Consider the following 72,089-nt stretch of genomic DNA (forward strand, 5'->3'; position numbering starts at 1 on the left):
TGCCATGAGCACGGACGCCTCCCACTAAACCATGCCACCCGAGGCTCTGTCCAACCTGGCCTTGAACACCACCAGGGATGGAGCATTCACAACTTCCTTGGGCAACCCATTCCAGTGCCTCACCACCCTCACAGTAAAGAATTTCTTCCATATCCAATTTAGACTTCCCCTATATAAGTTTGAACCCATTAGCCCTTGTCCTATCACTACAGTCCCTAAGGAAGTTGTCTTCTACACAATCGAGGAACCTCCTGGGTTGCTTGTCTGACACCATCAGGTAAGACCATAGTTATAAACTGCATTCTGGCTACAACATGTCGAATCCATTTAATAGTGTTTTAATTACTTGTTTCACCTTATTCACCCTACAAGGGAATGCTTTGGGCCAGCCTGAAAAAGTGTCTGTCAATACCAACAGATATTGATAACCTCCTTTCCTAGGTAATTTAGAAAAGTCTATCTGCCATTTTGTAATTTAGAAAAGTCTATCTGCCATTTTTGTCCTGAATAGCTTCCTTTCCAGTTGTTCCAAGTTGATTCCTGTTTTCAGTTTTAGGGTTATTTCTCAAACCCCCACCTGCTGTACTGAGTTTTGTGGGGGTATCCCCTTACTTTTTCAAGTTTATCTATTAAACATGCTCAGGTATTCATATTAAATTTAGAAAATTACTTGAAATTTCTGGTTACATAATAGCACAATTATGCTGAAAAGAATAATTAATCCAAAATACAAATAGAATGTTCTTTCAACTGTAAGAAAGACATCTGCGTCTTTAGAGGTGATAGTGAATTCTGAGGAAGAAGTTGTGTGCAGCCAAAAGAGTTGAGTATCTTTGAAGCGTGATACAATGTATGAGGTTTTGCAAATACTTTTGTTTGGCTGAAATAGTTTCATTTCATTTTAAGATCTGACACCAATGTCTGTTTGGTGATCCATGGATCTTCCTACAGAAACTGATGTAAAATTAGTGGAGTTAAAGTGAATGTATGCTGGGGCAGCTGAAAACTGTAATGTAGTCCTTGATGCCTGCGATCGGGATGAAATGATGAAAGAAAGCCACCCTGTAATTTCAGCCTTGAATGGTGGATTTAAAGTGGACAGTACCATCTAGTGGGCAAAGAGAGAATTAAGAGTACAAATACGGGTAACAAGAATCCTAAGAATTGAGATTGAGGAAATACAATGTCAATAAATAAATACCACTTTCAGAGTATAAGATTCATAATATGTCATATTAATGTGAAAAATACATTTAAAGGAAGACATTTAGGAAAAATTTAAAAGATTTTGGTATAATTTTTTCACTACCAGTCACATCAGCTAGTTATGATTACTTTACAGCCTCTTTCTCATAATTGTCAAGCCCTATGTTCTAGTCCTTTAACTGTTAGATTATCTCATAAGAATCTGCAGTCTTATTTAACTTTGGTTTAGATACCTTCTTTTTCTTCATGAAAATCTACATCATAGTTCTTATTGCCTTATTGTTATTTTAATGTTGCTCAAGAGGAAGCACACAGATTTCAGGTTTCGAATTCTTATTTTGTCTTTTTACTACCTGCTGGCTTAGCTATTTTAGACTGCCTCACTTCTGGGAAGCTTCACTGCTCCTGGTTATTATAATATGTCAGTCTTAAAAAGTACTGAATTCTTATAATATTGACTGCTCTGTACTCTTGGTACAGTAAAACCGGAAGGTAAAATGTTATTTCCAATTCTCCATCTCTTTGTGTGACTTTGTGTAATAAAACGTATAGATTACTCTTCCCTTTTTCTGTCTCTAAAAATTTGTCTTTTTTGTGTCTTTTGGAAATCAGAAGTTTTATTACAAATTTTTCACAAATTAGTTTCCATTTTCAATTACTTCTGCTTTTCTTCCTTTTTTCCCCTTTTTCTTCCTTTTCTTCCATAAAATAGATTTATGTTTATGTATACAACTCACTATATAAAAACAACATTCTGCAACAACTAGAGTGTAACTGATAACTAGTTCTTCACCTGGGACAGTGTCTCACAGGCAAGGATTTTGTGAACATTTCTGTGTGCCAGCTAATATTCTTCTATGATATTTCATTTCTGTTTTGCTGATGGGGAGCCACCAAATTAGTTATCTTAAGAGGACCACACTCTTCTCACAGGATGATTTATGAGTGAAGAGTATGAAGAGTATGGGCTTCCCTTGAGAGCCCATTCCTGTTTGCAGCCAGGCTGAGAGGAACCTCAGAGGACTATGTGCTCCTGGGTATCTTCAGCCAGCCAGCAGTGGCTGAGGATGTTTCAGAGGCAAAGTTTGTATAGGGTTACTTAAACTTCTTGGGGCTAAATTCTTAGCTCATGTTAATTGTCATTTGTTCATCTCAGACCATATACAATGTGTATGTATCTTCCTCTTCCTCCCTCTGCCCCCACACAACTTACACAGTGAGTTGTTAATAATGCGTATGTGGAACATTTTCCTGGGGTTTATGGGACTTTTCTTGAGAGCCATGGGACTGTAGTCAGCTATGAGCAAAAGCACAGAGCAGTGACAAGAGTTAAAATTATTTGGAAGGATGCTACTGCAGAAGTTGCTGAAACAACTGTGAATATCTGTATTGCTGCTATTAGACAGTATTTGAATCTGGTGGCAATGGCAAGAAGGTGGTAGACAAAGCTTTTCCTATAAAAAGCTTACAATCTATTCAACTCCTTTTCCTTAAATAAAACTCAGATTTAACTTACTGAAAATGCAGAAGTTTAATATACTATAGAATCAATAGGTGACAACTCCCTGTCACCAGGGAATTGAATTGCAGATTTTATTTGACTAGATTCTACAGGCTTCGACTTTACAGTGCCATTTTTGGAGGGACTAGAAATAAATCAGTAAATAGGAGTCTTAGCCTCAAAGAGTTCTTTATGTAAAATGTAATACAAGCTCTTAATAGAAGACCTTTCCAGGTGTCATATATAAATTATTCTGCAATATACATTCTGGTCATAACCTGTTATTTACCACCTCATAGTGTATCCCGGACTTTAAAACTACATTCTTCAGCTTTTATTGCTGTTTGTTTCATCACGGGAGAGCAAGGGTGACATCCAGTGGTCTATCAACTTAGCTGTACAGATGGACTGTGCCTTCAGTGAAGCAAGATCTATCTCACAGAGGCCTTAAAGACACAAAATAATACCTAGTAAAGCTTAGATCAAGCTGATTGCATGATTTCCCACCTGAGTCCCAGACTTCATCTTTTAATAAATCATTTCCATTTCTCCATACATTTTAATTCAGAATTAGGAAGCAAAGAGCATTAGTAAACAACAGGAGGCTAAAGGAATATTCTGAAAACTAGCTTTTGCTCAGATGAAGTAACAAGGTTACTCCCAAAATTCAGTAGCTTCCCTAGGGTGGATGGATGTTGAAGCCAGAACCATCACTGATAAATGGAATCTATGGATGTACCATTTATATCTGTAGGGCTTCCTTCTCCAGCTTTGCAACAGAAAAACAGTGAGAAAAAAAATCGCTATTTTTTTGTTTCCTTCATTTTCCTGCTGGGTTTGGGTATTTCAATGTCAGGAAAGGTATTGCGTAGTCATATGAAGAGGGAAGTATTCTTTCATCTTAAATCCCTTAATTCTTCCAAACAATATTCACCAGCTGCTAGAACTAGGGCACTTTCCTGGCCAGAGATATGCAGTGAATACGTTTCTGAAACTCATAGCAGCATATTTTCCACATTTAATTTTGGGAACAGAAGTAAGCATCAAGTTTCTCCTGATGTTTCTTGCCTTCCAGCCCTGTGTATGTCTCAGGGATAGCCTGCAGCACCCCTAAGGCTGTTCAGGCATATATTATGGCATAAACAAATGCTGTACATGTGGGGTCTTGTATGCTCTGCAGGGCATCTTCCAGCTGTATGTCAGGCTGCCTTTGGGAGTGTGCTCACTGTAAGTCTTGTTGATCCACAGGAGGAAGACTAGGTATCATGCAGGAGAGGTAGGTTTCTCAGTATTAAGGAACTTTCAAAAATGAGACTTATGCCTAAAATGTTGGGGTTACATCAGAGCCTGCCTTTCACTGACTATATTAAATATAGTCCCACTGAAACATTACAACAACCAAAAGTATTACTGTTACCTTCCCTTTAGGGGAAAAAAAAATAAAGGTGCCTTTTAAATCTTAAACTGGCTTTGAAAAATTTACAGTGATACCACAATAGAATTCTTTATTAATAAACAAACAAACAAACAAGGAGCTTTGCAAATAAGAGTTATAAGTTAATAATAAGTTATAATAAGTTAATTACTGGAGAAAAATGGGGAAAAAAATTTGAAGTATATCTGTTCGTTCAAATATTTCTATTTATGTCCTTGGTTCTGTAATATCAGGATAAGAATTTCTATAACAAGTGGATTGACTACAATTTTTTTAGCGGTTAATTAATTCATGAAAATTTGATGGTACATTCATTCAATAATAATCTGGACTGCATTCACTTTATCAAAATGTCTTTTGGGGTCATCTGATATTGTGATACACCTTCTGATGTAATAAAAAGCAATTTCAATGAGGCCTGTAAAACCAAACCTCCAATAAAAGTGATAGTGTATACACCCTCATATACCATTTCTGTCTGATACTGGCAATGCCAAAAGAATTATGTTGCAGATCAACAAAATTACTTCTGTGTCCAAACTGTCTGGTGATATCCCGAGCCTTGATTTAGGCAGGTAGGACCCCAATAAAGTGAGGATGGCTCAGAGAGTGAAGTAGCATCTTTTATTAGACCAGCCGATGTCATTAGAAGTAGTACATGAGCCTCAGAACCCATGACTTCATACTGAACTCAAGGTAAAGATTAAGGCATCCTACAGACATATGCAGAAAACCCCATTGGCTAAGTGGGGATATGCCTCCACTCATAGAGGTTCAGGCGTATTATCTGTGCTTCTTCTCTGTGAGAAGGTGTTAGCTGGGGCTGACAGGAGGTGCTGGTCTCATGGTAATTTTGAGCACTGACCTTTATCTTTATTTGATACACAAAGACAACGGGGAGGAAGGAGTACACCTCCTTCTTTTGTACAGTGACTCACTGGTTAGCTCTCCTGTCCAGCAGGAGGAAGACCTGGGCTACATTCCTCTTTGGTCCCTGTGGAGACCTGAAGGTTCATCTCAAAGACCCCAGGTAGATGCTCTAGCAAAAGTGATATTCTGAGTTACAGAGGAGAGTCAATGCTCCTGTCATAGAATCATAGAATAGTCAGGGTTGGAAAGGACCTCAAGATCATCCAGTTCCAACCCCCCTGCCATGGGAAGGGACACCTCACACTAAACCATCCCACCCAAGGCTTCATCCAACCTGGCCTTGAACACTGCCAGGGATGGAGCACTCACAATCCCCCTGGGCAACCCATTCCAGTGCCTCACCACCCTAACAGGAAAGAATTTCCTCCTTATATCCAATCTAAACTTCCCTTGTTTAAGTTTTAACCCGTTACCCCTTGTCCTGTCACTACAGTCCCTGATGAAGAGACCCTCCCCAGCATCCCTATAGGCCCCCTTCAGGTACTGGAAGGCTGCTATGAGGTCTCCACGCAGCCTTCTCTTCTCCAGGCTGAACAGCCCCAACTTCCTCAGCCTGTCTTCATACGGGAGGTGCTCCAGTCCCCTGATCATCCTCGTGGCCCTCCTCTGGACTTGTTCCAGCAGTTGCATGTCCTTTTTATGTTGAGGACACCAGAACTGCACACAATACTCCAGGTGAGGTCTCACAAGAGCAGAGTAGAGGGGCAGGATCACTTCCTTCGACCTGCTGGTCACGCTCCTTTTGATGCAGCCCAGGATACGGTTGACTTTCTGGGCTGCAAGCGCACACTGCTGGCCCATGTTCATTTTCTCATCGACCAGCACCCCCAAGTCCTTCTCTGCAGGGCCACTCTGAATCTCTTCTTTGCCCAATCCGTAGCCGTGCCTGGGATTGCTCCGACCCAGGTGTAGGACCTTGTCCCTGCTCTCACAAGTGTCTTGAGTATTTTCCATTTAGTGTTCAACAGAGCTTGTGCAGGAGTCAAGCCACCCCCATCCTTGTCCCCAAGCCATAGACTTATGCTTTCTCTGCCCTAATAATTACTTAATTATTGCCGCATGAAAAAGTTTCAACAGATGGTCTGGAGCTGAATAAATTCTATTCCTGCAGGCCAAGGATTCAACAAAATTTGGACCCCACACCCCAGTAAGCCCTCTAGCAGCTGAGCCAGTGGAGCTGGCAACAAGCCTTGAGCCTTTTACCAGATGATGTATTTTGTGGCTATTCTCTGTAAGTGCCTATCAAGACTGCAGATGAAGGGGCACATGCATCCAGGCAGCAGCTGAGCAAGCATTTTATGGGTATAAGCTTTAGATCCACATACCAGTGAAGTGGTTCATAGGTACCTCTGTCCTTTGTTGCTCTAAGTGGAAACATATAAACGGTGGGCATATTTATGGCTTAAATCCAATTGGTAATATTTAGGATAATGCTTTCTTATGAATTAATAGGAAAGGCTTGCCTCATACCTGATTCTATCACTACTTTGTTTCCCCCATATTCCCCCTTGACATCCCCACAGTTTTGGCCTTAGTTGCTCACAGCCTTGCTGCTCCTTCCCCGAGTCCTGGATTTACAGCAGTATTATAGTATCTGAACAAAGCAGGAAGTCAATCAATCAATTTTAAACCAAGAGGCCATTATGATCAGCTGCTTTGACGAGTTATACAGAACATGTTAAGAGATAGGCATGTCATGTAGCACAGATCAGTCCTCTCCAGCAACACAGGAATATCTCAGGGGGATCTGACCAGCCAAACAAGGCTGTGGGAGGGCAGCCCAAGCTACCAGAATAATACCACGTGACAGCTCAAACAGCAACATTTATTTCAGGACTGGCTTAAACATCACAGATATCCAAAAGGAATTTCCAGGCACGAAAATGAAAGCTGTCTTACATGCAATGATAGTAAGCATATAAAAAAAGATTGAGGGCCCACTGTACAGTTTAAATATGTTTAAATTGGTCTGTGATCTGGGGAACAACAATAGAGAAGGATTTGATACAAATTCTTGTTGGAAAACCCAACACCATATTCTGTCTCTGTTGGTGCCATCGAAGTTACACAAGCCATGAGTGAAATCAACTCAGCATCATCTGGAAAGCACTGTGCAACAGCTAGGGACTGAATTTATATAGTAAGTCCAAGGAAAAAGCAGCTTATTTTTAGCTGACCATGCATAGCAAACAGGCCTAGAAACTGAGACTGAAATATGACAAAATAGCATTATCCCAGGAAGAGAAATGCAGTTAACTAAAACCAAACAAACACACAGTGAGTAGTAAGAAAAAAATCAGGACTGACTATACAGAGCAAGAAGTCTTGATACGTTCAAAGTAAGGGTTTAGAATAAAATCTATTAAAATGAGCTTTGTATGTTGTGCTTGTATTTTTACAGATCATTGAAGAGGCATTTGCAGTGGCTTCACACCACATCACCATGAGATTTTCACCTCAAGTAAGATTACTTTTTGTTTCTGCTCCAGTCCATTTTATCTCTGACTCCTTACACATCCACTCACCACCCCGCTAAGACTGAAGGTCTGGAATACCGTGAAATGAGTTGCAAACACTGTGCTTGGGCTTACAGAGGACAATTCTATCTTGTGGCACTTAGAAAAATGTAGCTTGTGATTTTTCCCACTGATTTGTTGACAACAAAACCTTTCAGTCCATGACATGAAAATGCAATGTTAAAATAAGTGTCCCCCCACCTCTGTAGCAGGTGTGCATCTGAATCCTCTGGCATACTTTGCTGAAGCCTGTCCCAGAGCTGAAATAAGTGGGGTGGGATGTTTGGCTCCATCAGAGACTTTTGCAAATGCCACTTCCACAAGGGGTGAGGAGTGTCACACTTAGCAAACAACAAGCGCTTTGCTGCAGTGGGTAGGAGGAGCAGCCCCAGGTTCTTTATCCTGACCTGTGCTGCTTCACAAGATTTTGCCTGGTAGATGCTCAACTCATCTCTACCCAAAACCTCCTTCCACGAGAAGAAATTAATAAAGAAATAAGAAACAAAGCTTTCAGGTTCAAACACTTCTGTTAAAAAGAATCTCAATTTTAGCTGCTGCTGTTTCTGTGCAAAACATCCTTTACAAATAACTATTATTTAATTAAAGATAAACCATTCAGATGTGCTTGTATAACAAAATAAAACATAGGAGACACTTGGGACTCAATAAACCTCTAATAACAACAGCAGTTATCGAGGAACTTAAGAAACTTAAGAATCGTTGAAAGTTTTCCAGAGGAAAAAACCCAAATTCAGTAGGGTCAGCCTGAAATATTTAAAGTCTAAAGCAATCATCCAAAACATGCTTTTCATGCTGTAGATTTTGTTGGCACATCTTTCCACATCCTGCTTAGAGCTACCTGCGTAAGGCATGCATTAATTAGCTAGAGATACAGAGGCAGGGAAATATACGTATGAATTTTATGTAAATTGTCTATAGCGTACAGCTTGACTCTTTTGTCTTTGATCTGCTGATAATCTCCAAGTGTGTGGATTTCAGCAGGCCAAATAGTTTTTATCTCTGCTGGGAGTACTTTTGGCAAGTTTTCCATCCGTAGGAAATGAGCTGGAAAACTCTGGTGAAACTTCAAAGCAACAGCTTAAGGTGATCTTCCATTTCATGAATTTCAGTCTGTCTCTGCTGTTTAACAACATAGTGAGTTCTTTTTCCCTAGAACACTTTTAAAAATTGAATGAGTTTATGAAAATCATACACAAGACTATGAGAGAGATCCTTTCACTTTAGAATACACAGGGGACTTTGCAAGCTACGAAGACACTAAGGGAAGTACTGAAGCCTCAAATGCTGTCTACTACTAGTGCATTCCTTTGTACAAATAAATAACTTTAAATTATTTTACACTTCAGAGTAGCATTTGCTGGGGCAGGAGGTGCATCGTTCATTGTTTGACTGATTTCTGCTTTCATTTTTCTCCTAATTTTGTTATAATCATCCCACATCCTGTGATAGTATATTTCTGAGCTCTAGTAATGCCCTCACGTGCACCTCACATGGTACAATAAATTAGGGACAATGTGAAGTCTGTTGTACCTCATTCTAGGAAAGGAGGCAACATTGCTAAAAATCTGAAGAGCACAAAAGCAATCTCTTCCAGAGCTTAAATTCTAAGTAAGGCAAGACACAAGCATCTTTAATTAGGGAGCAAATGAAAAGAAGTCTCAGTAGCAATCTCTTCAAAAATATCTTAAAAGGTCACCTGGACTCAGAGGTGAATGATGTGTGGAGTGCATTTAACTGTGCCTTCTCCTGGAGCAATTTATCCAGTTATTAACTGTCCAGTCATTAACTGGGTTTGTGCAAAGAGCTTCACATGCCAAGTGAGGCCATGATATATTTAACTTTTTGAACTTTATTTGCAATTGCATTTCTCTCACTCTTGGTGTAATCATTATTCTTAAAACAGCCTGTTTCGTTCTCAGAAGTAGATGCCACTTCACAGCAAAAATGCTGCTGAAAGTCACAGAAAAGAAGACTCCATTTACATAATTGTTGCTACAATTCTTGATTAAACACCTAGAAAGCAACACAACAGGATCTGAACTAACTGGTTGCCATAATGCATAATCCTATCCCAAGATAAAGTAGAAACCAAATAACTTCTAATAGTGACCAGTTAAAAAAAGAAACTAAATCAACGTGAACAGTTCAAATGTTTGTTCACTTGATGACAGTAATCTTGAAGAAAAAAACAGTGAGATGATGCAGCTCTGAGAGATCGTTTATTTTTTCAGCGCGCTGGAAGAACATAGAATCCATTGACCTGGAACAGCAGCAAGAACAAAAAAAAAAAACAACTCCAGTGACAGTGCCCCTGGCAGCAGCTAAAAGCTGATGTTTCAGTGAAGGGGGAGGCTAGGAGGCAGCACACACCAGTGAGCTTGCCAGAGCCACAGCACCACCGGCAACAGGAATGGATTTCAGCTTCATCTCAGATGTTACCTCGCTGTACAGCTGCTTCTGCCGTATGGTACAGCATGATTTGTCTAACCCGCATTGGTTTGTGTGTCCTGATTCTGCCTAAAGCCATCTGCAGACAGAGAAAGGATATGCCCAGAGATCTGGTTACCTTCTCCTCACTTCATAAAAGAATGCATCAAAGCAGTAAGAAAGCAGAGAGAGAGGCAAGGCAGGTTAATCATTCCCTGGTTAAAAGAAGCACTGGCAATAAAGAAAAGGAGGAATCAAGTCAGACCCTCAAGGCAGAATCTGCTTCTGCACCCTCCAAGTGAAGAAGAATAGAGTGGGCACCCCACAGATAACACATATGTAAGTATCTTGTGAAACAGAAAAAAAATCTCCAAATCACTCAACACAGGAATAGGCCCAAGTGTTAGTCCTCAGGCCTAAAGGACCATCACAGATAGCTCCATTGAACTGTCAGGAGCACCAAGGAAGCCAAGCACTCCAGACACCACTGGACAGAGAAATGGGCCTGCAATATGGCTGTGGCTGGGGCTGTTCAGCAACCCAGACTCATTAACTTGGGTAAGAACTGACACAAAGGTCAGCCCTTAAACATGAGCCATGCCTGTAAAAGGATGGGCTCAGTCCCTATCTTTACATTGTTCCACTACAATGATCGTACTGTAAATGCTACTGAACTCATTCCCAGTCCCCAAGGCAAAGCAAGTTGCCACATTCTCACAGATGGGAAGAATATGAAGCTGACCAGATAGGCTGATGTAGCCAGATATGTTGGCTGTGTATTAGGGATTGGGACTAAATGTGGATCACTGTATTTCCTCAGGGGATGCGCCTTCCCCATTAAAGATCTACATTTCAGAATTGGTTCAGATGTAGCACAGAGCAGAGGATATTAGCATCTATTTCCAGTACCAAAATGAATGCTCCCTGAAGATCAGTCTGTTCTTTTGACAAATGTTTATCAGTAATGCTCCCACCATTTGAGGTTGACATAGGTAGGGACATCCTGCAAAACAATGCTGAAAATTAGTCCAGTTTGGTTAGAACAAAATTCAAATACTAATTCACTCCTAAACCTGCACTAACAACTAGAAAAAAAACACCCTGTACTCCCGCTCTTCTTCCAAGGCCTAGGATGCAGATATTAATAAGGTCTCATGGGAAGCTGTGGAGCGTCAGGACTAGAACCAGGAGCCATCACCTTGTTGGTTCACCAGGGACTCCACTATAGAAACTGCTTTCACTCCACTGACATTGTACAGACAAACCATCTTAGGTTTGTACAAGAAACGCTGTAATTAAGAGTGGGCCAGATTTACTCATCTCTTTACTGCTTAACCAGGCACGCCAAATAGGTGAGTTTGTCCTTACATATCTGAAACAATGCGGTTTTGCTTATGAAAATACCTGCTATGCCTCCACTGCAAAAATAAAACAATCACAGTGTCACAATAGTTTAAAAATTTTATGATGCATTAATGTCTCTCTGAACTTCAGGTCCTTTTAAAAGCGGCTTGGAGAAAAAAGCAGCTTCCAAAGTGCTTCACTGACACATTAAGTTATGCATTCTAAGTCCTAGAGCTGAAACGTTTTTAGCATTTATGGGAGCTCTGGGCTTCCAGTCCTTGTGCTGAGCCAGCTATTAATACATGACAGAAAGCATCTGTGATCTACTGCTTGCAGGGTTCAAGCCCCAAAGCATCCAGAAAGCCTGTGCATAATCCTTCTCTCACACGGCTGATTGACCGCACCACATACAAGTCAATGTGATGTATACGCTCTGAAGTGACGGGTTCAAAATATAATGTACTCTGCAAATGATTTGATCTTAATTAGAAGAACAAGGGTCTTTTACATGACAATTTTCTTTTAGAAAAAGGCATAGGGCACGGAGAGATATTAATGTCAGCATCAGTCCTCATAAAACACGGAGACAAGATCTATTTTTAGGCTTGTGGATACGAAGTACACATTAAAAACGAGATTATGCTGCTGCTAATGGGAAAATGATTGCCATTCTAACTTCCCACTAAACCAGACTGGGGTGTTATTATGAACATAATAGCTCTTTACAGAGAGAATAACAGCCCACTCTTCTGTTGGAAAACGCCTCACCCATTTCTTTGATGTCCAGGCTTCTGTTAGTCTCTGTGTGCGCACACAGGCAAGTACATGGGTGCAGAACCAGGCCCAAGGAGTTGGCCCAACACCAGGCAGTAACAGACCTTTCTGAGTCATATATATAGCCTTTGTCACACGAATGTTCCTACTCTGCACTGGGTTGGGGTATTTTTGCTGGAAGACTGGATCAAAGCTGTCTAGCTAGAAAGAAATTTCATTCACTTCAGTCAGCACGGAAATATGTCGGGTTTAGACTTGAATTTCAAAGACAGCGTATTCTCACAACTTTGGTCTTCCTTGAGTAATATGATTACTCTTTTTTACCTGTTACAGCATCAGTGCCTGCTATCTAGCAGCTTTTCCCTGTTAGCGCAGTTTCTGCAATTAAGATGTCAAGCTGATAACCAGAGTAATTATGTAAGTGTTGTGTATGGGAATTCTGACTGGATGAAAACAGGGGAAAGAAAAAAGCTGTTATGATAATACCTGGCAAAACTATACATAAGTAGAGAAGCGTGTGTCCCTTTGCCAGCATGTCTTGGAGCACTGCATGGGAGAACAGGTTGTGTTCTCCAATGCTTTGCACAAGGAAAGTTTTGGGAAGACCTGCAGTGCAGCCTGTGAAGTGGCTCATCACACTCCTGCCATGGGGATGCATCCCTGCAGTGTCTCTTGCCTTTCTCAGGCAGCTGCTAGTCAGGGTGGTTTTTCTTCTGTGGGAGAGCTCTGTATGAGGGAGTTGTGACTGCACGTCTGAGGCACTGAAAAGCTTATTATGCTTATCGCCCTGAAGTCACAGCATGGCAATACAGATGTGAGACCCCATGATCTGGAGAATGATTTTCCCAGCGATGGCCATTCCTTGCATTACAGGGGTGCTGACCCTGATTTTCCCCAATGCAGGTAACTCAGCTGCATAACTGTAGGGGGTGGAGGGCAATCTCAGACACAGTCTTCCCCGAAAACAAACAGCTAATACTCACAGCCATCACATGCTCAGTTAAGTACACTCCAAACACTGCAGCGCCATTGGAGGGGGATGGGGATGAAATCCCACTAGCTCACCTAGAAAATCTGTGCCTCTTCTCACATTCTGGAAACACACAGTCTGAAAGACAAAGCAGTGCATTTGGGAACAGACCACAACAGCAATTTCCTTTACTAGCTTGATTTAACACTAGTGGAGAGCAGGCATTCATATCCCAGGTCCTGTTGAGTATTATGGTAAATTTTATCATGTTTGGGCTAAATTCTCTAATGTGTAGTCATTTAAACTCACTTGCTATAGAAAGAGCCCTTGACTTGACTCCTCGCCTCCACAAAAACACAACACATTGTTTATGCCATTTGCACCCATTCCAATTCACCTCATTGCACAAAGCAGAACCTTTAGGTTGGGAAGCTATAGAAACTGCACTAAAAAAGTCACTGAGACAATTCAAAACCTACTGGAATTAAAACAAGAAAAACATATAATTTGGACTCAGAGTGACCAGAGTGAAAACGGGTGCTGCCACCCGCATGTTCTGTACGGTCTCTGTGTGAGCCAGAGGTCATGACACTTTGAGAGAAAAATGCACATCAATTCCAACAGCAGATTAGAACATTTTAACATTCACAGCTATACACTGCAATGGTCTGCAATGTGTCCTAGTCACAATTCACAAGTCCAGTGCTGCTTGGATATTTTAGTCTTGCAGATGCATTTTTCTCCAAATGGGTTGCTCAGCAGTAATGATTATTCAGAGAAAAGTGGCAGACAGGGTCAGGCAGCAGCAGAATGAAAAGTGAAAACTTGAAAGATGCTAGATGAATATTTATGCAGAGCAATCTTCACTCTCACATTATGGTGCATAATGGGATCAGCAAAGCTAACGGAATTCACGCTGTGTGAACTTCCTCTGTGAGAACTTAAGTTTAATCTGCACGTAAGACTGACAACCCGTGAACAGAGAGAAAACGTTCAATGGCATGTAAAAATTTCGCTGAAATAATGTTTCTGACTAGATCAATATTCTGGCAATGACAGAATAAACAGCTTTTATTTTTTTCCAAGCAAATTTTAAATCCACAGGCCACTTTTTTTAAATGGCATCCAAACATTGTTGCAACAGACCTCGTTCTTTTGTTTCACTGCCGATTTGGTATGTCCTACTGGCAACTGAAAAGCATCCATGGGGATCAAGTAATGAGGACAAGGATTTAGGAACAGCCTGACAACGACCGTCACATGGGCTGGTAATGACAAAGAGCAGGCAGGCAAATTTCTGCCCTGATACTGCAAGATTTGTCAGGGAACACTTTTCATTGCACAGCGAATGGCTGTTGGATGACTTTGGAGAGGCTGTCTTATTTTGCAAGATTTTCTTCTCAAGGTGTACAAAACTCTCTTCATGCATGCAGATGACGAAATCCATTCCTGTGCTGTAGGGTCACCACAAGGCTGCAGATCAGTTTACTCCTCTGGGGGGCTGCAGATTTACTGCACAGACAGGTCTGCATTTCATCTGCTCTTTGTATTTTATATGAGCAAGTCACTACAAAGCCCAAGAATCTATTACGATCCACCATTATGCACAAACCCCCAAAGAGCTAATCACCTGTGGCAGAATACCTGCATATTTAGACAAACATCTAAACTCTTTATACTTACAGAAGGGTCGTAAAAATTGCTTAGCAAGAACACTTTTTTCCTTGACATTTCTACAGTATACTGATATTGCCACTGCTTTAAGTAAATTTAAATATTAGGACAGTTTTCCTTACTGCACTTTAGCCTTCCCTTCACTAACGCAGGGGCCCTGCTTCATCCCTGTACTCCACTGAATGCTTCAGCACGTCTAATCCTTCAGGAATGTACGAAAACACTGTATTGAATCTGGACCCCTGTGAAAAACTGGAAAACAATGCAATTCCAGCTACCTGAAACATATGAACCCTCAAAAATACCTAATGCTGATATTATCTACGTTTATACGTCATCTTGCTTCTCCAGAACCTACACATCTATCATTATTCAGTAGTAACTGATGTGTCAGAAGCACATCAGTTAGAAATAACCAGCTACCTTATGCGTGACTTTGAGAATATACTAAATAAAACTTCAGAAGATGCAGAATTTAGCCCATGCTACTAACCCTAACTCTCCCTCCTGCCGCTATACATTTCAAGAGGCTGTGCTCCGCCTGTGCGCAGGGGTAAAGCGATCAGCCATTTCGCGAGCAGCACCTGCACAGGGCCATCCTTCTCAACGCTTCAAGGCCGGGGAAAGCAAAGCTGTGAAGACAGGGGATGGAGCGGTCGGCAGAGCCATCCTCGGCTGCAGCAGACATTGACATTAAAGTATTAACACGACACTTTGCCCCCCCCCACCACCACCACCCCCGGGAGGGTGCGCGGCAGTCGGTGCTTCCCAAGGCCCTGCCGCCCGCTCGGGCTTTAGCGGACAAGCAGCTCACTGCCGCCGGCCCCCCGCTCCGCCCGTGTCAGCACCCCCGCGCACTCCCCTGTGCCATGCGCACACCTCCACCGCCCCTCTTTGCTCATGCTAAAAATAGACGGGAGCGCCTGACAACTGCCTTCTGATTGGCTGTCGCTGAGGCACCGCCAGCCTATGGCAGCGCGGGGCGCGGCGGTGCGCCGAGACGGACGGCCGTCCCGTCAGGGGCGGCTCGGCCGGACCGGGCAATTCGAGCCGAGCCGAGCCGGGCCGGGCCGGGCCGGGCCGGGCCGGGCCGGGCCGGGCTGAGCTGAGCCGAGCCGAGCCGAGCCGAGCCGGCCTCGGCGGACTGAAGGTTGTGGGCGTACGTGTGGGAGCCACGTAGAGAGGCGAGGCCCGGCGGCGGGCCGTGGCCGGTGGGGTGCGGCGGCTTTGAAACACGCCGTTTGCTTTCCGCACTGGTCGTGCTTTTCCCCTCTGTGAAGCCGAAAGCCTCAGGATTAGCGAGGCCAGTGATGCGAACACAGCCCCACCTCCCGCCTGCACCCCGACAGTCGCCGGCGACTCGGCCTGTGGGGGCCGCTGCCCGCCCGCGCCGCCGCCGCGGCTGCCGCCCTCCCGCGCCGGCAGGGGGCGCTCGTGGCTGTGGCGGAGCCGCGAGCAGGGCCCGGTAGCCGCGGTAGCGGCGCGGTCGTGGCGGCGGGACGGGGCTGGTGTCCGCGGTAACAACGTGTGTCCGGGGGAGTGCTTCCTTCCATGGGGGTTAGGACACGGGCCGGTGGCACTCAGCCTGCTCTGGCGGGTTTAGGCAGCGCGTCCTTCCTCACTGAAGTAACAAAGGCCGTTCGCTGTAAATTTAATGCCTTTACGGGAATCTGGTATCAAGCTGATTTTATGTATTTTGTAAATTCTAAAGACATTTCATGGACTTCTGTGTATCAGGTAGTACCTGAGGTGACAAATTCTTAAAGCAGGGAAGTAACAGCTGAAAGGACCAAAATGGAGTGGAAGTGGTTTTTTGTTTGTTTTGGTTTTTTGTGTGTGTGGATTTTTTTTTTTGTTTGTTTGTTTGTTTGGGGTTGTTTTTTTTTTTTTGTTTATTTTTTTCCCATGGAATTATCAAGAAACAAGGGTAAAACAGTTGCAATGGAGAATTAGCAAATACCCTCAAATCTAATTTCAGACATGTATCCAAGTGCACAATAAATACATCAAACCAGTAGTTTCACTTGAAAGCCACCAATTTCACATATAAATACAGTTATATAAACAGTTTGAAACCTGCTGTATAGGCATATTTATATAAAAAAAGGCTTGATATCTGCTAGTGCTTTATAGCCGCAAAAAGTGCACTTAGGGAACTTGGAAGGCAGAAGCAGGAGCTGATTAGCAGGATGCTGTGTCCTAGTGTATTCAAGCACTGGATAACACTTCTGGAATTGTTAAAAAATTTACAGTCTCAAGGAGTGGTTTGACTCCTTTCTATCTCTTTTCTAGAACCTCTTATGAGTGCCACACAGACTGAGCATCACAGAGGTGCGAGTCCAAGTGTAGTGAAGGTAAGAACTGTAAAGACGGGAAGTGAAAGACGACTTTCTTCCAAAGAAATTTACATCTTCTGATTTTCACTGGGCCTGTGCCTTGGTTCACACCAGTAGAAGGAAGCAAGCAGTTCTGTGTTCCGATTCACCCAAAGTTAAATGCTCTGACGCTTCTAAAAATCAGTATTTTCTATTGATTGTGCATTAAGCACAGGTAGCCTTTGGTTCATGAGCATTATCTTGCCCATAAGAGCTGTCAGTGTCAACTTGTAATTTACATACTAATTGGTTGCAGTCTTCAGCAGTAGAAAAGCTAACTGTCCACAATTCAAAGGATTTCTTAATTATAAAAGGAAAGTACTTCATGGCAAAGAGTGTAGCCAATAATTATGTACTGCTAAGTGCCAAAACACATGTGAAATGAGTGTTAACTTCTGGGAACAGAAGGAAGCCGATTTCTTGTGTAGCAGTTTGAGGTTTCTAGCATGAAAAAGAAAATCATTGTTCACATATTCTTCTAATGTAACAGCATTTTCTGTGTGGTGATGGCATTCAGGAGAAATAGCATAATAACTGCCACAGTTAATTCAGAGGTGGTGCAAGTTATATACAGAGGGGCCATTCTCCACATGGGTTCTGAGCACTTGAGGGCTTGTATCACCCCTTGCAGCTGGTGGGACTTGTCCAGTGTGCACACAGTCATCCTTCCTGTCTCTGGGTAACAGCAGAAATTCTGTGGTTTTTAACCAGTCCCACCATCTGATCATAGCCTAATCCTGTCCTGTGTCATTACCTCACAAACCCAGAATGGAGGGGTTAAGGCTTTTTAGAAAGGTAAATGTGTTTCTCTTGGATTTAACTGAAAGGTTTCTAGCACAAGTTATAAATGTGAAACTTCTTTAGATTACCCTTTCACTGTATAAGAGAGTCCAGCTGGTTTGGGTTCTGCTGTGTGCAGCTGCAGATACTTCCAAAGCTTAGGAAAGTGTAATGGCTTGGAGATCTGTGTCTAAATAAGTTTACACTACACTGTCTTTTAATATGGCATCTGCACACCTTCAATTCCACTGCTTGAGGATTTATCACAACACTAGAGATACCTTTCTAGATTAGTCCTTCAACAAGAACATCTTCAGCTTTTATTATTTTTTATGCATTGGTTAGTAAACTTTTAACCGCTTTATTTGAAGATTAATCCCACCTATATTTTTAATTTTTCTTCTTAACCTGTTGCACATTGTATTTTCACCTTATTTCTTATCATTTAATGTATAGCTTCAGTCTGTTAGAACTTCCGAACAGACAGATCATGGTGGTATGTCTTGCTGCATGTGCTCTGTTATGTAAATTGTATGTTGATTAAGGTACACAATTCTTAAGAGCATCTGTCCAGGGATGCATGTGTAATTTATTTCCCTAAAATGTTTTATATAGTCCTTTTCTGAGACACCTATTTTATATGTTCTTTACCTTTCTGCACAGCCAGTGCCTCTGGGCTGCTTTTCTGAGGGCTTTAATTATTGTGCTGTCTGGAAGACAATTGCATAATTAAGTGGTTTTCATTTTCATTCTGAATTTGGTAATTATAACTAAAATGCTGAGAAGCACATCAGCTGCAGTATGAAGAAACTCAATCATTAAAAGAAAATGCACCTCGAAGAGGAATGTTTTTGAGAAGATTCTACTAATAACCAATAATTGAAAGGAAAATTGAAAAGAAACAGGGAGAATTGAGCTCGCTGAACTCCTTCAGTCTGTTGCTGTAAATGATGAACTTTGTGTTGCTTTGATGAGCACAGAAATGTGACGCTCTGAGGAAAATTTATGAGTATAATTGTAGTAGTTAAACATTACCCTGAGTATTACAGTGCTGAAAGGACAGATGTTTTATTGTTTTGTAACTTTCCATGTTTAATATTTTAAAGATAGATTCTTTATTTGCTCTCCCTAGTTCCTGGAGTGCCCCAATTACATGTGGGTTTATATACATATATACTTTTCATTTTTTATTGAAACAGATGGCATATCTACTCTTTCAAGGCTTAGGCATAGGAGGTACGATAGGATTAAAATAATTTTGAAACAAGAAGACATCGTTCTCGTATCCTATTTCCCATACACCTGTTAGTTTTTCAAGCAAGCAATGACAGTAAACACTCAGGAATAGGGACTGTGTTTCATTTGTGGTGTTCTGAAAACCCTGCCCTGTTCTTTGGTATTCAGTTCCTATGACTACCTGTTTTCAAAAACAGATGTCTAAAAGTTAGCAGCTGAGCTCTGCTGAGCTCAACACTAATACACCTACCAATGACAAAGGGAGCAGATTAGGCATTTGTTCCAGCTCTCTTAGAAGATCTCTCACCTAAATCCACCAGAGTCACCTGAGGCACATTGCTTTTAAAAATCAGGTAGCTTATTAAAGCATATAAGCATGAGCTCAGAAGCCTGATTATCAGGTCTTTGTTGTGTAAACATTAGACAAGCTTAATTTCTGCAGAAATACTCCAAAGTCAGGGTTTCTAGAATTTAAGATATGTATATGTGCTCCAGGGAAGACTTGGAATGCTATGAGTAAAATGTGTTTTTCTGCCTCTGGAGTCTGTATATATCATACATATATGTATGAAACATTATCCACGCAACTATGCAGTGCAGGACATGTGAGTGGAATGGTAGTGACATCTCTGGAAGTCCAGATTAAAAAAATGGCTTGAAGCAGTTAGTAGTCCTGATTCAGTCAGAAGTTTCACATACGGTTGTGCTGCCAACTTCAGTGGGTGTTTAGGCAAGCATTTATTCTCTTTGATGAATTTCCACTCAGTCCTGCAGGAATGTCTGTTCAAATGCGTGTTTGAGATACTTACATTTCTATCAGAGTAGTGGCTGTGAGTATTTTGAATTTTAACATCTAGTGTGACGCTTACTAAATGAATAACAAGACTTACACAAAATGTACAAGACGTTTATGTGGGGACTCAGTCCTAACCTACTACTGGTAAAACAGATTTTCCAGAGCATGGAGAATTCTGCATTTGTGTCAGCATGCTTGTGGATATAGCGTAGAACTTGATCACAGAGGAAGCCTGGACAGGCAATCAGTTAAAATTATCCTCTTTCCTCATATGAACGTTAGCCATAGAATTGAGACCTTCAGAACATGCTTTTAAATATATTTTAGGAATGTAGTGATTCTAAAGCTATAATTCACATCCAGATTTATGATAATAAAAATGCAGAATGAAGAGCAAAGCCTGCAATTCAGCAGTTAAGTCAATCATTGAGTTACACAGAAAATCAGAGTTGAAGCCTATTGTGGTGGTCATGAGTGCCTACCTTCTTGAGTCTTCATGTTACCAGAGAAAGGATTAAATGGGTCAGGGGTCTAATTTAGTAATTCCTGTTTTCCCAGGGGTTTCCAGGGGCCTTCTTGGTGAATACTGGGTTGTTTTGAAAGACAAAGCGTCAGAAGTTTGAGTAGAGGAACGAAATCTGCGCAGTCCAGAGTTGTGTCTCTCTGACTCTTAAGTTGTGTGGCTTTGATATGTAGGCCATAGCTAATCTGTAGTGTTCTGTTAAACAGCAAAATTGGTAGTATTTTCATTTATAAGTTTGGTGAGCAATCTGTATGGCAATCCATGAGAAACTTGAAAAGATTGATGATTGTCCTTTGGCTCCAAAACCTGGAGAGGTGGCTTGAAGGGCTAAGGTCTTGTGTGATGTTTTAGGGCCCTAACAATGTGTGTGTCACACTACATTTCATATCAGACATTTAATAACCACAGTCAAATGTTTCTCTAGTTTTCCCTCAGCCACTTTTTACAGTGGTATCGTAGTTTTCATGGTAAAGCACACTTCAAATATCACATTTTGATTCAACTTTCAGCAGCCCACATTTGCCACTCAGCTTTCAGTGAGCAGCCACAGCTGGTGGAATGCTAACAAGGTGACAGTACTAATTCACATTTGAGAAGGCAGAAGATCCCGTAGACATGTTAAGATTCATTATTGATCAGGGCTTTGTCTCCACAAAGTGAGGTTATTATTTTCATTGGAGTCAAGAGTCACACTGCCTTGATGAGAAAGTAGCTTGGACCTTATCCAGCTATTGATATTTCTAAAGTGATGATCTGGCTCTAAATCTGACCACGACGATGCATTGCTTCACCACGCAGCTCTTATTACATGTGCCTGTCATTAGTAGTGCTTCTGACTTTGACTTTTGAATGGCTTGAAAACAGAGCCTTGTGGTTTTAGTTTTAATAGGTTTTGTGTGTAAGGCTGTTCATCCTTTTACTCTTGTATAGTGTTGCCCATGGATTGCTTACTATTCACAATCATATAAGAAAGTTGCTGTATCTGCAAAATGTGCTGCTTGGGGGAACTTGCACTACTGGAATACTTTTATATAAAGAGGTAATCTGCACTGGTTTTCACCACTGAAGTTCAGAATTTAATATTAAGATCAAAATGACATGTCATCTTCTTAATTCTATTTTTCATATTCATAAACATTTCTGTATGACTCATTCAGCAGTATTATGGGCTAGTAAGAATACCTACTGCGGTATGTAGGATTTCAGAGTCAGTGGACCAGAGTTACTTTTTTCTTTGTTAGAGCTTGTATGATTTGATGGAAATGTAACTGAGCTACAAAATGAGTAATGAAACCTGGATTTGATCTGGTAGTTTTGGCTGCAACGAGTGTGCCTCCCTTAGCTTATGTGGTGAGACAGGATCTGGAGCACTGCGGGAGTACCTGCGTTCCAGCAGAGCTCTGACAGAGCAGCCACTGCATACCCACTCGCGCCTCCTGTACTGTAACCCTGAAATGTAACCTAAGCAAGGCTAAAGTTATGGAGATGAAAGTATGAAAGCCAGGGTACTTTTCCCCTTTTATGCAGATACACATGTATTGCCATCAGGTCAGTGCTCTTTGACTGCTGAGTCAGCCTAGATAATCAGATGCAAGGTAATAACTCCTTTCACACTTCTAGCAATAGGTTAAGTAAAGGCTTGGCTGCTGTACTGTATATGTTTGTCACTTCGGATGAGATTCTTCCCACCAATTTTGGCACTTGCTTTACAGAGATCTGCTCTCATTTTAGTGTACAGTCATCTCATTTTGGTGTACAGTCATCTCATTTTAGTGTTTAAAATATACATTATTGTGCACTATATTGTAGAGATTCTATTGTAGATGTGTATGTCTACTATTATAGACATTCATATTAATAGTCTGAATCCCATATTCCAAACCAGTGCAAAATGTATAAAATATACACTATTGTACACTGTATTGTAGATATTCTGTTGTAGATGTGTATGTCTGCTATTATTAATAGTCTGAATCCCATATTCCAAACCAGTGCAAAATATGACTGCCTTCCTCTTTGTATGCTACTTTACCAGGAATACTTTCCTGTTTTGTTTTTATTCCTATGAATCTATTTGTGATGAACAGGCTTGGTCTTCAAGCTCATTAGTAAAAAGAGAAGCACATGTAACTCTAAAATTAATTCTATCTTAATAGTTGTCCAACTTAACTGGCTTTACAGGAATCTTGTTAAAGCCTAGTACTGGAAGAAGTCTTTTTGACATCAGATTAATCAGATTAATTCCAGTTGGGATATATGTTATAATAGGCAAGGGGTATTTATTAACATTTTGTTATTTAAGGGTATGCCCAGGCTTTCTGCTATGTATCTGCAGTCTCAAGATTTTGTGTATTTTTCATTTGCCCCCATGTTTTGGTAGTAATAATAGTAGCTTAGCATTGCCTTTTGCCATTTGCCCTGTGCTCACACATATTTCATAAGTCAACTAGCAGAGTCCTCATTATAAATATAGTAATTTTTGCCTTTTTTATTATTATTTTATTTGGCATGATGAACAAAAGCCAAAAAACTGTTTCTAGCTTTATATACCTTCATAAATACATTTCATTCGTAGTATGGATTCAGTAAACCCTTTGGCCTGGTTGAAAGGATTTTCTTGTTTGTTTTTCTTTCCTGATTTTAAACTAGAGTAAATTAATCCAATTTAAAACTGTTCAGTAGGAATATTTATTGATCGTTATTTGGGTGCATAATAACCAATCTGGCTTTATTTAAAAGTATTGAAACATTCTTTAGATCAAACCTGAGCAAACTCAATTATAGCAATGCCTTGCTTCCCTGAGTCTTGCACTTCACCTGACGCAGAAATTAGAATATGGAAAAAATAAAAATCTAATGCCAATGAGATAAAACTAGCACAATGCAAAAGAAGATAATTACATTGCTCAGCTGTCACAAGGCCAATGTAAAAATGAAGTGACTCATCTTCCTTCACATGCACAGCCTGCTCAAACACACATATATAATTATTTATTTGTATGGTTTTGATTCTTCAGCCAAATGTCACTACTTTATAATGTGGTTTAACCACTTCGGGATTTTGTTCAAAGTGTTCATTTATAGTTTTATCATTGAACCACAAGAAAGTATTCTAGGCTCCGATGTAATTAAGTTGCATGCAAGTGTTGTATATCATTAAATCCTACTTTGTATGAGTACATGAGTTCAAAGACAGCTCTCCTGCAAAGATGAAGATACAATATGCAGTGGACAAGGGTTGCTTTCTAGTGAAGGCATATTCCTTACCAAACCAGTGTATCAAGCAAGGGTATGCTCAAGACATAAACATCAAGAAATCTGCATATAATGTTGTAATTTTTACTTTGGAGGTAAACAGAAAATTGACTTAGACCATTTCTTAAAAAAAAAGGGACTAAAACTTTATAAGTGATTTTGATCTTACGAACAAAATCTGTAAAAATGTGCAATATACAAAAATGCTGGTAAGGAAGAACATTGGTATAAAGCCTTTGACTAATAATTGCCATTGATTTAAGAATTTTGACAAAATGTGATACCCCAGTTATGTCTGAAATAAGGAAGAAATATTTTCTGGGCTGGAGGTAAAAATAGACTTTTGCAGTGAGTTTTTATGCAATTCTCAAGCTGAACAACATGTAACAAATTTGCCTCGTGGAACTTAATGTAAAGGTTAAGGCTGAGCAAATAGTATTCATGCTAATTTAGCTGGGTTTTTTTTGCTGTCTGAGAGTCATTCCTGTTTTTTGGGCAGTGTGTTAGTGGTTCATGTTTGCTGAAGTTACTTGGATGAATTTGAATTTTCAGCCACTGAGTTATTTACAAACTGTTTGCTTTGGCTGTTCACCCTGGTCTATTAAGTATTTGCTTTGGTTCATTCTATTGAATCTAATTAATTAGCATCAGATCCAATATGTGCAATGTGTACCAGTGCAGATGAGAGGAACCCTTTGGCATCATGAGGTGCTTGGGTAAATCACACTGCATTGACATGCTTCAGCATCTTTTTCTTTGTTGACACGAAAATGAGGAAAAGGGTAAACATAGTACAAGCAGATCTTTTTGTGATTTAGGAGCAAACCCAGAAAACTGCTGTTAATATAGGAAACATCCTGAACTGTATGAAAGCCAAACCATTGAAGATAGTAGGACTACAGAGTAAAAGTAACTGTAAACAAAAAAACTTGCTGACTGGTGTCATTTTCTTGTCGATCTTGGCAATATCTACTCACAGGCAAGCATCCTAAGTAGTGACCCACTTCCTAGAACTGATTTTCCCTTCTTTTATTTTTTTACAAATCTTTTGAAAAATACAGTTCAAAGGGAATAAAAAGAGTGACATTATGGTTGAACTTTCTATAATCTAACGTGACTGAGGAAATGGGGCTGTGTAGTCTGAGTTCCCTTCATAGATAAAGACAGAAAATAAGCACTGTCAGAAAATAGCCAGTGCAATAAGAGGTCTGTATGATAGGTCCTTTGAGGCTGTGTATTTTTTCTGCAAGCTTGAGATGCAAGAAGAGCTTACTTAGATGTAGGTCCTTGTTATATGAGATGGAGCCAATTCTAAAAGAGATTGGGAAACTGGCAGGAGTTCAGCAAAGACCCAGAAATGCAATCAAGGGCTGGAAAACCTGTTCTCGGAGAGAGCCTGAGGCACCAGGGCTGTCTCACCAGCTCCAGCAGTGGCTTTGGGGGTTTTATGAGGCAGCAAGAAAATAGAGTCCTGCTCTTCACAATGAGGCAGTGTCCATAGGGTGAAAAAAAAGCAAGTGAGACAAGCTTTTCACTGTGAGAAAGGTCAAGCAGTCGCTTCTAATCTGAATTGTGATCATATTTTACTGGAAGGTCTGACTATGCAGGCTGTTGGGTGAGTTGTAGGATCTCTACTGGTGTCTTCTGTCTCACGAAGTCATTAAAACATTAGAAAAGGAAGTGTCACACTGCTGCTGTAAAAGCTCTTTGAGACAGTGAACTGTTGGAAGATCCTCTGTGGCATCCTGTCTGGTTGAGAGCCATTTATTGTAAGCTCATTTCATACCGTTAAAAATTCCATTGTTTTCTCTGGTTTTGGTGTGTTTAAGATAACGTTTGAACTATATCCACCAGATTTCACTGTGAATTTTATGAGCTTTTTAATAGAAATGCTGAGCTTTTACATGATATTTTTAGTCCTTGCACCTGTAGAACTGTTATCCTCTCAAGGGCCAGCTGACATAATTCTTTGAACATACGTATCTTGACATGTCTTCTTCCCTGCTTTTCCATCTCTCAGAGTTGCCCTATTAATCTCTGTTCAGTACTGCTAAAGTAATGAGTTTACTACCAACCCTGAAGTAGATCATAAATAAAGCAAAGCTCTTGTGGCCTCCATGAATCATATCCTCCTTTAAAAATTCCTAGCTCTCCATCAAAAATTCTTTGTTACTCACAGCACAGAACTCATCCCATCATCACTAAAAAACAAATAGATTAGAAGACTATCCAGAGACTTAAACCTAACCACTAATGCTATTTTTTTCCTGGAGTTCGTTGATTTGGTCCAGTTAGTTAAGTAGGATATCTTATTTTTATGGCTTCCCATCAGTTTCCATTTGAGAAACCTCATATGTGCAGCTTAGCATACAAAGATGCTAGCAACACAAACAAGCTGCAAGTGTCAGACTTGAAAAGAAGGAACACAAAATGTACTCTGAAAGGCAAAATCAAAGTGACAATTCAAATGGGAGTAGTCTATTCCCACTTACAGAGAGGTGAGAGTTATCTGAGGACTCTACTAGAATCAGCTTCAGGTACTTACTGACAGCAGAGGTATGCAGATACAGCCTGAGCAATAAAAGTTCTATAGGTTGAACTCCACCTTCCCTTTCAGACACAATACAGATCATTTCTTGTTTTGTGGGTAGTGGGGTGGCCCAGATGGAGGAGGAAGACCTTCTTGCATCGTTTTTTCAAGGAGATACAATGCTTGGGTTTCAGTACAAGGTAGTAGATATCCAGTTCATCTTATGAACCTGGGGAGCTGAGGCTAGGTCCTGGGTCTGTGAATAACACGATGTATTATGCAGGACAATTACACATTTTACATTGCTGATCTTCTGTTGCCCCTCTTACACTTTGCTTGTCTACGTTTATAGGCATACATTTGGGAAAGAGATGGAGTCTGGTTATCTGTTTGTCAAGACCCTCTAAGGTTCTCTAAGATGTTTGAACCATATTCTGGCTATTTCAAAAAAACTGACTCAAGTCATGACTTGTGTTCTCCACAGCTTCATGGATTTTACCTATACTGATTCTTGATTTGATTGGCTTAGTTTCTAATCAATGCAAATGTGTTCCCATCATAAGTAACTTGCGCTAATTTCATGATAAATAGAAATGAAACACTTATAAAGACTCTAAGGCGGTTAAAATATTTTTTCATAATAGCTCAAAAGCTGAGTTTGGCACAGTAGGTTCTCCTTTTGTTTCCTTCAAGGAACTGGTTGTGTTCACAGTGCCATCAGCATGCTTTATGTGGAACAGGGCTCTTCTGGAAGTTGCTTGTGCTAAATCTGCAGGGATTTACTTCGCTTTGTGGAGAAGGAGCAGAAAAAGGCATTTAGAATTGAGGGTGGAGATAACCTACTCCATATCTGATACTGAAAGTAAATATAAACGCAAACCACACTTTTCATTACCTTGTGTATCCTCAATATGTGTCTTAGTACTAGCTGCTACAGCTGGTATTTTTACCGATGTCATCTTCGTATTTCTGATAACTGCTGTTACTGGGAGTTATCTGGGGCTTGCTGCAGCAGCAGGATGCAACTGCTGTTTCAGGAAAAACTTTAAAAAGGCAACCATTGAAAGGTGACTTTAAGCCTAAAGGAATACATCTGGTGGAGTGCTTGCTACTGAATTAATATTTTGGAGGCCATATTATTGATGCTGTCAGGGCCTTCAGACTCAATTCCTACTGCTTTTTTGCTCATTTGGAGGATAAGCATCTAAAGAGATACTTTGGGATACGTGCTCCTTAACATGTGAAATTAAGGTCAAAAGTCTCTCTGTTATGCCTCCTCTCCGTAAGTTTTCCCACAGAGCACCAGTTGTGTGAAGTCAGAAGGGAGAGATGTGATTTTCCAGTGTCTGCTGGTCTCTGCCACCCTCCAAAGACATCTCTCGATGCAGCATGGCTGGATGTGTCCTGTCACACACTCTGGTTCCAGTCCCAGAGCTCTCCTCTGAGGTCGTATACAAGGCAGCTGTAGTCTGTGAAGCCCTCTGGGGGTGTCAGTAGGCAGAGTGGTGGTGGTTGGATGTCAGAAGCAATTGGTTCTGGGGCTTTCCATGAATCTTGATCTGTAGCTGAGAGGGTGTAACACCTCCCTTCTGGCAAAGAAAACACTTCTTAGCCTCACAAAAAAAAAAAAGGGAACAAAAATACTTTGAATGGGGATACAGATCAAATTTCTGTCACATCTGGGTTACTCATTTGCAGGGGAAGGAGTTGTCCATGATTATGGATCTTGATTTTTACAGGAATGAGGAATACCTTTTGAATGAACGGATGTGGAGGGTTACAAAGAGTGATACAGAAGGTTGAGCGATATACTTAGAATTATAAATTAGAGGTCTAAGCTAAGACTGGGGGTCAGATTTTAAGGTAAAGCTTAAAGCAAATCAGGGTATTGTTTGGGTTTTTTTATAATGTTTTCTGTTTTTATGAAAGAGAATGTTGGATTTGGTACTATTGGGCTTTGAAAGTTAGGTTTTGCAAGAAGAACCTTAAGAGAACACAGAAGTTTAAAAAATCCAATTGACAGAAATGCTTGCCATTTCTAAAGATCATAGAATCATAGAATAGTTAGGGTTGGAAAGGACCTCAAGATCATCCAGTTCCAACCCCCCTGCCATAGGCAGGGACACCTCACACTAAACCATCCCACCCAAGGCTTCATCCAACCTGGCCTTGAACACTGCCAGGGATGGAGCACTCACAATCCCCCTGGGCAACCGATTCCAGTGCCTCACCACCCTAACAGGAAAGAATTTCCTCCCTATATCCAATCTAAACTTCCCCTGTTTAAGTTTTAACCCGTTACCCCTTGTCCTGTCACTACAGTCCCTGATGAAGAGACCCTCCCCAGCATCCCTATAGGCTTCCTTCAGATACTGGAAGGCTGCTATGAGGTCTCCACGCAGCCTTCTCTTCTCCAGGCTGAACAGCCCCAACTTCCTTGTGGCCCTCCTCTGGACTTGTTCCAGCAGTTCCACGTCCTTTTTATGTTGAGGACACCAGAACTGCACACAATACTCCAGGTGAGGTCTCACAAGAGCAGAGTAGAGGGGCAGGATCACCTCCTTCGACCTGCTGGTCACACTCCTTTTGATGCAGCCCAGGATACGGTTGGCTTTCTGGGCTGTGAGCGCACACTGAAGCCAGCTCATGTTCATTTTCTCATCGACCAGCACCCCCAAGTCCTTCTCTGCAGGGCTGCTCTGAATCTCTTCTTTGCCCAACCTGTAGCTGTGCCTGGGATTTCTCTGACCCAGGTGTAGGACCTTGCACTTGTCGTGGTTGAACTTCATAAGGTTGGCATCAGCCCACGTCACAAGCGTGTCAAGGTACCTCTGGATGGCATCCCTTCCCTCCAGCATATCAACCGGACCACACAGCTTGGTGTCATCGGCAAACTTGCTGAGGGCGCACTCAATCCCACTGTCCATGTCAGCGATGAAGATGTTAAGACCGGTCCCAACACCGATCCCTGAGGGACACCGCTCGTTACTGGTCTCCAGCCGGACATTGAGCCATTGACCACAACTCTTTGTGTGCGGCCATCCAGCCAGTTCTTTATCCACCGAGTGGTCCATCCATCAAATTGATATCTCTCCAATTTAGAGAGAAGGATGTTGTGTGGGACAGTGTCAAATGCTTTGCACAAGTCCAGGTAGATGATATCAACTGCTTTACCCTTGTCCATCAATTCTGTAGCCCCATCATAGAAGGCCACCAAATTGGTCAGGCAGGATTTCCCCTTAGTGAAGCCATGCTGGCTGTCACCAAGCACCTTGTTGTTTCTCGTGTGCCTTAGCATGTTGTCCAGGAGAATGTGCTCCAAGATTTTACCAGGCACAGAGGTGAGACTGACTGGTCTGTAATTCCCCGGGTCTTCCATTTTCCCCTTCTTGAAAATGGGGGTTATATTTCCCTTTTTCCAGTTGTCGGGAACTTCACCTGACTGCCATGATTTTTCAAATACGATGGCCAGTGGCTTAGCAACTTCATTCGCCAGCTCCTTCAGGACCCGTGGATGGATTTTATCAGGTCCCACGGACTTGTTTCATTCAGATTTTGAAGATGGTCTCGAACCAGATCCTGTCCTACAGTGGGCCCAAGGTCTTCATTCTCACAGTCCCTGCATCTACCTTCTAAGACTTGGGTGGTGCAGTCAGAGCCTTTGCCAGTTAAGACAGAGGCAAAGAAGTCATTCAGAACCTCAGCCTTCTCCAAATCCTGTGTAGCCAGTTCTCCCAAGAGCTTCCTCAGGGGGCCTATGTTGTCCTTAGTCTGTTTTTTGTTTGCTACGTACCTGTAGAATATCCTTAACATCCCTAGCTAGGTTTAATTCTAACTGTAGCCAAGAAATGAAAAGGCATTTGAGTCAGATGACAAAAAAAAATAAATAACCCTTGTTCATAGCACTATTCTATGGTATCTTTGTGCCACCTTAGACATTTTATTGTATTCCTGAAACCTCTTCAGTTAGCTTCCTACAGTGATGAATTTGAGGGTGCAGTATTGCCCTTACATCTGTCTTGTCCTTCAAATCTGTTACAATAACGTGTTCCAAAGTTCAGTTTGTCAGTAGGGTTTCTGAAAAAAGAGAAACAATTTTTTCTCTTTGTTTGTTTCTCTTTTATCACCAATCTTTAATTGAAATACACTGCAGCACTGCTGTATTTGGGCAACATGAGTTCACAGTGAAATCAGGAAACTTAAGGGAAGTAGAATCACAGAGAAGGAAAAAGGGATGGGTTAGTGTGCTATGTCCGTGTGTATTACATACAGGAGGTTTTCCTAGCTTATTTTCCAGACAGCCAAGTACTTCACATTACAAAATACACTATTCAATTTGGAATTAGCTGGTCAAACTGGGTTTTCATATGCTGGGTGTCTGCTACAATGTGGGAGTTTTCTTCTTCTTGATGGTTTAGCTGCTTTTGTGAGATGTGCATTTTGCTTTCTGTGTAAAAATCCATCCATACCTGACTCTGCTATAAACCAGGTAGAATTGTCTACTTTTACCTGCAGAGCCTTGTCAGACATTAAAACTAAGGGGAGTATGGAGGGGGAGGGGTGTTTAAACATACTTGCTCTTCTCCTTTGCCCTGAAACTCATGCACATGGGAAGAAAGTCAGTCAGATCTGATCTAAACTAATTGGGGCGAAAAACATTAGATAAAGAAATTAAGACTAGAGGTTGTTGGTGCTGCAAGGAAAGGCTGGTTTTGAAGACTGGCACTTACTAAGAAGAGAAAGGCAGACTGGTAATTGGGCAGGAAAAGTAATCAGCACTGGGAATCAGCTGTGAGGAGAAACAGTGCTGAGATCAGCACCTGGTAGAAAACACAGGTGAACATATGCTTAAAATTGGTAAAGTCATTCCTGATCCCACTGAATTAAGATGTCTCATTATATTGCCTTAACATCTGAGCTTTAAATTGTACTATTAATGTCCTTTCAAGGCAACTGACTCTAGCCCTCCCCAGAAATGCACTTAAAAATAGCTGTGTGTTTTTCACCTCTATGCATGTGCATTGTATTTAACTGTCCACTACCATTAGTGATAGTGGACAAGCTGTAAAACATGGGGTGATCTTCACTACTATATCACACAGCTGAGAGTAGAGAAAATACTCTTAGCTGTTAGTAGTGGTAGGAGTGCTACAGAATAGTGCTTCAATAAAAGCATTCCTTCTTCTTCCATTGTCTGTTTCTGTAGAAAGCTGATAATACCTCCAGAAGTTTAATATAAATCATTAGCAGTACAATTTGAAAATAAACCTAGATGATTTAAAAAATAAGGGGAAAGAAATATCATAGCAGTGTTTTAGTAAGCTTAAATAAAATACAATGACTAATAGAAATACAAATGTCATGAACTTTTCTGTCTAAAGAAATCCATAAGCAGCTCAGAAACAGCTGATGTAATGTGTTTGGTTCTTTCGTCTTAATAAAGACCTCATTTGTTTTACTACTAGAATTTTTTCATCAGCTCAAATATGCCATTTGTTTTGACTTTTTTTTTCACATGCTTTAATTGCCAAAGGGTATCTTAAATGTTCCATTCTTCCAAAGGGGAGAAAATGTCTTTAAAACAAATTCTCAGTTCATTCAATGACAGTATTTGAAAAATACTGGGTACACTGGAACAGGAATATTTAAAACCCAAAAGCTCACTATGCTGCTTTCACCTGAATTCTCTTGTCTGCTATAAATGAGGAGGAAGTCTTGCGTATTGTTGAAAAGGGGCCAATTTGAGAAACTCGGCTTACTGGCCTACTTTCAGATATTATCTTCTAAAAAATAGCTTTATTCCATTTGTTTAGTGCATTATCCTTGAAATAAAGAGCTGAAGAATAAGTAATCCATTTCTGTACAAAAAATACTTGATGTGCCTATAGCTTTCCCTACAATACTCAATCACTTTAATCCTTTGCCACTGTTCCCTGGTGTTTATTTCATGGTTTAATTCAGATATTGCTGCAGTCTTCAGAATTCACCCATAAAAAAAACCCTTCATTGAAGAAGCACATTTTCCTGTGCTGGATACTCACAGCACTGAATATCCCCTTCAGTCTGCAGGTGGACACATTACTGAACTTCTTCCACAGCCTTTTCTAGCCCAAACCTCAAGTGATTTCTCACAAAACCACCGGTGACCCAGTGCTTCAAACACAGGGCTAGCAAACTCTATCTGGTTTATGATGATGACATCACTGATAAAGCAATTTTCACTTGTTTTAAAACATGTACAAGACCCACATTCTCCACCTGGCTTTCCTGCACAGCCTTCCAGTGGAAGTGTCAAGCAGGAGTCATCTACAGGTCCGACTTCCAACTCTGCTGTGGGTTTCCTGATGCCTCTCCCTTTATGTTGTTTAATGCTTACTGGTATATGTGCACCGTGGAAAGGGTAACCTGTCTTTCCCCTTGCCTCTTGGCTCTTGTCTTTTCTGGTTATACTGAGGCCTGTTTGTACCAGAGATCACTCAGAAAAGATGTCTGAGATCGCTTCTTGTAAGTATCCCTGATTTTAGCTCTCGTGTCTATTGTGGGTTTAGCGATATAAGGCTAGAAATGTCATCTTTAGCTCTTCTGAATCAAAACATAATATGCTGAGCTCTGAGGTGCTGGATATCATCAATACTAAGAAAATACTTCCAGGCAGCAAATGATTCAGACGCTGTGAGCTAAAAGTGTATTGTAAAGCAATCCCATCCTTCTCGTTGAAGAAACAGTGTGTCCGTGCTTCCTGACCTAGTGATATTTTTTGTCTTTTTTGTATTGAGCCTGGAGTATACAAAATATGGACAATATCTTTCTCAGTCTGGAAAGGTCTTTTAATACACCCACAGACAAAGCATATTATTCACAGCAGCCTTGGTGCTTGTTAGTGAGGAAAAAATCTGTATAATTCCAGCGACCAATACTACTGCAAGAAAATAAGAGAAAGACAATGTTGTGTATGAACCTTATTGAATTGCAAACTGCTTTCTCAGCAATCAGAGCTGTACACTAATGCAAATCAGATACTTACATAATGCTGTTATGCAAGGAGGGTGACAAGAGCTGCAGTGATTAAGAAACTCTTTGTGTGTTCATACTGTGTTGTCCTTTCACTTCAGAGAGAAAAAACTCTGACAAATTAACTGCTTGAAATGGAGCATTCCAAAGCCATTTAGAGTCAAACATCTCTGTATGGTGCTGACTTTTCACCTTTTTTTTTTTTTCTTAAATTCTTTTTGTGTTTTGGGATTGTTTTTTCTGTTTTTTTGGGGGAGGGTTTGGCTTTTGTTTTTTTTTTTTAATTCCCCAAGGTGCTTCTTCATGGCCCACAGCAAGATGAACAGCCTCCTTTTTATGCCGCATCCTGGGAGAGCGTCCTTGTCTCAGATGCACATGCATGTGCTGTGCAGAATGGCACATGGCTAAGATTAGGATGTGGTCTTTAGATGACATACTGATGAAAAGGCAGCTTCTAATTTAAGACATGTGCTCTGCATCACGGCACATCCTGTCTCATGCAAATTATAGCATGAGCATGGTCTTGCAGTAGCTGTTTTTCAATGGAGCCGTGTCACAAATCAGATTGGAATCTAATCTTTATTCTCTTAGTATAAATGTAAGCATATATATACTAAACACTTCTGGTTTAAATGTATAGTGAGATTATTTTTTTCTCTCTTATTTGTCTTCCTCAACAACTGTCCCTTTGCAAATGAGTTGAAAAGCACATCAAGGAGTAAAGACTTTGTTGAAAATCAGTTTATTTAGAACTGACAAATGTGCTACCCTAATGCAAACTGGTTTTGTGGAATTTTGTGTATCACTACCCAACTACACTGTAAAAATGCACTGTAATTTTTTTACATTTCAGATAGTAAGTGGTATCAATGAACTGCTTGTGCAGAGTCCAAAGACATAGAATTGATGACAGAGATTGTAGAACTACTGTAACCAACTAATTAGAGATATAAAGATACCTCCCAGTAACTCTTTTTAATTTCTAGATGACATGCATAAACATCAAAGCTAGCTCAAATGGCCTTAATCTTTTTGAACTGATGATTGTCTCCATGTTTCTTGGATTAATTTTACCATAGTATAAGATAAAGCAAGTAACATTTCATGTGGAATTAATTCAGATAAAGTTAGTAGGGAATTGAAATAAAAGCTTTGTGATAATAGCAGAAAGAAAATGAAATATATTGAGTTTGGGGAAAAAAGCGGAGAACGTTTTTATGCTAAAAAGGGTGTTTGTAAGGATATCAATCTGTAGATTTTAAGTTCCTTTAGCTTACTCCTTTCCAATAAAACATTTTTACAGCAACATGAAATTGCTGTGCAAGAAGTATAGCTAAGGCCAAATCATGAATAAGACAAAATCTGAGATGGTAAAGAAGAAAACATATCAGTCATTTGGATTATATCCTTTTCCCTCCTTCATTTTTCTCCTGAGTGAATGAAGCACCGGCAGTTGCAACAAGAGGAAGAAGACAAAAGAAAAAACAACGGCTAAATAGTAACAGATGCATTTGTCCGAAAGTTCATACTATCCATATGGTGATGGTACGATGTTGCTATTATCTGCATCTTACCTGTAGGTTTCAGCTGAGATCCTGCTGTGTGGCTGTTACAAAAACACTTAGAAATGAGAATCTGTATCTAAAATATTCTGAACATTTGAGACAAAGCAGGTGCCTAACATATCTTAGAATCTGGTTTTGATTGTGGTACTGATCTGGTTTTGATTGTGGTCTGACTGCTGGCCAGAGACAATATATTTTAAATGTCTATTTATATATAAAATTGTTCACCCCATGTCAGAATTCATATCTGTGGCAAAGCCAGAAATAGATCCAGGTCACCTGGGAAACTAGTTTATTTCCTTATCCCACGATTAGCGTATTATATATAATGTAGTGATAACTTAGCTGACTGAAATCCTTTCCCACCTCCATTCCTTGTAACTAGTTGGTGACATTAATTGCATTTCCACATTATCTGACCTTCCATATTTATTCCAGTATATTAACACTCTTCGCAGAGAATTTAATCTCTTCCCCACAGGACAGCTGTATGTAAAATATTGAAAAAGCTCACTATTAAGCAACAGCAAATAAAAAGAACTTGTTACCATCTGCCTGATCTTGTGTCAAATGGATCCTCTAACTCATAATGCTATAAATAAAAAAAAAATCACTGATGGGAATTACATTATGTCTTTCAAGCCAGCTGCTATTGTAAGAAAAACTCAGATGAAAGAAAGTCAAATCAAAAGAAATGAAGATACTCCACTCTTCTCTGAGCTTCTACTGCAATCACAGAACCACGTGAATTGAGGCATTTTAATGTAGCATGTATCTTTTTTTTCTTTTTTTGCGTTTAATCAAATATGAAAACCAAATTTTTTTTATTACATGAAATAGATAACGTTCAATAGTGGAGTGCTTCTTAACATAAGGTACTATTGTGTGTAGCTTTCCTTTGGTATGCTATTGCTAGATATTATAAATATTTTTATGTCCAGAGTGTAGATGAAAGCGCATCCCTGATTACCTGGAATGAACTGGAAAATGAATACACACACAAAGGGCTTCCGTATACATTGTCTGGAAATGGAAGGTACTGATGTAACAAGGTCACAGCAAAAATGCAATTTGTGCATTCCCTTTGCATGATTGCTTTCTTTCTGATGGGGAAAATAAAGGTTGTCCTAAGAGGAGCCCAGCCTCACAGACTGGAGTGGAGCTCTGCTGTCTTATAGAACCAGACAAGCCAAATGTACAGTGTGAGCTCTTGCTTCAGAAACGAGACTGAGTATTAGTTATGATTATAGGCACCAAAGTCCTATTCGTAGTCACTTAGTCAAGCTGGATATCTTGGATGGAGCTGAACTGTACGCAGGAGAAATGTCATGAGTAAAGCTTTTGACATGCGGTTCTTAAGGAAATTCCAGACTTTTCAAATCCTTTTTTTGCTTTCTATTTGGAAAATCAGGATGCAATATTTTGCTTGGGATTTCATATTACCAAGTCAAATCAAACACACAAAAAGCCTTCTGCTTTAAATTCAGTATGCTTCAGTATCATGTTTGTGAGCCAGGGGCTTACCGCACAAACTGGGATTAAGGAAGACATTTTGCAGTGGTCTCTGGGAATGATACTTCCTGAGTTAGTTTGTTCTCAGATGAAACCCTGTCATGCATGCATTTAGTCATGATTGTCAGTGATACGGCTTTGATTGGCAAAGCTTTTTCTCTGGTTTTCAGGAAAATTTTAACCCTAAAAATGGATTGTTTTTTTCTTTATTTTCCTCACAACTTTAAGAATGTTGTACAACAGGTTCTATTTTTTAATGTGTTCTTTATTACTTAATGTGTCCACAAAATGAGTCTGTAACAAGAGTTGCTGCTGTAGCAGTGTTGCTGTAACTCACTATCCACAGACAGAAATGAGAACTGACCATGGCACAAGGTGAATCTGTTCCCGTCCTAGCACCTCCAACTGTAGACAGAAGACGGCAGCATGGTTGCTTACTCAGGCTGTGACAGGAATAAGAAATTGGACAAGGGCAGCTCTAGTTCTTTCTAAGGGTATGCTTTGACATGCTTTATGTCCTCAAAATCTCATACAACAGCTGGTTTATACAGCTTTTTCTACTTGCCCATCTTTTCAACCAAAATATTAACCGGAGGAAAAACTAAATACAGTTTTCACTAGGGCTTGATCCTAGAAGAAACTGGCAAACTGACAAATTGCTTGCAGAACCAGCAAAAATGACACAGAATGTACAGAAAAGACCTCAGGACACAGGAATCATTCAGAAACAATTTGTAAAGCTTCCACATCTTCTCACCAATGTAATGTTGACAAAGTGTATTGGTCTAGGAACAGTCAAAGTCGCATTGAAAAAGAGCACATTCTTGGTCCATTATGTGAACGCCATTGTAAGGACTTTTGTGTATCTGTACATCCCCAGATCATTAAGCTCTAGTTTGGAAATTTCCCTGAGAGGCAACACCTTTGGAACAAACCTATGTTGCTAATTTACAGTTGCAGCTACTTCTAGTGTTGTCCTAGATTTTTTTACTTGGTTGTCATCTTGGCATATACCAATAATCATTGACAGTCCTATTCATATACCTCAGGTCTGTTCCCTTCGTACACTGTGTATTTCTGTGTTCTTTCAAAAGCATTACATAAAATGAGTCAATAAAAAGACGTATGATAATAAGCATACATGCCTCAGGCTTCATGGCTTTAAAATGTCATGCTTACACAGAAAGTATTGTTTGTTAGAAGTCAGCAGTCTCAATAACCCATTATAGCTTTGTTTACTCAAGGGCACACAATAAGCTCTAATTTCAACTCCCAGCCAAATGCTTCTTTGCTTAAACGCACAGTACCCCATCACATACTCAGGCTGCCATTCACCTCACAGGCATTGGTTTAGGACATATTTTCCATAATATAAAGTTGCACCTCATGCCACCCTAAAACCAAAACCCTTGTGTGAATCAAGGGCACAGTTATTTCATTACTTTGGTCTTCAATTAATTAACCCTGAAGTAGCATGTTTCTGTTACTCTGGATCAAGAAAGCACAGTAAGTTCCGTGCTCCGAGATGCTGAGAGTGATGGTAAGAACTGCAGAGACCGTCCTTGCAACAGCACATACCAAAGGACAGGAAAACCTTGGAACTGGTTGTGGGTGGGGTGAATTGTGTGGAATAATTTTGATAAAAGACTCATGCACAGAATGATATTCTTGTGTCTGTGGGGAAAAAAGGAAAAAAAGGAAATCCAGAAATTAAGCAATCAAGTTCCTTTGTTTCCTCCCCTTTCCTATTTTCAGGATAAAATGCAGCAGCCAGCTGTAAAGAAACCCCAAAACATAGGTGAGAAAAAGTGCACTTCTTTGCCTCCCTGTCAGCTCCAGTCTATGCATAGGATTGTGTCTTCTCTGCCTCTTCTGATAATTCCTTCAGTCAAGTCAGAAATCAGCTGGAATTCCAAACCTTTTGGTGGAAGATGTTTTGTGGCATTCACATAATGACACTGAAACAGGTTCCAGGGCAGTTTTGGTGTTCTGGCCTCTAATTCCAAGAACTGTAAGGAGATAGGTGGCAGTTAAAAAATTAGCAAAGTTATCTGAACTTTGTGAACCTCAGATGATGTTTAGTTTGGGTGCAGACCAAGCTCTGGGCAGAGGTACCAAGCATTCTTATTTAGTAGGACCTGGTTTTATGCTCTCTGTAATGTGGACTTTGACTGGAGACAGTTTTCATTTGCATTGTTCTAGATATGTGTATTAAATAAGTACATTCAGGTTATGAATTTTGACAACCCCGATCATGGCTTGAATTTGAAGACAATTTGTAGTTTCATCATTTTCATAACTACATTTTAATTTTGTTAACTGCTAAAGCAATTATTTCAGGATTGTTTTTCCTCTAAATTCTGTTAAGCTGCAAAAAGAATTCTTTTCCTTCCCTCTAAGAGAACTGAAAAAGCAGGGGAAAGTCTGTTCTCATACTCAGCTGGATTCTGTAGTGAGAGAAGTGGTTATGGGACTGCCTATGGTGCTCCTTGAGGACATGACAGCTGGTCACTTAAATCATGGATGACCTCTTTCTTGGGGAGGCTTCACAATTATGTTTTAGGAGCATGTTTGCCTACCGCTGTGTTTTAGGAGCAGATCTTTGCCTGATTTGACAAGCCCTTCAGTTTCTTGCTTCACTTTTGTGTCTCTGGTACAAGTTTTACCTCTTAGTATCTTCCTTTCAGTGTTGAGTGTAACTGAGTATCTTGTAAGGTTTTTGTCACTTACAAGCAAAACAGAATCAAGGAAGTAGTAGGGAACCCTATACCAAAGCAATTTCACACAACAGTAGTGAGTGGCACCATGACCACCATTCCTCCTAACCCACTGGCCATGCTGCAATTGCTTCTGTTGCATAGTCTACATCTTTCAGCATGTTCTCTCCTTGTTTGCTCTGAAAGACTGTTATTTGCTGCTTTATTCCTGCCCAGTTCGTGGCCTGTTTTTCTGGATGCAGATTGAAGCTGAACCACGTTTAGTGATGGCAGTAATTTGCCTACACTCTTTTATTAGAAATCATGGTCTTGGCTCTGCTGTTTGTTGAGTCATTGCCATTTCTATCTTTTCTTTTCCCCCTCCATTTTGTCTTTTTTATCGGTGTTCTCACTAGAAGTTCCAGATAATACTGGGGTCCCTGTGCACTGTGGGTCTTCAAATACCCAGTTGGTGTGGGACCCTTCCCCAGTGAGCTTAGAATTTAATGCCCATTTGGTAATGCTGCTGATTTTGGCTTTGTGCACATACGTAAACATAGTAAGAGGCATTGCCTGCCTAAGAAACACACAGTGCAAGCAGATGTACAAAACGGAAGAAACCCAGAAGGAGATAAGTAAATTAAGTGCTCACTTTATTGCAGAAAACAGTAGTATATATTCCTTTATATTTCTGGTTTTAGATTTTTTTCCATTTAATTCCTGCCTTTCAGTATCTTAAACTGTGTTTGGAGTCTGTCAGGGGATCCCGAATGTTAGGATAGGAACCACTAATTAAAGATTATTACACTTTCTTACACAAACCCTTGTGGCTGAGAACTGGTCTTTAGTTGCCACCAAGACCTATTGTATTTTATTGGCAAAGTAGTTGAGCAAGGTATCAGGTATACAAACAGTTTCTCCAGACTGGGCAATCCGAAAGCTCAAATACTACACATCCAAGCTACTGTAGAAGCTGTTCATCTTTTTAAATACCAAATATGCCCAAAAGGCAAGGCAATGTGCTATCCTGGCAATGATGGGGTCTCTAGTGCCTGCTTGCAGAAAAGAGAACGGGCCTCCTGCTATGGAGTACTCCAAGCCCCTAGCAGTTTGCAGCCCAAAAGCTTTCCATGTCTTTGTGTTCCCATGTTTTGCCACTGATAACTAAATGGCCAGACATTACTACAGTGATTTTGCATAGAGAGCGTGGAGCTGAGTTTAACTGCCCATGCAGTACAGCTGAGAGGGCAGTTCATGGGAACGCTTGCTTCAGTGCAGAGATAGCCAGCATGGGCAAACTTCTCAGTGAAAGCCCCCCTGGGCATAATCTGGGCACTTTGTGTCATGCCCTCTTATTAGGGAAAAGCTTTTGGAAAGCCACCCCACTTCCAGTCACTTCCAGTCAGGCAAGCACTGGGAGTTGATCTGTGCAATACGGTTGAAGATGCACTCTGCCCTTGAGCACACCATGGCAGTACTCTGCTCTTGAAAGCTGCTCACTGGTAGCCCAGAGATGGAGGTGTGCTGAGGACAGTGCATCTCTTTCCCCTGCTGTCAGTAAGAGATGGATGTGCTCCCTCCATTCAGCGGTGGCAGGTGAACTCACAGCCTCTTCTTGAACTAGACTGTTTTATGGGCATCACAGACCACTGATGCAGTGCTTTACACATCAGAGTATGAATATAAACATGAGTTGGGAGGGCATGCATTTAACGCATGCAGTAGTTCACCATCTTTTGAAAAGCTATTGCATTGCTCACTGAATTGCTGGCAGGTATAACATTAATCTGTCTCTTTCAGGAAGAACACCGAAGACAAGAAGAGGTTGAAAAAGAGTAAATCAGTGCAGTGCTGGGCTGATCTTGGATCTTTCCATAAGACATAAACCTGACTCCTCTGCTTGGTAAAGGAACAAAGCTGGGCTGTGTGTCACAGCTCACTGGGTGTGACATTCTGAAAAAATGATTTTCAAAACCAATTTGCACTCTTATCTCTTTGACACCACGAGATCACACATTAGCCAACACCGTCAGGTATCAGGAGTGAATCGGTGGCTGGCTTACCTCCCAAGGTCTGTCCCCTAGTTTTATTACTGTTGACATTGGAGCCAGCAGTTAAAGGGCAGCATGAGATGACCATTGTGTAGATAACACGGTTTGGTGCATCGGTTGAGCCTACTGGGGCACAGTTTCCTTCAGAGTGATGATAAATTGTATCAAAGAACTTCCAGAACAAACTTGCAGAGCTTACCCAGTTTTGTCTGTCATTTGAAGCCCCACAAATGTTTTCTTAGACAGCAGGATAAAACACAGCAACAAAAAGAATAAGAAAACAAAAAGACATATACAAAATGCAGCAAGAAGCAATGTCTCGCGAAAACAGTGCCTTTTACAACTAGAAGTAAAACCCAGTGTAAACACATGAAGTGGGTGTAAGACATGTGGTATGGGATATAGTACCACATTTTCCATCTTCTTTAGGGAAGGCCACACATACTGTCTGTGAATGGGAAGCAGCTGGGAAGTAATCTCTATCAGCCTGAAACGGATACTAGCAATCTTCAGAGCAAGCTATATTTTTCAAATTATACTACTTTCATTGCCAACTGGAAAGATGTTTAATGTGAAAAGTGCAATAATGAAAGGATTTTAAAGTAAAAATAAAAGATCCAGTTTTAGCTCATTATTATCTGACATGGGAACATTGATAGTTGCTAAGGATAGCTGAAGACTATCCCTACTTAAAAATCTCCAGCAGAGTGGCTTTATGTGGTTCTGTTGAAACCAGCAGTAAATCAACTGACTTATGTAATTTCTCTGCATAATATTCCATCATCTCATCTGAGTATGAAAGTGTGTCAAAACTTATGTTATTTCAACCATTTTTCCATAATTTACTGCATTTTGTAACTCTCCACAACTTGTGCTCATCTTTGTTTCCCACTTGTTTTCTACGTTTTTTTCCTTCTAAAAATTTTAAATGATCCTGGAGTCCAATCCTAAATAATCTTGAACATTAGTGGGGAAATGAGTCTCTTTCAAATATTAGTACAAACTTATTCACTCCCTTGCTGGCCGTGACTTGAGAGCCATGGCCACAACTTGAGAGCCCTGGTGACGTAGTTTAAATGGATGAATGTTGTGTGTCTGAATTAGCAAAACTATAATGTGTTGGCTCTTTGTTACAAATCAGAGAAAGAATTTGCAGCCAGGATGAAAAAATGAAAGGAAGTCCTACAAAATCACTCAGCTCTTTAAAAACAGCTTGGATCATGGTGCTGTATTTTCAATTGACTTTTTCCAGTTTGATGTGAGTTGTGCTCTTTGAAGCTGAAGGAGAAAGATGCCTCTGCATGTCAGTGCAGCTGCTTTTCCTAAATACTTAAATGTGAAGGATCTAAGGTGAAATTTTCAGCCACTTCTCTCTCTACAAGCCCACTAGTTATTTATCCTAACCTGGCTTTAGCAAGAATGGCTTTAAAATAATGCTTGTAAACACATAGATAAAGGATGGCCATGACTGCAGGTGGCAGAGCCTTTGGATGATTTGTTAAAGAGGAGCCTAGGCAAGCTTTGTGCCTTGCCTGTGGTATTACCAAAGCTGGGCAATCTGAAGGGCATATGAAATAGTTGTGAGGTGTTTGTGAAAGTCAGGGGACAGAGTTAGTTAGTGCCTCAGTCCAATCCTGATGGACATCTCAATACTGAATGCAAAGGGTGTTGTCATCCTCTCCCTGTCCCTATCTACTTTTTACTTCTAATTTTGCGCAGTATTTTTATTTTCTCCTCTCATTTCTCCCACAATTACTTCATTCCCTGTCTTCTGCTTTACACCCCATTAGCCTTAGATTTGACGTGAAACTTGATGATATCTGAATATGAGTCAGAGCCCATCCAGAAGCACAGTTTACTTACCATGTTGATAGCCTTGGGCTTTTGCTGAGTTCTTAATACCCATTGTATTGAGCCACTTTTAAAGCACAGTGTTGCTTTATACAAATATTAGATCTAAAATCTGTCACTCGTCTTACCGAAGGGCAGATAAGAGGTTTACTCATTTCCTAGTGAAAAATCATTTTTACTGGTTGACTTGATGATTTAGAAAGGAAAATAATTTAAAATAGCAATAGCGTAGCTAATTATGCAGTTTGAGTTCAGGAGTGTATTCTCAGCATTAGGCAGTGTTGTTTAAATGCTATAGATGACAATGATTAAGGCAAATTGATAACCTCTTCAGAGTGCTGCATCTGTAACCCAGTATTCTCCTAGGATACATTCAGGTGCATACTAATGAGGAATTACTAATAGTTGGTGGGGGGTTTGAATGTGTGGAAACTGTGGAGGCAGCCCATAACTGTTTTGAAGCATCAGACATGTTTGATTTTAGATAAACTGAAATTTCCTGGGAGGCACTGGGTATCTGTTAATAGTTTTTCATCGCTTTGGTGAATGGTCAGGTTTTCAGCCTTCTCTGCTTGTTTGGCATTTGTGTAATACTCAACGAATCCTTCATTACTTGGTACTCAATTTTCTGCATGTACACCCACACAGAAAAATAGACATGCTCTTATCTATGTATTTGTTCATACTAGGGATACACATGGGTATTTAAACTCTTTACCATGCATACTAATGTTACAAAATGGCTTCACATACAGTAAGCTGCTTGATGGAATTTCTGGTTTCAAAAGACATAAAACAAAGTTTCTTGCAAAAATGTGTCACTGCCGTTGTTACTCATTCGTGTAGGACCAAGCCCATGGTAAGCAGGTCAGAAATTTCGAGGTAAATATATTGCTGAACAGCATCAAGGTCTTCCATCTTAAAGTCATTAAAGAACACTGTAGGAGTTCCACTTTAAGGACCCTAAAAGGGTCAAAAAATACCATTCTTTGTAGCACTAAACATGATGATGATATTTCAAAAAGAAATTTCACTATGCAAAGATCAGTGAGATGTGCTCTTTTAGAACGCCATAATTGGAAAGAAACCCAAAGCTGTTTTAAGCTCATTCCAAATACCTTCAGGACACCCTTGAGAGTGAAAGAGTAGAAGCTGAGTAGGAAGTCACGTACTGGAGAAAAATAAAACAGAGAAGAGCTAGCCTAGTTGAAAGTTCAGTCTGATGTATCAAAAGTTGCCTATAGTTTTCTTCATGCAGTCTCTTAGCTCTCAATTTTGATTATGCCTACAAGAAACTGTGGTTTCTCCCCCCAGAAACTAGGGGTCAGTCTGTGCCCTCAGAATGGACATCTCATAGGGAAATTAGTACTTGCTTTGCAGAAGCCACAAATACAAAGTTTGCTCAGTGGAGTTCAATCACACCAACAGTCTGCCAGAGGAAGAAATGTAAACAGCGCTGAAAAGATCTCTGGTGCTGAATTCACATTTAAATTAACTCTGCGGAACAATAGTGACTCTAAAAAAGAACACTACTTTGTACTACCTCTTAAAACGGCCTCAATATTTTTTTAAAGGGTTCCATTTTATTGCTGGGATCAAAATTCACACAAATGCCCAAATCTTCCCTAGATTCCCATCCCCGAAGCAACAAGCCTATTCCTAAAGTATTTGGAGGAAAGAGCTTCATTCCACCATACCTTGAATGATGTCTTTATGACCAGGAGATTTAGAATTCATCACACTTGAAGGATAGAGTCCCTTTATAGTTGAAGGAAAGAAAAGAACATTTCTAGGACATGGTTTCTCTCATCCCGAAATAGACAGATCAGATTAATCATTCCCTAAGCGTACCCATTCCTCTTAATTTTCTGAGGAAGGAACTCAAAAAGGAGTCACGTGAATCACAGATGCTTCCATGAGATCAGTCCCACCCAGACTGTCTTGGAATGTCACATAGCTTCTATGGGAGCTGCCATCCAAGGGGATTCTTGGGATAACAGTGCTGAAGATCATGATGTGCTGAGATACTAAGTTAATAAAGTTATTAACAGCTTCATTAATATAATTAACAAATGATTAGCTTGAAATTAGTATCCTGAATATATCACTAACTCCTGATGTAGCCTAAAACATATTAACTGAAAGGTCAAGATTCTTATTTTCAGCTACATTCTCATATAAGAATATCTGGGTATAAAGAAAATTAACAGTATATTTTAGTGTTGATATTGATGAAATTGGAAACTGAAAAATGGGGAAGTAACAAAAATGGCAACTCAGCTTTCTTTTTTTTTTCCCTGAGTCTGAATTCATTGTGGTGTTCTAAAAACAGTTAAGTGTCAAGAAAAGAAAAGAAAAAAAGACGGAAGAAGAAATACTATCTTTGACTAGAAAGTTGAGGGTTTTTTTCCATTTATATCTGTACGGTTTATTTTTGCAGGTAAAATTAATATGAAGATGTCTTTGTGCATTGGAATTCCCTCCCACAAAGAGTGTGAATTTAGGCTGTAACTTTGTCAGGAACCTCTACAACCTTTCAAATTTTGATTTTTGGGTCTAATCTTTCGACTCTGAACCACTTTAATAACAGACAAATGTAAGCCAAAAAATTAAGCCACAAGCCTTGCCCAAAGTGGTCTTTCCACTAAACTAGAAAAAAAGTGATCGACCCTCCTCCCTGTTTCCCCCAGACAATCATGAATTTCAACCACAAGTTTGACTTTCCTGGCTCAGCTTGGCTTCATTTCATGTCTTTCATACTTCCTTAAAGCTTTTCATAGCTTGATTTCCTTTCTAGTGCCAATAAAGAAAGAAAAAGCACCGTTTCCGCATGAATTCTTCTCCAGATTCTATAATGTATGATTCTATAATGTGCGATTCTATGATTTGTTTAATAAATTACATAATCTGATACTCTAAGAATACCTTGTCCACAGATTTTTGTCATGAACCACTGACAATCCTATTTTCTTTTGATCTTTCTGCTTGAATAATACAAAATTTTAATTCTGCAGATCTGCACATGTCCAGTAACTCCTGTACTAACAGAATAGAGTTTATTTTTTGTTGTGGGACCTCAAGATTTCTTTGAGACTTCCAGTTCTGAGAGGACCTGAGCTACATCTTGCTCCTTGTGGCATGCCTGCACTGCTGCCATGACACCCCTTGTGCAGACAGCAGGGCCAGGGAACGGTCTGGGAGGGAGCTGCCTGTATGGCACTGCTCTCCAGCTGGGATTTTGGTCTGGCCAGTTGTGGGACCACAAGTACGTGTTGGGTTGTGGAGTGCATCTTACCCAAAGTCCCATAGATACAGTCTAATCCTGTATCCTGGATCTTTTACTTTAGTCATGTAAGTGATGTTTTGGATTACACTGTAGATCTCTGCATAGAGGATGCAGAGCCACAGAAGAGCCTATTCTATTGTGTGAAATGGTGGTTGCCCAAGGTGAAGAGGTGTCAGGCTACAGTGAATTTCATATCTCTCAGAGATTTTTTCGCTTGTAAAACAGCAACTCAGACACTGGCTAGTAAAATTAGTAGACTTGAAATCCCACAGTCTAAATCACTTGTGGGAAGTGTTAAAAAACATAGTTGGAAACAACACTTATTCATCTGACGTAACTGAATTAGTTCATAAATAAAAGAAAGATGTGTGACCCTTATTGATTTTTTTCCCTCTTTGAATATAATGGCTGCTGCTTGAAAGGAAAGAAAGAAAGGAAAGAAGAAAAGAGGAAAGGAAAGAAAGGAAAAGAGGGAAGGGGAGGGACATATAATAATGTGTATAATAATGTGTCTAGCTACTCTATCATATGAAATGAACAATTTTCATGATATTTTTCTCATTCTTCCGTCATTCTAGATAAAATGTAGATGCTGAGTGTATACACTCAGTAGTAAGATGAGAAATTTAAAATTATGGAATTATTTTTTGAAGTTACTCTATTCTGCAACCAGAAGTTGGAAAAAGATGCATGTTTGTGTAGGCATTCAAAGAATAATACGATTGGGCCACTTGCTTTAAGTTGATATGACAACCAATACTGATGGAAATAGTCTGTAATCTGAATTACCTCTTGTTAAAAGAAAGGACAGACAAATTAATTGGTTTCTGTAATGCAAGGACTTCTCTGACTAGCAGGCTAATTTGAGTGGCAGATCTCATCTTCCTCCTGCTGATAGATGTTCTTCTTTATTTCAATTACTAAAGTAATGAAAACTTAGATTAGTAAAAAAAATGCAGTTTCTGGTTCTGATTTAATAAAGGTTACATACTGTGCCGATAGATTCTAAAACATATTTTTAAAATCCCTTATCTTGTCCTTCTTTCTTGTCACCTTTCTGTTTATCCCATTCATCATTTAAACATTGTCTTCTCAAATGGGATTCACCTAACTTCAGCCATCTAGAAGTTAATAATCTAGTCTAAGTGAGAGTCAATAGAAAGTGACAGGAACCTCCTGAGGGTGATTCAGTTTATCCTAAAAAAAATAATTTAGCCAGATTAAAATAAATTGCCCCCTGGAAGTGGGCTACCCACTTATTTTCTAAAGGGAATGCAGCCATCTAGCGTGGAGTAGATGCCCAACTGCTATACAGGTAATGGTAGGTGAATCCTATCTCTAGAGTGGAAGCTGTTTGAGGAAGAAATTCAGAGACACAATTTGAGTAAGTCTTCCAAATGTTCCTGTAGATACCTGTGGGATTAAAACAAGCCAAACCAAACAAAACCAAACTAAACCAAAAACCGACCAACCAAACCCCCAAAACCCCACCACAAAAACTAAAAAGCGTCACCAAAACACAAAAAGCTTCATCATTTGGAAATAACAACAATAAACCTCCTAAACACATATAGATATGTTTGGCTTCCACCAATGATTTTCTGTGACATCTTCCCAAGTTATCTTGAGAATCTTGAAAAAGCTGACCCTTTATGTCTAGATGCCTGAAAAAGGCATAAAGATCTTTGGGCTGCCGAAGACCTGCTGGAACTATCAGAAAGTCCAAATCTTATGCTTCCAATGGTATTGCACAGTCCTTGTGAGCTAGAGGTCTTTTTATGTTGACCTGCCGAAGTTTATGGTGTGCACACCTGGTTTTATATATTTATAATTATTTTTGCATGAAAGTGAAAGTAGAGATATTGCGTCAAATATTTTGGCACTTCAAGAAGCTTTTCCTTAAAATCTTTTGGTTTCCATTAAAAAAAAAAAAATCCAAGAATCTCTTCTTCCTTTCCTTGTCCTTGGTTCCCTTGATTGAAGAGTTATGAAGATGCTGTTCTTCAGTATTGTTATAACTGATGTTTGTGAATGATTCTTTCAGGACTTGCTTCCTTCTAGATTCTGTAAATAAGAACTAGTAATCAGAAGGTCCTGATTTTTGTACATTGAAACTTTTTTTATTGAAACTATTTTTCTTTTGATCCTCAAAAGCAAAGGAAATATTGCTAATCACTTCTTTCTCATATTTTAGGGAACATCATTTAATCCTTCCTTAAACAGAAACCTCTGCTGGAGCAAGAAACAGATGCTGAAGCCAAGAGCAGATAAACATGTCATGTTAGTCATGATGAACTAGTATAATCCAGCTATAGGTGCTTCTTTGCTACTAAGTGCTTGTACGCAGTCAGAGGCTGTGTGCGGCGAGGCTCTTGCCCAGCAGTTCCCAGGACCTGCAGGCAGGGCTGGGGAGAATCTGTGGGATGGATGTTCACTCTCCCACTGCACTTCTAACGTGCTGTGCCTTCCAAACCTGAGGTCTCTTTAAAGGACTGAATTAAGGCTCTTAAATACCAAAATCAGGTTTGAGTATTACAGCCCCAGATAGCTGACTCAGCTATTTTCTTCTTCTGTAGGTGCCTCTCAGACACCTAGGATCTCCCAGCAGCTGAAACTCTGTTTTCTGCAGGACCATGAGTTTTGAAGTTGGGTATTTCAACATCTGTCTTCCATTCAGACTTGAAATGAATCCATCAACATGGCATTTTCCAGTGTGAATCCCCTCAAGGGAGTAGCTGTCCTCACGACATGGCCAAAATAAGTCAACAAGATGTGATTCTTCATAAAAGGTAGCTGCAACACCTTATCACTACAAATTACATCTAATGATACAGCTTAGTGGCAAGGACATTTTCCTAGGATGCATAAGGCTGCTGGGCTGGACATCTCAAACAAAGACTTTTTACAAGGGCATGTAGGGATAGGACAAGGGTTAACGGCTTTAAACTGAAAGAGGGTACATTTAGATTAGATATAAAGAAGAAATTCTTTACTGTGAGGGTGGCAAGGCACTGGAAAACAGGTTATCCAGAGAAGCTGTGAATTTACCATCCCTGGAAGTGTTCAAGGCCAGGGTGGGCAGTGTTTTGAGCAACCTGGTCTAGTGGAAGGTGTCCCTGTCTGTGTCAGGAACCAGATGATCTTTAAGGTCCCTTCCAACTTTAGCCATTCTGTGGTTATGATTCTGTGATTCTATGATTCTGTGTTCAAGGTCTCTCCCAAGCAAAGCCATTCTATAATTCTATCAAGTTCAAAGGCACAGTCCTTGCTTCTGAAGTGGTGGCCTTTCCCATCAGGTTAAAAGCAGTTTATATAGGACAAGCTCTTCACCTCTCCAGGAGACATTACAGCCAAGACTCCAGAAAACCATAAGCAAACAATACGGAGAAGCTAAATTTACATCTTGAGTATTGGACTGTCGTCTTTAACTAAGGCAGCCTGGGTTGTGATCCTCTCATTTTAAAGTCAACAGCTGTTTTTAAGTAAAATAGAGGGAAAAAAAAGTTGGGATCAAAATCTAACACTTGGTCAGAACCATAGACATTACTCAGGACAATTTACCACATCAGCTTTTCTTGTATCCCTTTTTTATCCCTTTAATCCCTTCCAGCCTTGAGCCTTTAGAGACCAGATTTTAAAATGAGGTGTTTCTCTCTTGGAGTTTTCTACATGAATAACACCTTTTCACAATACACATTTAAATGTTGCTTTCTGTAGTTACAGTGGAAAAGTGCTTAAGGAAAGGAAGAAGAATCACATTTTTAGACTGGAGAAAACATTTGATGAGATCTGAATGCTGTAGAAATAGAAAGCCAGCTTGACTACAAACAAAATTAAGGGGATGAAGCCAGCAAGTGGAAAAGCTGCATTCCTCATAATAACTCTGCCAACAAGGTACTGACAGAAGAAAATGTTGAAAGCTACAGTTTGTTAGAGCTGACGCTGTGTTCAGAGAGAAGCTCTGTTACTTTCTTGGTGTAAGAATTAAATGTTTCGGTTTTGGCTTTTTGGAATCTAAAAGTTACTGATAGGCTTTTATAATGTTGCACAAATGGTATCTTAACACTAAAACAACTCCTGAATGATAAATCTAAGCTCATCATATTGGACCATTCCTTGGCCTTAATTCTGTATTTGTTCACTCACTACATAATTAAGATTTATTTACATGGGAAATCTGTCATCCATTCCCCTTGAACTCAGAAAAAACCTATGCACGTTGTGAGTAATGTATGTACATGAATCCCTTAGGTGAACTAATGATCTCATATACCACATATGTTTTTCAGACACAACAGCATTACTAGTACTGTTGATTAGAATTTGTACTTTAAAGGTTGAAGGTCATTAAGGCAGTTTCTGAAATTACATCATCCCAACTCTGACAGGCCAGTAGAGACTGACATTTTAAAGTAATACTGTTTAAAAGCAGAACACTGAAATTATAAGTGCATTTGCCAAGTTAAAGGTTTGTAAAAATAGAGTGCTCTTCAGATACGAGTGAGCGGATAATGTATCACGAGTATGTTTCACGAAAATATGACCTGCAAGTATTTGCCCTCATTTATTGACTATGTGATGAAAATCCTAAAATTATTTACCTTTTCTAACCCCAGGGTGTATTTGAAGCATTTTGCCTATTGTCACAAATGTTGTTTCTTACAGAATCACTCATCTGCAGAATGTCATCTGCCCTCTTTCCCACCACCACATTTGTCTGTGCTAAATTGCCCACACAGAAGTACCTCCCCTCCTTCTTTCACACACCGAAACATACAAGTGCCATAAACAACCTTCTCACACAGGCTAAGACACAAACACATGCTGTCAATGGAGGGAGTTTTATACTAAGTAACCCCTAAAAGTATTTTTTTCCCGTTAGCTGATGCTAAATGGGTGACCTCAGCCATGCAGACCCTCCAGTTTAATTTCCCAAAGCATTTATAAGCTTGAGCTCTTAGAAATACTTTTCATATACTAAAACAGCTGCGTATACTCTTGTAGAATGGCACAAAGGTTAATCTCAATAAATTTGTGAGGCTTTTTCTGGGGGCTTGATTTTGATTGAATTTCTAGAATCTGCTGTTAAACAAGGTCTCCTGTTTTAGCAGCTGGTTAAAAGACTCAGGTGAAATCCTTCAAGAATCCCATAGTTTATACTTAACAAGATTTAATTATTTTACAAATTATCTCTTTCACATTAGTGCTCCCTCTGCATTTGCCACAACCAAAAGAGCAATCCAAGTGTTGAATTATGAAAAACAATTCCAGTGTAGAAATATGGGTAATACACGCAAGGTCAAAAAACAGGCAAGAGTAATTTGCAACAACTAAATTGCTTGATGTAATACTTTGGCTTGATAGTCTTTAAGAGGAGCCTTTACATAAGTCAAAGGTCTTTGGAGTAATTTGCAAATCAAAATCCTACCACTCTCCTAAATCCTTTTAATCCAGTCGTTAATCTCAATAATGACCTAGTTTTTGGAACCTTTACTGTGTTCAGCCACTTAATGACATTACCTAGTTTGCCCTTTGAAACTTTTAGAGGAGAAATACATGGACATAAATAACGTCCTGCTAAAATGTAACTGAAGCCATCCTGAACAAGTGCAGTTTTATAGAAGAAAATCTCCTAGCACCTGCTGAAGTCTCATAAAGCTTCTCTCTTTACCATAACACTATGATTTTTATTAGGTAGTAGAGCTTTGCATAATAGAATGGAAGAACGAGGTGGATACCAAATAGCTGACAATTGTTAAAGACATCAAAGTGAAGAATGAGCAGCTATTATATAGTCTGGATTTTTTTCTCAGTATAGACTGCTGTGCATTGTATGATCACTGATATACCTGTTTTTCTGCAAAAATAGATCATGGAGAAAATCACTGGATTCATATGAGTTTTGAAATTATAGAGGAAAGAAACTATCAAACATGAAAACACACAGAGCAACTTTTTCCACATGATTCTCTTACAGAGAGTAAGAACTGGTTCAGTTTTAGTGGGAGACGCTTCATTAATACCAAAATTCCTTAACAAGAGAAGGCATAGAACAGCTAAACCACAGCATTGTACAGCACTAAATGCTCTCCGATGCTACACACAGGTGAAAATTAAAGCCTGAAGTTCACTTAGTCATTGCTTAGCTGGCACATAGGCTCTATACTGTGTCTGGGGAGGCATACCGGGAGAGTTTTACACAGTAGGATGATGCACTTTCTGTGTAATTCCACCACCGAGATAATCACATACCTGCTGGATTCCCAGATATCTTTCAAAGCTGTTAAGCATATTTTCAGATGAACTGCTAGAACAGTGGTTAGGCATTCCATTCCATTCCATTCCATTCCATTCCAGTCTAGTCTAGTCTAGTCTAGTCTATCATGTGTTTCATTTTCTTTTAGTTCTGAAAGAAAGATCTTAAGCCAATCATATTTTAAAAAGAAAGAGAAATCTTCTGTCTCTGATCTTTTCATAGCCATCCTGCACTGGAATTGAAGTTAAATAGTGTTTTTGGCTGTTATGCCTCAGAGAGGATACCAGAGAGTGAAAAAGGAACTGGACCCCCATGAAATGTATATAAAAAGACAGTAATGTATGCACTCTCCATAAGGAATCACAAAGGCTAAAAGCATTTGTTAGATTTCTAAGGCCAAAAAGCTATGACAGGTACAATGCATGCTCTAGTATCTATACACAACAGCTCTGAATTGAGTTTATTATTACTGGGAGTTTTGGGGGTTTATGCAGTGAAAGTAAAAGAAAGCCAAAAATACTAACAACAAAATGAATGAATGTTCACACTACTGTTGAGGATCTGAATGATCTGAGGAAGATAAGAGTCTTCTGTAGAAAAGTAATATGGCTCTAGAAAATTACATTTAAAATCTTTCATGTTTAATAGAAAATTAAAATCTTTGTCTAGGTTTTCTGAAGTATCCCATAGAATTCCGTAGAAGTATATTTTGCACATCCTAGTGCAAAACCTTTCAAAAGGTATTTTCTATCATATAAATGTATTTTCCGGGACCTTTGTTGTAAGTATTGTTTCTTCAGCTCATAAATTCTCTTCTTGGTTTATGTCTTTTTAACCATTATATTATTTCAAAATAGATAAAACAGTTTCTATTCTCATATGAGAATAGAAACTCATATGTAATGAGTTTCTACATTAAATCACTTGAACAAATAGTTATGAAGTTTTGTATGTCCTTGCTTTACCTTCCTTTTTAAGACTATCCACGTTCTATTTTTAAAAAGAATTAGTCTGTTGCACAGGTCTGCTTTGAAACTCAGATCCAACTGTTTTGTGAGCATGCTGAACAATGGTTTGCCATAATTATTCAGCCAGTAACTTACAAGATTTTAGATAATTTCTTCATTGTATGGCCTGAGTTCATGACTATGCCAGCCACTACTCTTGGGTATTTATGAAATAACAGAGAATCAGAGAATGGCTGATGTTGGCAGGGACTTCTGGATATCATTTACTAAGACACTCTTGCTCAAAGCAGGATCAGCTCCAGCAGATTACTCTCAGCTGTGTCCAGTTGGGTTTTGAATATCAGCAAGGTTGTAGACTCCACAACCTCACTGAGCAACCTGTTTCAGTGTTTGATCACTCTCATAGTAAAAAATATTTGCCTTGTGTTTTAAGTTGAATTTTCTGTGTATGAGTTTGTACCCATTGCCTGTCATCCTGTCATGGGGCACCACTGAGGGAAGCCTGGCTCCATCTTTTTACTTCCCATATAAGGTATTTGCATGGATAAGGCCCAGTTGAACCCTCTGTGCTCCAGGTTGAACAGTCTTGGCTGTCTCAGCCTCTCCTCATATGTGAGATGCTCCAGTCTCTTTACCATTTTCCTAGCCCTTTGGTGGACTTGGTCTAGTATTTCTTTGACTGTCTTTTACTGCAGAGTCCAGAATTGGACCTGGCCCTCCCGATGTGTCTCACTGGGGTGAGTTGAGCAGAAGGATCATCTCCCTTGACCCATGGGTCTTCATAATACAGCCCAGGATGCTGTTGAACATCTTTGCTGCAAGGGCACATTGCTGGCCCCTGGTCAGCTTGCTGTCCGTCAGAACTCCAAGGTCCTTCTCTGCAGAGTTGCTTTCCAGCTAGCTTGCCTCCAGCCTGTACTGGTGCATGGGATTATTCCTGCTGAGGTGCAGGACTTGGCATTCACCTTGATTGCACTTAATGAGGTTTCTGTAAGCCCATTTCTTGTACCTGTTGAGGTCCTTCCAAATGGCAGCACAGCCATCTGGTGTATCAACTGGTCCTCCTAGTTTTGTGTCATAAGCAAACATCGAGCCTATACCCAGTCCCACTATCCAGATCATCAATAAAGAGCTTCAACAGTATTCTCCCTAGTATTGACCCAGGAGATAAATCATTAAATGACTGGCTTTCAGCTGGACTTTGTGCTGCTGATCACAACCTGCTGAGCTTGGCAGATCAGCCAGTCCATTGTCCTCTCATCTGCCCTGTTCTAAGTCAATAAATAGTATCAATTGCTTTGCCTTCCCATTCTTTTGAAGAAAAGAAGAGCATGTACCAAGGGTAAAATTAGACACACATATAAGGATATATTTTTATGACAAGAGCATGTGCAGTCTCTTATAGTTAGAATTCACAAAATTGTATGCATTGGCCTCCATATAGCTGAAAATATCCTTTCTACTGAATTTGCGTAGCTAAATAAATATAACTTAGACCTTCAAGGCTCTGCAGATTTTATCAGAGGCTGTATGGATTTTTTACCACCCCTGGTAAAAAGTTTCTGTAACATTTAACCTAAATAATACACCTTTGACCATTTGAGATACAGTAGTGAAGACAATTTGCGTGGAGTGGAGTGTAGGAGAGCACAATGGTATATGAAATTACATCAAGGTAGCATTTCAGTCAGTGCATTGACAAACAGAAAAGCGAATGACAGCTTACTGGCATTTTCAAGGTTGTGTTTGCTAGTTCTAGTGACTCATCTTTGAGGCAGTCTCTGAACATCAACAGATATCGTTCAAACAGATACCTTTCCTAATCAAAAATTGCAGGCCACTTCTGAGACTCTAAAAATAATGTGGGGTTTTTTCCCCATCATTTTTAAGACATCTTCTTGATGAGCATTGAAAAATATCACAGGATTCTTATTTCTGTCTCAGTGGCAACTGCAATCCAGTGGAAGCAAGAGAGAAATCAGAAAGATAAAGGGCTATAGCAACATGCCAATGTGGCAACTGAAATTTGAGTTGACAAAAAAGAAAGTTTAAAAACTCTTGAAGCATTTGTGGAAAGGGGAAAGGTAAGATAAAAAAAAGATTGTACCAATATTCACATCTCTATTTAGCCATGTTCCATGAATATGCTTAGGTTTATGAATACAAATACTCTTAGTGAAATCGGTGACCAATTATACCTGTAAATACATCCAGGATGAGTACTACTGTAAAAAGAGGAAGGTTTGGGATGAGGGGTGGAGGCAGGGTACCTAAGCTAAGAGTACACAGAACCATAGACTGAGGTTGGGCTTTAGTTGGAGGTCTCTAATCCAAACTCTAGTCTGATCACATGCTCAAAGGAGCGCTAACTTCAAAGCCAGGCGAATTTGCTCAGGGCCTCACACACAGCTTCCCCGTGCAGTCAGTTCCTGTCCTTAACCACCCTTACCCTGAAGAGGTTTTGTGCTGTAACCCAACTGGATTTCCTTTCTTGGGACTTTCCACTGTTGCCTCTTGTGTGTGTGCTAAATTCTTTGTGGGAGGTATGGGAAGCTCTAGAAGGCAATCCAGCATATATGAGTTGGATTTGCCTTCTTGCATTTCTTGTCTTTCTCCATACAAGGAGATTCAGGTGATTGTTCTTCTAAAGCTGGAGCTTCACTGCACTACGTGAATGTCTTCACTACTGCTTTTCCTCGGAAGGAGAAATAAGTGAGGTACATGTAAGAATTCTATCACATGCTGTACCTTATGTACCAATATCTTAAACTCTGTACTTGAAAGACTCTTAGTTGGTCAGCTGTACCAATTGTACCTGCCATGCTTTATATTGATTTGTATTGTAGAGTATCTTTATTTTTTTCTCAGCCATGTTTCATAACTACTTCATTAAAATACAATACTTATTCTCCTTTCTAATGCATGTTTTCTAGGCTTCATGAAATCAGAGTCCTCCGTACATTTCTATCTTAAAATGCTGACACTCATGGTTGACCCTTTAAAATAAGAATATAAGACAAAAAATTGCTCTGGTAAATAACATAACATCCTGCTGGCGAATCATTACTGCATACTACTGTGTGCTGTGTGCACATCCCCACTATAAGGATCCATCGAAGGCATTTGTGTTTCCACACATGATGTGGTGAGTCACCTTCAGGTTTAACTGACAAAATGGCACTTAAAAATGAGGTTGAATGCTGCTATGTTTAATTCTTTATGTGATCCGAACCTAAAAACCATGGCCAAATTTCCCTAAATGTGTTCTCATTTAAATCAGTACACTTGTATCAGTAATCATGGAGCACTTGGTTTTCATACTTTTTTATCATAGAAGCAAACGCCTGAAACAGACCTCAGGGTCACTTAATCTTTCCCCACATGCACACCTGCTGTCAAAACAGACTCAACAATGTCTGTGTTAGTTCTGATGGGCATCAAAAACAGAGAGTAGTTGTGGTCCTTTGGCTAAAATCCTTTCAAACAATGGCAGCAGAGCTTTCCCCACAGTGCAGAAGGTTCTGTGTCTCCACACCGGTATTTGTGAATGGAGATGTCTCTGGCAGAAGGAGAAATGTCTGGTTAACAGCAGAGTCAGTCTGCTGCTAATCAGTAATCTGAGGCCCAGCGCTACGTGATTCTAATGCAGTCTGCCAGAGCGAGAAATCTGTGCTGGCTCATAATTCAGATAGATATGATTCAGGTATGGAAAGGACCTGGATGAGGGAACTGAGTGCACCCTCAGCAAGTTTGCTGATGACACAAAACTGGGAGGAGTGGCTGACACACCAGAGGACTGTGCTGCCATTCAGCGAGACCTGGACAGGCTGGAGAGTTGGGCGGGGAGAAACTTGATGAAATTTAACAAGGGCAAGTGTAGAGTCTTGCATCTGGGGAAGAACAACCCCATGTACCAGTACAGGTTGGGGGTTGACCTGCTGGAAAGTAGTGAAGGGGAAAGGGACCTGGGGGTCCTGGTGGATAGGAGGATGACCATGAGCCAGCAATGTGCTCTTGTGGCCAAGAAGGCAAATGGCATCTTAGGGTGCATTAGAAAGGGAGTGGTTAGTAGGTCAAGAGAGGTTCTCCTCCCCCTCTACTCAGCCTTGGTGAGGCCGCATCTGGAATATTGTGTCCAGTTCTGGGCCCCTCAATTCAAGAAGGACAGGGAATTGCTTGAAGGAGTCCAGCGCAGAGCCACAAAGATGATTAAGGGAGTGGAACATCTCCCTTATGAGGAGAGGCTGAGGGAGCTGGGTCTCTTTAGCTTGGAGAAGAGGAGACTGAGGGGTGACCTCATCAATGTTTACAAATATGTAAAGGGTAGGTGTCAGGATGATGGAGCTAGGCTTTTTTCAGTGATATCCAGTGATAGGACAAGGGGCAATGGGTGTAAACTGGAGCATAGGAAGTTCCACGTTAACATCAGGAAGAACTTCTTTACTGTAAGAGTGACAGAGCACTGGAACAGGAACAGGTTGCCCAGGGGGGTTGTGGAGTCTCCTACACTGGAGATATTCAAGGCCCGCCTGGACAAGTTCCTGTGTGATGTACTGTAGGTTACCCTGCTCTTGCAGGGGGGTTGGACTAGATGATCTTTTTAGGTCCCTTCCAACCCTTGGGATTCTGTGATTCTGTGATTCTGTGAAAGGGGATCAATATTGGGAAATCTCATCTATAGCTGTCATGTGAAAGCTCCAACAATTGAGTTTTCAGTAACCTGAAACATTATTCTTGATGAAGTGCAGGGCTGGGAAGATGAAAAGGGAACACTAGATAACAGAATGAAACCTCTTAATGATTTTATCAGGTCCAGCTTTCACTGTGACTCATATAAAAGTTGAAAGAACAAGCATAAAGATCTTCAGCCTTTCAATACATAAGGCCTTCAAAGTATGCTCATATTGTTCAGGAGAGTTATTTTTCTCGGCCAGCAAAATAACAGCTGAGGGAGCCTGAATTTAAAAACAGTTCTCAAGAACATCCTTCTGAACAGCCTAATACGATACTGGTCATTCCACCACCATCAAGAAAATGCACACAGCAGTCTGATTTGAAGCTTTTTCCTTTGTGAACACATGATTCACACGTACTGAAAAAGCAATAAGCTCTTGTCCTCATTAGAATTCAGCACAGAATGAGCCTTAATAAAGCAGCTATTTATACAAAGAGTGTGGCGAGAGCCATCATGGTTTAAGACAGAGGCAAGATTAATATATTCAAGATATCAAACTAATTTAAAGCGTAAAAAGGGCAGCAGACCTAAATTTGTAATAATCTCAAACCCTTTCTAGGTTGAAAGTCATTCACTCACTGGAAGAAAAAGAGAAAAATAGATGTTGGCTAATTTGGATTGTCATTTGTTTGATTTAATTTTGATTGCATCAAGATTGTCTGGTTTTTATGTGCAAAATTTTCCTCTTTTGATTAGTGTTCCTCCATCCTCTGGATATCAGCTATAAATCACACAATAATCATGAGAAAGTTTGGGTTTGTTTGAATGCCTATTATGATTCCATTTTGTCTCATTTATATCCTAATCAAATAAATCCCACTGGAAGTTAGCCAAGGGACAGAGATAAAGCAAATGACAGTAAACCAAGAACTCATTTTCCTGGCATAGAAAGTTTTAACCTTTGCAGGACAAGTATTAAGTCTGTAATGAAGAAGAAATGTAGCAAAAAAGAAGGCTGAGCTATCTGAACAGTTTTGAGGCTGAAAGCACCTCCTCTACTGCCTTCAGAGCCCAGCACCAGGCCTGGACATTGACTTTCACATTGCGGACAAGAAAGGGCGCAGCTCATTAGGACTTAAATGCCAGATGGTTTCACTAGGCGAAATAAATATTTGTGTGCCATTATCTACACGTTCCATTCCTCAGTTGTGAAAGTGTGCTACTGGAGGTATAAAGCTACAAACAAGGTATAAAATTACTAAGAATGAGTATGTGCCTTGAGGTTCTTCCAAGAGCACAAGCTGGTTTGCAAAGGCAGCACAGACCTGTAGCCATGACCATGCAGATGGCTGTGAGATCATCTCATGTGCCTAAGTGCCCATCAGCAAGTAAATCAAGCAATAGCAGGTTGCATTCCCTTAAAGTACTCAGCTAAAAATTTACCATCACAAATTAAACTTCAGGCTACCTATGGGACGTAGATGCTGCACCATATGAATAAAGCCTCGAAGTAGTCTCTGTTGTGCCAGGCTCCATACAAGCACACACAAAAATACATGCCTGAAAGAAGTTTCCATATGAAAAGCCATGTTGATTCCTTGTCCTAGAGGGACGGAGGTGCAAAAGGAGATTTGGGATGAGATTTATTTCATCTGACTTTAGGCACCTACAGTGCAGATCATGTGTTTTATTCATCCAGGGTTCCTTCTTGCACCTTGTGTAGCACTGCAGAAGGCATTTTTTGGCATGATTTGTCCATCCTGCTTAGGATGTCTATTGTAGGATGAGAAAAACTGCTCTCTAGCAATGTCTGTTGCTCGCCATAAATCTAGCAAACAGCCTACATGGCAACTGTGTTGTAGGTACCTACACTTGGTCAGATGAATTTTCAGCCTTGTTGCTTTCTCCTTCCCCTGCATACACAAGCTGAGGCAAATACAATCTGCTGTTAATGCTGGTTTCCAAATTTCTGTTTGTGAGTCTACAGAAAACTGTCACCCAATTTGGATAGCAAAAAAAAAAAAAAAAATAAAATAATCAGAGATTAAATGTTTTTAATGACTTTTTGAGCAGCAAGGCATCTTGTGGGTATCATATAGATGACTTCGCCCACCCCAGTGGCCCTGCCTTTGGCCAAAAGGAAAGTAGGAGGCTTTGGCTGTGTAGCAGCTGCAGCTTGAAGCCTGAAAATTTGAGGATCCTCTCCTGACCTCCATGTGCTGTCAAGGCACTGGTGTTCCTTATAGCCTAGCCTATTGGCTCCATGTTCTTTCCCTTCTTGAAATAAGTTACTTCACAAAGGGCAGAAAATAAAACATGAATTAACAGAACCTTTCTCTGTACCCAAGCCAGGAGACCTACCTATGAACACTTAAAAAGCCCCTGATATTTGCTTCAATTATATACAGCATGTAAGAAAACCAAATCAATTTTAAAAAATGGGCATTCAATAGTATGTAAGAAACTAGTCAGAATTATTTTTTATACTCAGGCATTTGTGTCTATATACTAACATCTTTTTTCAAATAGAGTTGTCTGATTTTGTTTTGAATGCTTTTTTAAACCTAGCCACAAGTATGAAGAGGCATGAAAGCTAAAATAAATCTGAATTTAAAATGTTTACTTTGTGTAGAATTTATTATGTACTTGAACATATATATGCTTCGCTTTAGTCATAGCATGAGAAGAGGCAATCCATGTGAATGTAGAATCATAGGATAGTTAGGGTTGGAAAAGACCTTAAGATCATCTAGTTCCAACCCCCCTGCCATGGGTAGGAACACCTCACACTAAACCATCTCACCCAAGGCTCTGTCCAGCCTGGCCTTAAACACAGCCAGGGATGGAGCATTCACAACTTCCCTGGGCAACCCATTCCAGTGCCTCACCACCCTCACAGTAAAGAACTTCTTCCTTATATTCAATCTAAACTTCCCCTGTTTAAGTTTTAACCCGTTACCCCTTGTCCTATCACCTCAGTCCCTAATGAAGAGTCCCTTCCCAGCATCCCTATAGCCCCCCTTCAGATACTGGAAGGCTGCTATGAGGTCTCCACGCAGCCTTCTCTTCTCCAGGCTGAACAGCTCCAACTTCCTCAGCCTGTCTTCATACGGGAGGTGCTCCAGTCCCCTGATCATCCTCGTGGCCCTCCTCTGGACTTGTTCCAGCAGTTCCATGTCCTTTTTATGTTGAGGACACCAGAACTGCACACAATACTCCAGGTGAGGTCTCACAAGAGCAGAGTAGAGGGGCAGGATCACCTCCTTCAACCTGCTGGTCACACTCCTCTTGATGCAGCCCAGGATACGGTTGGCTTTCTGGGCTGCGAGCGCACACTGAAGCCAGCTCATGTTCGTTTTCTCATTGACCAGCACCCCCAAGTCCTTCTCCACAGGGCTACTCTGAATCTCTTCTCTGCCCAACCTGTAGCTGATTGCTCCACCCAGGTGTAGGACCTTGAACTTGGTAATGGGACGGCTGGCTAAACTGAAGGTCCCTCGGTGACAGAACAGCACAGCATCAGTGCATTGGTGTCATTCTGAGCCCGACAATACAGTGAGAGCTGGAGAAATGTTTCTAATCACTAGGTTATTCAACAAAAAAAAAAAAAAAAAGAGTTTAATGACATTCTAATGAAATCATCATTTTTGTCTTAAACTGACTGAGGAAAAAAAAGTTAATTTGTTTAAGGAATCAGTAGATTCATTCAGATACACTGCATGCAGAATGTTTCAATTTCTTGAGACAAAATTCCGAAGTCAGATTTTAGTGAAATGCAACTTTTCACATTCTACCAAATTTTATTTATTTTTTTCTGTTTTTCAGTTTCATCATCAAAACAATGAGTAGTTCTCACAGCCATGTTGCTATGCTGCCATGTGCTATCACAAACATATTTCTTTGGAAGTTTTAAAACAGCCCAGGCTTGCTTACCACTATGTGGCTTTGTTCCAAATATGTAGGGAAAAAGCAGATATTAAATGTAGAGCAAAATGGTTAGTAGTATCAAGTAGTATTTCTACTACTTTCAGTGTGCCAATGTTTTCTTTGACCTTTCTGATGATGCTACGATGTCACAGCTCAGCAGCTTTGGCCTATTTTCTGCATAGCCTCCACTGGGCTATATTTGTTGGAAATAAACATCTTGCATAACAGCCCGGCTGTGCACTCAGCTTTTTTTCTCCTCTATATTTTTTTTCTGAAAGAGATTTTCCGAGCATGAATTCTGCACGTACAATTAACATTTCCCAAATTTCATCTTCAAAATCTGTTAGGGTTTATAAGAAGATTAAGAGACAGAGCTGATGTGCTTCATCACCCTTCCCCTGTAATCACACAGCTTTGCACTAGGAAAGAGAGTAAGAGGCAGGTTAAAACTGCAGTAATTCCCTTGAAAGGAGAACTAAAATAGAGGACTGTGAATGTGAGAATCTGTACTAGTGGGATTATTTAAACAGAACCCTTTCAGGCAAGAGCAAAGATCAGATACAGGCTACACTCAAAGACATAAATAATACCCTGACCTGATAGCTTTTGCTGTTATATTAATAGCAAAGATGAACAGTTTCACACAGCAGAATCTTTAACGCTTTTTCTTGTTTCCTGTGTTTATTTTGACTGAATATGTAGCAGGTATGTATACAGACAAGGACTGGATAGGAAATCTTCCGAAGGAATAAAGGATGAAATACATTTACAGAAATATTTTTAATCAGAGTAAACACAGAAATTGGTGCATATACGCCAAAAGGAAGAAAAAAAGAAAGGCAAAATATGTACAATGAATTCGCATTACCCAAGTTGCATAAACAGGTTTTCAAAATTGGGAAAGTTTGCAAAGAACATTTTGCACAGCTTTCAGAGTTGTTTACTTTTACAGCTAAACTCACAGGAGAAACCATTAATCTCTGCTTTCAAAATCACGAACAGTTTAAATATAATATCAATTAAACCCCAATATTTTCGGCTTTCTTATAGTTCGTCTTCTGTTTTTACAGCCTTTTGGCTTTAAGTCATCACATTTTACTCCACAAAACACAGGCAGGAGAAAAAGCTTACTTAAAAGAATATAAGGAAGATGAAATTTGTGGTAGTCATTGGGCACTTTAAATAGGGGTGGTTTTTTTTTTTTTTTTTTTTGTATTTATGGTACCAGATCTTCTGTCTCTTACACTGTTTTCATACCTCATATCTCTCTTGGCATTAGTGGGATAGTGGGATGACCTGATCAGATAAACAGCATACTAAATGATCAGGCCTATGATTTTCAAATCAGAGGTGTTAAACCCACTGTTTTAGAAAAGAAATAATTGATATGCCACAGTGGAAATTAAGTAGCTTCTTTTCATTTTTAATAATTGAATACTACCTAAGTCCATGTAATTAACCTAATCACTCGCATGATTCAAGAACAGCCTCTGGTACTACAGAACTGCATCAGCAGACTCACCCAGCCTCTGCAAGTTTGAGAAGACCCTTTCCAACTGCAAACAGCAGGGTAAATGCAAGCTGACTTCCTCCACTGGCCAACGCACTGCATAAACCGTGCAATCAATTTACAGCACACAAGACAGGTTTTTCCAAGCATTGTTGAACTCATTACCTCTATCTAAGGGCGTGTTATTATGTTTAATAGACCTCTTAAATATTTACATTTCTCTGGAAATAACACCTCTTCACCTCAACATTCTGTTTACAGTTACAAGATTTTAGGAATAATTCTGTAACTGGTATTCTTCCTGCCTTAGGAAAAGCTGTGCAAGTACAATTTATCCTACAGTCCTCACTATATCAGATAGTTTAAATGCTCTTCCTCAATCAAAAATCCTCTACTCCCTGCTTTCTTTTGATCTTTCTTTTTCACTGTAAGTTACATCACATTGGAAGCATTAGAAACTATACTGCAAAGGGAATCTTTGCCTGTCTTCTAAATGGCCTCCCAGTTTTTGAGTTGAAGCAAGACAACTGAGAATGCGAAGACAACCTAACATTTATATTATGCAACTTGCCTTCAAGTTATGTACATTTTTATGTCCATAAAACATGAAACAATAATTTTTAAGTTTGGTTTAATGAATGTTGTTTTTACTTAACTTATCCCATGGGTCTAATACCTATAAAGCAAGAACACTGACTTTAGTCTTTAACATGTTTATTGCATTGGATATAAGCCACACTGCAAATCCTGAAGTTACCAGAAAATGGTAAACTGCAGACCAGTACATCACATTAATTAAGAATATATCACTGAACTTCAGAGTTGGCAGAGAAATTTACCTCTTAATTCATGTTTAATTTCAAAACAACAGCATTTAATGAAGGGGTCCTAAAAATAAGTAAAATTAAATCTAGGTGAGTAAAGGAGCATTCACTGTCTACCAAAACAAACTTCCATTTTCCAGAGCCTTCCCAGACTATTGGCATTGCATTGTTTTTAATCTGGATTTGTGATGGCAAGGTGGAATGGCATGGTGGAAATATCCTAAAGGCTGTATGCTGATAGCCTTTGGTTGTAATGAATGTCATCAGCAAAGTGTCTCAGCCAAGAAACACCAGAGCCAGTCCACAGAGAAACCACTTTTAAGAAGGTTTGATTTCCTGATGAGAGGAAATTTGGACAAAGATACTAGAAGAGTAAGCAGATAAACTTTACAAGTGTGTGCTATTGGGAGATTGATCTCACAACTTCTCTCTTGTCTAAGCTGAGGAGAGAAAAGGTTTTTATTCTCTGCTGCTTCTGCATGTCCTTGATCATAGACTGGCTTTTGTTTCTCAGAAAATCTTTCTGAAAGACAATTAACTGAAACAGAAGCTGCTACTGAGTCTGCAAAGTAGGAAGATGGGGAAAAAAAACACCTGCTAGCAGTGTTTATAGAATCACGCTGCCCTGTTCAGTCATATTCCCTCCCTTGCAAACCCTGATTTCACTTCTACCTGTGAGCTTGATTTCTGCAGTTGAATTCCCCTTGGGCTTGCATTGCTTGTAAAAGTCACAAATAGAAAGTGACAAGGTGTCATGACTTGAGGTCAGCACCATAATTCTGGAAATACTAGTTTAGAAAGAACAAGCATAGCAGCTCAATAAAACATGGTCATTGTCCTGCACTGAAAAATACAGCTACTTCTTAAAGCAGGAAGTCAACCTCCACCCATAAGATGTATATTAGAAGTAAAAATACATTGGTTACAGCATTCAGGAGGTTAAAAAAAACCCCATAAAATCAAAGAGCACACAATCATTCCTGTGTGAAACAGAAGTGAAAGTTCTTAATGGATGGAATTCTCTGTATGTAAACTACTGCAGTGTTATGAGCCTTCAATCAAACATATATAAACTTGCTTTGCAAAACCAGGTCAAAGATATCCAGGTACCACATCGCTGCACTGTGTATATATGAAGAGCTCATAAAACACGGAGGAACTCCAACAGTTGATTTGCCTTTAAGGAGGATTTTTTTTGAAGTTCGTAGCTAACCAATAAAAGGATTATTCACTTCATGGGAATAAGAAAAGGTAATATCTTCAATGTCTTAAAGCAGCACATAAATTTAAGATAATCCAAAAGCCAAAATTCAAGTTGCACGAACCCCAAATGTATTATCAGACATGTTTTGCTTTAAATTTAAGCACTATTATGTATTTTTTATTAAAAGACTTTTAATTGATCCCTCCTCGAAATATTTTTTCAATACAACTTTATAAAAATGCTTTGATTTTTCCTGGCAGTTTTGATGATTTGACAGTTCTTAAAAATTTCAGTAGTTACCATTTTTCCTTCAGATATGCACTAAACATCACGCGTGTTTCAGAAGGCTGATAAAATATTTTGTTAGTGGTGATGAAACCAACACTGTTTCTATAAAAGAAATGCCCCATTCATCCACAAACAGCAAAAATATCAATTCAGTCTCAGAAATTATGGTCAGGCTTGGTCTGTGGGTAAAACCTGTCCTGGTACAGAGAACTATCATATCAAGGATATCTTCCTGGGAGAAGATGTCCTTTCTCCAATACCCACCTTTAAGAGATCTGTACTGGTTTGGTTCCTGGGCAGAGTACTTTATAATTCTCAGTCAGTGAAGTTTTCTAAAAGTTGCCTAAGGAATGAGAAAACTGTTGCGAAAATAAACAAACCCAAAAGAATGATGATATAACTTTGGTGCACCTAAATGCAAGTTGATACCACAACTCTGCCAGAAATCAGTTGTGCTGCAGTTTTCAGGTTCAGACTTCCATAGCTAATTTAGGAAAGTTAATCTTCCCCTTAATCTCATCTATGTTCAGCAATATTGTCCTCTTTATCAGTGTAATCAAAGATAGAGAAAAATCTTTCAGGTTTAGTAATGCTGCTTTTTTGAGAAAATTAATAAATAGATGCAATTCATGACCTCTTTATGGTGAATCAGGCTTTAAAGTTTGGTCTGAGGCTTAATCAAAGTTGGAGAATAATGGAAGTGGAAACTGTATGCCCACATTATTACAAGCCAGGTTTCCAGGAGAATTTATGAGCTGAAAGGAATTCATGTCTTGGACATCTGTGCCTTTTCCTCTTAAAACTGATACATATTGTGTATGATTTATGAGAAACACTGGATAAAAATTGAATGCTAAATTGAATCTGCTCCTTAAACCAATTTTAGGTACATCTATAAAAGAGACAGATACAAGATACAATATCAAAACAGAAAGGATAACCAACCAAAAGTATTAACAAGATTTAATGCTTCACCTCCCAATTCTCCAACTACTGTTCAAGAAAAGAGAATAACACTGAGTGGCGGGGGATGGTACCAGTTCTCAAACTTCAACAGCACTTCCTTCCCTGTGACATTACACAGCTTTGGAACATAAAAGCAGGAAGTGAAAACATGAAAGCATCTGCTTGTAAAGGAGCATACTTTCAGAGGTTTTCACCTTAGCTTTTACTTAGCTATCGCTAAGTTACATAAACTCTTACCTTATCTGAGGATTCCCAGTTGGATCTCAGACACCGAAATACACTGATTCTGTCAAACTCAATGGCTGTAATTCATGATTAAACAGTAAGAGTTCCAGGCATCATTTAGAAGGTGATATAAAAGACATCCTCCTTTACCTCATGCTGCCCAATGGACCACAGTGTCACTCAGTTCTGCATCACTAATTGCATCCTATGCTGAACATACCCTTACCGTTTACATGGCCTAAGAGGTCCACTACAGACTGAAAGATTTTGACTGCTTTCTGTGGCACTTAAGCCAGAGGAATTATACTCCTTTGAAAGCAGAGGTTTAGCAACCTACATAACATCTCCTGCTGCCTCACCCCTTTCACATCACAGGAAGAGGCTTCAACCTCTTCAAAATTAATTCGAGCAATATTCTGATTTGTTTTCTTTCCTCTTATTGGCATCCTTCCTTCTTTTTTATGCCCTGTATGCACGCTCATTACACAAAGATAATAAAAGACAGGTAACCCAAATGCCATCATCCTTTTGAGTCAATGGGAATTCACACAGGGAGTGAAACTGGCTTCATCCACATGGTGTTTAAAATCTCTTTGGGGCTCCTTAGGTTTACTATGAAACTGGGTGAATTCCCTAGGTTTCTTGTATTTGTTTTTACTTCTGCAGGGACCTAGAAAATATTCCTGGAAAAATTATGAGCCCCATTATAACTTTTCTAGCAAATAATTCAGAAGTTATAGAATATCTGCAATTATACAAATATGTCTACCTTATGAAAAACCTCATTTTATGCTTTCATGACCTGCAATTGCCCTTGACAGACATGTGGCTAGCTTTAGTTCATGTCATTAATGGCAGTATGACTACTCATGAATTTGCAACTAAGGGAATTTTTGGATCAAGTTCTATGCTGACAGTATCAGATGCTTTTGTGGGAATATGGGAGCAGAGGGTTCAAGAAGATCATCTGAGCCTTCAAATCCAGTTCTCTGTGATTTTGGTAGCTTGATGTGTGCTCCATTAGACAAAGAAGCTTAATTTAGAAGGGTTGAATCTTTGTCACACCACCTCACAAGTACACAGATACTTTCAAGCATCCAGAGTAGCATCTAAACAAGAACAAACCCAGCCAGAACTGTCACAAAGCACAGGAACAGGCCAGGATAAAAAGACAGCAGAAGTGAAAATCTGGACACATGTAAGAGGAAGAAAGGTCGACTAAAACTGTTCAAATAAGCCCGTAAGGAAGAGCAAAATCCACACTTCACAAAGAGCAAAAAGTCCCAAAGAGCTTGGTTTTGTTAGTCAATTAAAATGGAATTCATCAGATTGAAGGTAGATGCCTACTTAACATTATTGATGGTCAGTAGAAAGAAAGAATGGGCAAATTAATTTCTTCGTAAACTAAATATCTAAAATGGGTTGCATTTTTGCACCTTAAAAGTGTTTAGTTCACTCTACTGATTGGAAAAAAGATAACTAGCTCCAAGGTAGGTCCTTACACTGTAAAAGATCATTGAATTATCTGAATCCCATGCTTAAACTGTAAAATATAGTTTACTGATTTGAATTGGAATTGCTGGCTTTTTTCTTCCAATAAATTTCCTTGCTTTCTTCCTTTCCACTCTGAGTGACAGGCAAAACAGATACATTTCCTGAGCGCATATATATTTTTGTCTTATTCATTCCAACAAAGATGAAAAAAACCCTTCTTACTGAAAAGCAACAAAAAATCACTGCAAATAGTATTTTCTACCTGTGATCTGAGCCCAGATTCAATTGTTAGAAATACAGAGATTGAATTTTCTGAGTGAAGAATGATGTTACTCATTATAATACATATGATTAACATGTGATTATTTTGAAAGGAAAATATCTCGTAATTCGAGGGTATTTTCTCTAGGCTTAATTGTAAGGCAAATTCCTAAAGCTGTTATTTGAAGTTTCCCACTAAAATCTCTTTTCAGCACCAAATACCACCACAAGCTTGAACAAGCTGCACTTAAATGTTCATTCCCACAATCCATCTACTGGTGTTTCAAAATGGCTTGCTGCTTGCATTAATCTCTAAGGCAAAATTCTTCGTTAATAAAGCTGACAAGTGGCTTATCTTACAGAAATCCAATGCATTGTGTTACTGCATAATGTAGGCAGGCTGGACAAAGATGATTCCTGACCTGTGAAAGCACAAAATGTGTACACTGGTTTGGGTAAAAATCTTTCTCGTTCCTGTACAAGCAGAATCTGGAATTTTTTGCCATGGTGGAATCTGGAGAGCAAAAACACTGATTCATCAGAGGTCACTGCAGTTTTATGGACTCCTTTCTGCATATCCATGACCACATCCTCTGCTGTGACTGGCACTGAGAAGATCTGGCTCTCCTATAAACTGCTGCTCCATGGCCTTGGGCAAGTTGCTTGGGGCCAACTCTAATAAGGAACTTTAGTGCCTAAAACAAAAGGGCTACAGAACAAAATCATAATCTTGAAAATAAACATTATAATTGCTGCCTAAACCTAAATGTGCATGAGCTTGCCAGGGCCTCCTCTTTTTGTAATGTGGAGGTCTCCACATGCAGAGAAGTGCCAATACGTAGAGCTGATTCTGGCTTCTGAGTGGCGCAACACCTCCTTGTACCCGGGCATGGCTGTTCCTTGGCTAGTTTACCCAGCAGATCTGTTCAGCGTGCTGAACACAAATATAGCAGCACAGGGCTCCTTGCAAAATGCAGCTGGGTGGTCTGACTGGATGCTGAGTCTCTTTGAAGCAGAGATCATCCTCTTCAATGCTAGTGCCCATTACACCAAGCTGGTGAGCAGCACCCTCTCTTCTCTCTCTTCATGTAAATCTTTAACATCTTGTTTCACAGTCACCTGGCTTCAAAGGGAAGGAGTGTAGCATGTCTGTCACTGCAAACCCACGTCATCCAGAAGCATCACTCAAAAGTTTAAAGAAGCATTACCCAAAAGTTTAAAGTGTTGACAGTGTTCACAGTGGGACCTAAATGGATGGCTGGCAGCACATGAGAGTGTGAGTGAAATTTACCCCTGTTCACCAGATTTCCTACTCTAGCTCTGGGAAGCTGTCTGCTAGGCAGCCTGCTTTAGACACAGCCCCGTCCTCAACAAGATAGCCTGCGGCAGCTACTCCTCCCTCATTGTACTATCCTATGAGCTTTAAAAGACTTGAAAATCCAAAGTTCTGCATCTGCTCTAGGTATTCAGTTTCTTTCTCACCAGCACCTCCATGCCCCTGCCAACATGAATATCACAGTACTCCAGTGACATATTCCTGCTTGCCCTTTTTGTCTGCAGTGAGGGAAGAATCAGGATGTGTCTTAGACCTACTTGGTAAGAAGACAGATTAGAAAATGGAAGCTGCCTGTATTTAAATATTATATATCACCAGTATGTTTCCTGCCTATGTACATAATTAAACTGAAATAGTTTGGAGACAGACATCTGTGTAGCCATAAGGATATTGTCCTTTGTTTCTTTCTGTTCCTCCCTTAAAAAGAGGGGATTGTTGTACTTTTTCTCCTGATCCCCTATATACCTAGTTGCTACAAACATTGTGGCAAAGGCCTGTCTTGTTTGTTTTTCTTTCATTTGATATCTCATACAAAGTCCTCCTGTTGTGCTTCAATGGACATGTAGTAGGAATAAGAGATAATATTCCATGTCCCTCTGAGGCTTATATAAGTATTGCTCAGAAGCATTGGTACCTTCAACTTCTCCTGAGACATTTAAACACATTCCTTAAATGAAGATTCCACTGAAAAATATTTACAGTAAAAAATCACTTCCTGTATTCCCAAAAAATTATTTTCTTATTTTCATGTTGCTGTTCTGGATTTCAGTCTGCCTGTGATAAATTTTCTCAGCCTTGAGATTTGTATTCTGAAACATAAAGCTAAGCTTTGCTAGGGCAACTGAGAGATTTAGATATTCTGCATTAGTTGTGTGACACTTACCAGTAAATTTCCCTAACCTACTGAATAAAATATGTTCAGCCAAAGCAAAATGTCTTTAGAGTTATGTTCATTTTAACACAATAGTGATGCCTCCCAGATGCTGCAGCAATAGAAATAAAACCAATAGTCATTCTTTTGCCAAGCTTAGACTGAAGGACATTTTATTTAAGCAGGATATTATATAAATACATAAAATATGTTCAGCTTCCTCAGAATATCTTTGGTTTATCCCTCACTGTTTGGCTTTTTGTCTATCTTTTCTGGCTTGTCTAAGTTAGGTATAAAAATGTAATGCTTGGAAATACTAGGTAACACATGCTAAGTCTGCATGTTTTGGAAGCCTTTTTTTGGCAAAGCATTCTGCCTTTGTTATATTCAAAACTTAAAGCTTAAGGGGGCCTAAACTTAGTTTGATTAATTCAACAATAGAATCATAGAATAGTTAGGGTTGGAAAGGACCTCAAGGTCATCTAGTTCCAACCCCCCTGCCATAGGCAGGGACACCTCACACTAAACCATCCCACATAAGGCTTCATCCAACCTGGCCTCGAACACCACCAGGGATGGAGCACCCACAACCTCCCTGGGCAACCTATTCCAGTGCCTCACCACCCTAACAGGAAAGAATTTCCTCCTTATATCCAATCTAAACTTCCCCTGTTTAAAGACATCCATTCTGCTTACAAGAGGACTTTAGCATGGTGAAACTATTTACTAGGAGGAAACTTTATTGTCATTAAGGGCACTGGCAGTATTCTCTCAACCTAATTGTAGGCATTAAAGCAGGTACCCTCAGTCTGAACCTGAAACTATGCCCTGTGCCCTTAGTAAGATGCAGCGAGATAACACGTTATTGTAATATTGTATTTTGCACATCTTTGGATAATTTGAAAATCATAGTTTCATAAATGAGCCAATGATAGCCTCAAAAATGCTCAAAATGCAGAAAGCAGATTACATTTGTATAGCTGTAGGTCAAAGTGGTCTTAGAACCATAGAATCATAGA

The 72,089-nt window shown here is 39.9% G+C and overlaps 1 long non-coding RNA gene across 2 annotated transcripts; it reads left to right on the forward strand.

Moving 5' to 3' along the window:
- Positions 1 to 15,870: 15,870 nt before the first annotated feature.
- Positions 15,871 to 48,927, forward strand: LOC136009820 (uncharacterized). Of its 2 annotated transcripts, none has more exons than XR_010610670.1 (3): positions 15,871 to 15,948; positions 17,091 to 17,152; positions 48,842 to 48,927. It is a non-coding gene; the product is annotated as an uncharacterized LOC136009820 (long non-coding RNA). The 2 variants fall into 2 exon arrangements; XR_010610669.1 differs by having other exon boundaries at positions 15,878 to 15,957.
- The last annotated feature ends 23,162 nt before the right edge of the window (positions 48,928 to 72,089 follow it).

This window comes from Lathamus discolor, chromosome 1 (genome assembly GCF_037157495.1).
Source record: "Lathamus discolor isolate bLatDis1 chromosome 1, bLatDis1.hap1, whole genome shotgun sequence".
In the NCBI taxonomy this organism is placed as follows: Eukaryota; Metazoa; Chordata; class Aves; order Psittaciformes; family Psittacidae; genus Lathamus; species Lathamus discolor.